Source organism: Glandiceps talaboti, chromosome 3, assembly GCF_964340395.1.
Source record: "Glandiceps talaboti chromosome 3, keGlaTala1.1, whole genome shotgun sequence".
Lineage (NCBI taxonomy): Eukaryota > Metazoa > Hemichordata > Enteropneusta > Spengelidae > Glandiceps > Glandiceps talaboti.
Window position 1 is genome coordinate 21,380,215 of NC_135551.1, and position 72,089 is coordinate 21,452,303.

General features: G+C 35.9%; 4 protein-coding genes and 1 pseudogene across 4 annotated transcripts in view; 3 read left to right on the forward strand and 2 right to left on the reverse strand.

The window, feature by feature from the left end:
- Positions 1-1,662, reverse strand: part of LOC144433201 (monocarboxylate transporter 12-like) — a 4,432-nt gene extending 2,770 nt beyond the window's left edge. The window contains exons 1-2 of the mRNA XM_078121510.1: positions 1,446-1,662; positions 651-794 (exon numbers count right to left, since the gene is read on the reverse strand). Coding sequence (XP_077977636.1) covers positions 651-794; positions 1,446-1,662 — 361 coding nt within the window. The remainder of the gene's footprint in view (positions 1-650; positions 795-1,445) is intronic.
- A 7,229-nt stretch (positions 1,663-8,891) lies between these two features.
- LOC144433202 (uncharacterized) lies at positions 8,892-12,019 on the forward strand (annotated as a pseudogene).
- Positions 12,020-14,723: 2,704 nt separating this feature from the next.
- On the reverse strand, positions 14,724-19,393 carry LOC144433204 (monocarboxylate transporter 12-like). The gene is made up of 4 exons (XM_078121512.1): positions 19,177-19,393; positions 18,351-18,494; positions 16,608-17,576; positions 14,724-14,959 (listed from the first exon to the last, which is right to left on the reverse strand). Exons 1-4 carry the CDS (start codon positions 19,391-19,393, stop codon positions 14,724-14,726), a joined length of 1,566 nt encoding a protein of 521 aa, XP_077977638.1.
- Positions 19,394-26,275: 6,882 nt separating this feature from the next.
- On the forward strand, positions 26,276-36,605 carry LOC144433205 (5-methyltetrahydropteroyltriglutamate--homocysteine methyltransferase-like). The gene is made up of 9 exons (XM_078121513.1): positions 26,276-26,408; positions 31,350-31,467; positions 32,493-32,590; positions 33,192-33,241; positions 33,799-33,865; positions 34,537-34,620; positions 35,046-35,200; positions 35,913-35,994; positions 36,095-36,605. The coding sequence occupies exons 1-9, from the start codon at positions 26,276-26,278 to the stop codon at positions 36,358-36,360; spliced, it is 1,053 nt and encodes a 350-aa protein (XP_077977639.1). The 3' UTR covers positions 36,361-36,605.
- Positions 36,606-58,792: 22,187 nt separating this feature from the next.
- LOC144433206 (RYamide receptor-like) overlaps positions 58,793-72,089 on the forward strand; it is a 25,416-nt gene continuing 12,119 nt past the window's right edge. The window contains exon 1 of the mRNA XM_078121514.1: positions 58,793-59,206. Coding sequence (XP_077977640.1) covers positions 58,793-59,206 — 414 coding nt within the window. The remainder of the gene's footprint in view (positions 59,207-72,089) is intronic.

A 72,089-nucleotide genomic window follows, 5' to 3' on the forward strand; every position in this document is an offset into this window, starting at 1 on the left:
TGTGGTCTAAATTCGATAATTGAGATAGTCTTTTGACCTTTCAGTCGAAGTGGGACATGCGATGTAGTTAAAATTTTGAATTTACTAAAATTATGTGTACGTCATCTGTGACAATTGCATATTAAGAAGTTCCTGTGCATTTTCTATCCGAATGATGAATTACGTCATCGTTCATAATCTTTGTATAATATCTTACTACTAGTTTTGAGTTCAGTCAATTGCAAGTAACTGTTAAGTGTACATCAGTATGTAGAACATTGTGCGCACCTTTTAATATGCAGAACAAATACACCCCAAAAACATATCAGCTCAGCTTGTGCCAGTTTAAATGTTGGCAATACAACGTTTGATACTTTAACTTGTAACTTTGCTAAAAACTGCGATTTCAGAATCAAATCTTTACAGAGTTTTGTATTTTAGACATGCAAATTATTTTGTTTAAAGACCAAAATGATAGCTATGCAATGTGAGACTGAATTTGAAGCAAATTATCTTCCTTTAAAAGAATTAGAACTTTCAAAAAAAGAAATCGTCCTGTAAAATGACTTTCTTGTCGGTTATTTGTAAGCTTATTCAAAGTGACCTTATTTTGTAAACGATCATGTGATGAATTGAAAGAAGGTCTCCATTGTTTGGAGTATAAAACTCACCAACTAATATTCCATATGTGAAGTACAAAACTGCTAGTGATGGTGCAAAGGAAGACAAAACAATTCCAGCTGTAGAAAGGACACCGCCAGCCATTATAGCAACACGTGATCCAAATTTGTTGGTTATTATCGCTGCGAGTGGACCTAGAAGGAAGTAATGTGTTTAAATATAAGAACAGCAAACTGTTGCGACAGAAATGACTCTAACTAGCAGGTCAATCCTGGATAATTGCACAGTCGTTGTAGAATTACTATCTCGGAGTAACCCCACATGCATACATCATACGTGCTCAAAATTCCAAGAGTGTCATGGTTTACTCTCCTTAGAACAAACAGAGTGTGCACTTGACTGGCTAGACTATTTTCAATGTATAGTTATTTCTGCACTTGTGATCTTTCATGTTGACAAATTACTATGTCGGTGCTTAGCTGTTCAAGATATAGAATCACCTTTAGTATATTCATCAATGTTCAACATTATTCTAATATAATATTAATTGCTTTTTTTAAAGTAAAACCGTGTTACCTCCCATAGAGGATTATATATTGAGTAAGGAATAAATACTTGGTTAACATCATTATCTCTGGCTCATCATATAAAATGTGCTCTCGGCTATATCCAACATGTCTCAACGTAACATACACATACATATTTTCTACATTTTAGGTACACATATGTACATATTAAGAAATTAGTATATATTGTGATTCAGAGAATGATTCACACGAGTTCATGGATGCATCATTCGTGCACTACAATATGTCCATTCCTTAAACTATTACAATTAGCCCTACCTGAACACTCCAATACAGCCATAGCTATTGATCCGATCAGTGAAGCTTGTGCAGTACCCTCTTCAAAATAGTCAACCAACTCCACCAAAAAAATCCCACTCGTCGTATTGATGCCACCAATAATGACATGTATTATCATTGCTGCTATAGCAACAACCCAACCATAACCACCATCAGGAGGATTGTCAGCATCAGCAGGTTTCTCGTCTTTTTCCATCCTATCAAAGTATTTAAAAATAGCCCCAATGGCGTTGTAGCACAACAGTACAGGTTTTAATAATGTTTACCCACATGCTGATCCATGCTAGATATAGGTGTTCATTTGCTGAATGATTACCTAGTTGCCTGTGCAGCCCTGTTGTTATCTTTGCAATGTACATGATCATTTGGCTGTTGCTATGGGTGTGTTCCTGTTGCTAGATATACTTGCATACATTTTTGAATGTTTCTTCACTTGTCTATGTATCCCTGATGTTATCTTTGCAATATACATGGTCATCTGGCTGTTGGTATGGATGTGGTTTTGTTGCTAGGCACATTTGCATACATTTTTTGAATTTTCTTCACGTATCTATTAATCCTGTTGTTATCTTTGCAACATATGTGATCATTTGGCTGTTGCCATGGGCCAGGTTTTGTTGCTAGGCATATTTGCACGAACTTGTTGAATCATTGTCCATTTGTCTAGAATCCCTGTTATCTTTGTGAAATACAGACTGTGCAGACTAAAACTAGTAGAAACATTTCACCAAGTACCTTTTGAGATTAATTGAGATAAATTTCTGACCGATCTGCTCAGTAGTTTTTGAGTATATTTTGACAAGAAATCACATTTATGGCCCAAATCACACACTGGTGGCAAGATGATTTTGATTTGAACAATTTCCCAACTAGACACCAAAGGTAATTCACCCATCAAATATCATGGCAATCGGTCCAGCGGTTTTTTGTTTACACACACACACACACACACACACACACACACACACACAGATAGATAGACAGCCAGACAGAGACACTTTGCCATGCCTATAGCACTACTGAACCTTAGCAGTTCAGTTTTGCTTTAAAAACCCCTCTTTTTTCGATATAAGGTTATGTAACTTGATATCTTACATTACTTTGAAAAAGACAAAAACACGGCTTTTGATGAAGACGTGGTGCCCCATCATATTTAATGGCTATCCCACCGTATTAACTTGTTGTCAATGTCGAAGTATAGTACCAGACACTATAAATTCCAGCTATATGTGTACTGTTTTCCTTTCCTGGTTTCAAAATAACATTTGACCTTCAAAGTCACAATTTATATTTATAAGGAGAACATTTCAGAAATGAATGTTACAGATATGTATCTATAATTTTGGTTAATGTTTCATTCTCGTTATCTTGTGTTTGTATTGTTTTCTGTTGCACCTCTACCATATAACGCATATTTCAGTGACTTCTTACTTAGAGGTTGTTAGGGGTGGACCATTTGATATCCTGGGGGGGGGGGCTTGGAAGATTTCGGGGGGAAAAAATGCCAAGTGGATTTGCTTGAAAAAAAATTCGGATACGAGTGGGTGATGGAAAAAAAAAGATGGACCACTGCTGCTAGAAAAAAAAATATCTTGATAGGGAAATGATGCACAGGTTCGAGTATACTGTTCAACCTGCTCGTACCTCTCCAACCAGGACACTTGTCAAATCATGACAAACCGTTTCAAACACATGTCAGGGACCAGTCAGTTTCGTTAGCCTGCGGTACATATATATATTTGTTCTTGTCTCTGTTTCTTTCATAAATGGTTTAAATATTACTTCATGTAAGGGTTCAAACATAACTATACATAAAATTATACATATAATACATGTATTACCTACCTACCACACTAGTTACAGAACATGCCATGTAATTTTTTGGCTGTTTCACAATCACTGCTTCACTTATCTTGCACTTTGGGGCAAAAGTGAACTTGACTGTTTTGTAACGGTAATCTTCATACTATTACTATTGGATAGTTTATAAAAGAACTTAATCTAAATTGTTCTAGTCTCTTAAGTATGAATTTGTCAGAAGGGATTATATACTTCTTATTTCAGACACTACATGTATCGACACCACAACTCAAATTCAAGTTTCTATTGTATGACCTCCTAAAGTGCTCTAACACATCAGTGACTTTACTATACATGCAATATCAATGCTCCTATACCAATGTTACAGGCCCACTTTTATAACATGGAACCCCCCTCCCCCATAAGAGGTAGACATGTTCCAGTTTCAAATCAAAGTTCTTTCCTCCACCTCTTACTGTCAAGATGCTATGAAACTTTATTTAAAAAATGTTTCAACCTTATGTAGTTGTTTTTTACATGTTAGAGCTGTCTTGTAAAGCTTGCAAATTACTGTCTGAAAGTGTCTGTGAATAGCCTAAACATTGCCTTTAGAAGTAAAAACCTTCAGGGCTTCTAGGGGGACACCCCCTAGACCCCCCCCCCAAGAGGTAGACATGTTCCAGTCTCAAATCAAAGTTCTTGCCTCCACCTCTTAGTGTCAAGATGCTATGAAACTTTATTTAAAAAATGTTTCAACCTCACGTAGTTGCTTTTTACATGTTAGAGCTGTCTTGTAAAGTTTGTAAATTATTGTCTGAAAGTGTCTGTGAATGGCCTAAACATTGCCTTTAGAAGTAAAAATCCTCCAGGGCTTCTAGGGCCAGACCCCCTAGAACCCCCCCCCCCCATTCACACACACTCACACAAGAGGTACACATATCCCAGTCTCAAAGCTCTTCCCTCTACAGCTTACTGTCAGATGCTATGAAACTTTATTCATGGGGTCAGTGACTTTTTTTTGGCCCAATGGAAAATAACACTGACACCCCAATCCCCCCAAGCTGGAAAAACTGATCGGTCTATCTAAATGTCTGAGCTCACCAATCAAGTTTCCGATTTGTATTTTCAGTGTGTCATCATACCATGGCATAAAAACTGTCAATGATGTTTATTTAATTGACCGATCGCCGAGATTGATTGACAGATTCCATTGACCAATCAAAGAGCGTAATTCCGCCATGTGCACTTGCACGTGTCACAGCCTACAACAACCAAAGCAATCTGTCGTAGTTTCTGAGCGTGTATTGAATACAAGGGCCTTGACCTTACGATCGGTTCTCGTATATAATATTTGTTTACAAACATTAAAACTATCGTGAAATACTGGTCATGGGATCGGTATAATATCAATGATCACTATCCCGAAGGATAGAGAGGTTGAATATTATTTTTACACTTTCTGAAGCCGAAAAAATATCGACAATGTTGACCTACACGATCAAGAAGATGGACCGCCATTACGGCAATTTACGTGCATTTTCTGAGGTATGTATGTTGATATTACTGTGAGTCAAACTATTTCACCGATCTATTCATAAAATTAGATTTTTTCAGCCCAAAATTGCCTATGATTAGTGCTTTATCTTGTCGGTCATGGTGGCGGCCAAATTAAATGTTGGCCATACCGCATACGATATTGCCGTAGCTGGCGTACAGACGTGCATTTACGTGCAATGTCATGGTGTCATACCCATACGCAGTTATTGGCGGTGTACCCCGTGCTTTCTGTGTGCCAAATTTTATACTCAACTAAAGACTTCATGTATATTTTCACATCTAATGCTAAATATTCCTCTCAAGTTTGGCCCGCATAAATCCATTGTCGACAGTCAAACTTGTATTTCTGAGTACGAGTGCATGCAGTGAATGGTTCGGCCTGTGTTTGAGCCGTACTACATCCATCCATGGTTTGACAGGCAAACACGATTAATCAAATGAAATTTTACTGTAAATAGTTTGGTAACATCAATGAACACCATTTCTTCATTTTTTTATACTGGCCTTCCCGTAATATCGGTATATAGCCCTTTGAAAGAAAGTCGTCATTTCAATTTGTGACCTTTTGACGGGATTGACACACAGGGTGACCTGCATGTTTTTATTTATTGTTTATATTTTATATTCATTACTCCCCATTATGTACTCTTTGGTTTCAGGGATCACATCAATAACTGAATTTTTATCATAATGTGATATATCTTAATGGTGAAAGTATATGTAATATTGTTGGGCCTACATAGGCTATATATGCATTTTAGTAACTACCATTTAAAAAAAATATTTTTGACTGTTTTTATACTATTACCACTTTGACAAAGAAGTTATCAAATTTCTTTTAGATGGAATAAGAGGTCTTTTATCTCTAGGTGTATTTCCTGTTTGCTTTAGTGAATCCAGATACAAAACAAAAATGTCAAGCAACAAGATTGCAATTAGATATCAGAATTTGTAAATACCACTGACATGGCTCAAAATCAAAGTTATATTGTTGAAATATTTTGCATCACTACTTGTGCATCTGATCCATTTCATTTTCAGTAAATTTTTTATTGAAATAATAAAAGCAAGAAATGTGATAAATATCTTCTGCAAGAGCAACCCCAAAAATATATGAATAAGCAAATGTAAGTAAATAAACAAAAAAAACAAAGATGATTTGTATATGGGGAAAGTATTTATACTTGTACAGTAGTGGCCTATTTTAATTTGTACAACTGGTACCTTATTTCCCATTTAGTGTAATAATTTAGTCATGTAAAAGTAAGGTGACCTTTACCAGAAATTGAAAAGAAAGTGAAAAGAATGTTTTTATATAGTGAAACAACATTACTACATTTGTTACTATATAACCCTTTGTAGTAACAGTTTAAAAGTAATATCATGTCAAAACAAATGAAAAATGGTACTTCATTCAGATTGTCAGGAAATTTTATTACAAGTAATTAATTTATACTCGTGTGTCATGCATCATAGACATAATAATGTATATCTCACTGTTGTGACACTATGAAATGTTGAAAATAAAAAAGAACGATTGTTTTCAATATTTTCAGAAGACTTAGTGTTCTAAGTTGATGCATGTACATTTCCTTTATTCATATTCCTTTGATGACTTGTGTTGATAATCCATCTAACACCTAATGGTGACCTCAGCATAGCTACCCATTGCTGTCATAGCAACTTGACAACAGTCAACTCATATTTTTTAGAAACAACATCTCCACAAACAATGTTGCAGTCGATTGATGCCTTGAATATCAGTACAGAAGTTCTTCCTGTAAAATAAAACAAAAATATACATGAAACATGAATAATAATGTCATCTCCTTTCTTGTAATTTCAGGAGTGGTTTCTAGTGGATGTTGGTTTGCAGAGTGATAAAGTAACCACATGAAAATGTCTTAACATTTGAAATCCTCTGACTATGAATTAAAAAGGAGATCTTGTAGTGTCTCTGATTTAAAGTTAGGAATTTTGCAGCTGATGGATAACATGGCTTATGTATCAAAAATATTCTACAAGCTACATGAAAACTCCTTTCATACTTTGCTACACCTTATTTCATGACAATCAATAGTAACAATTCCTTTGGATTTTCTTTTCTGTCTATAAATATTACAAGACATTATCAAAGACAAACAAACATTGGACTTATTGTCATTTTAAGGAGATTTTGTATTTGGTGTTGGATAATTAAATCACTTCATGAATTGTGAATTTCAAGTTCTTTTCCTTGTGTAATAAATTAGAAATTGTAAAAAAAATGTCAATTACTATTGTGTAGTTGTATTCAAAGGAATTTTACAAATTCTATGGTCTAGGAATTTATTTTTTGCGTCTCTATATTTGCCATTTAAAAAAAAATATCTGGGCTTCACTGGCTTCACAGTTTATATTGGTTCACTTTTGTCAGTGTGGGGGGCCAGTAATGGATGATTGCTTGTAAATGCCAGACAAAGAAATATCCATTTTTGGAGAGCTACAACTTGTTCAGTGCCACAAAGTTAACACTGACTAGGCAAGTTTGAAATAAATATACAACTCGAAAAAAAATTAACATAAAATTAGGAAGTATTTGTTGATCCACTGGACTTCAGAAAGAAAAGAACGTTTTTTTATTACCATAAGTTATTGTTATGATTATGATTATCAGAAATTGATACTCTGAGAGTATCAGACAGTAAATAATTTGCAAAATAACTACAGTTTGAGGTAAACTTAAACGAGTGTCTATTTTTTCAAGTCTAATATGTGTTTCTCTTTTTTTCACTGTGCAAAGCCAATGCTTGTGAAAGAAATATAATTTAGAGTAGAAATGATATGGTACGTTGCAGTTGACTTACGTTGTCGTGTGCAGTGAATAGTTAATTGATGGCGACTGTTATTTCAGAAAATCGTTGAGTTTTGCAGTTATAACGGTCGGCACGACTGACATTTAAAAAATTGTGAATTCAAGGGTGTTTTTCCCCTTCAGTTTGCCTACTATACGCCTCTACACTGCACGTACGTCAACAAATTACATACCGTGCAGGCCAGGACGCTTATTTCAACTTTTTGATACATCGTATCCTGAAAGTCAAACAAGTGACCTCTCATACCGTAAAATGCTATAAATTGCGCTGTTTCTACTTTTTGCCTTTATTTGTATTGAAAGAATAGACATTGCTATGTAATACCATTGAGGATACAAATCAAACCATTTTTTCGTCAATAACAAACTTGTTATTCATAATATTCTATATCGTAGCGATGCAACGGTGAATCATATTAGTTTACTTCTCATCTGATGATTTATCACGGTCACCTAGTGGAATTTATTGTAAAACAAAAAGTATTGCTATGAAATGTGAAAATCAATGAAAACATCAGTGAAATAAATAAATACGTACCCAGCTGTACAGGAACGGGGACGGCTATGATGTAAAATCTTATTCAACATGCATCTGCCATGTGGTTTCTCATACTTCGATAAAATTTGATGAACTGACACTACCCGAACTAAAATAAATTGTTTCCATCGATGTACCGACCGTAGGAAAGCATATGATACACCATCTTTGCCTTGGTGGCAGTGGAACAATAAAGAACTCTCAAATTATGAATAGCATTTTCAGCGATCGCCACGTTGGACGCCATGTTTTACCTACGACAAACCATGCAAAACGTGCGAAGTTGTCGTAGTAGCAACGGTAACTAAGGGGGGCGTGGCTACAGTGCTCAGGGCGATCGGTCAATTGAAAATCAAACGTATGAAATATGTAGTTTTCTAAATAAAATCTGTGTGTGATATAACAGCATCTTTTTACTCTCTGTATTACCCTGTGTGAAAACCAAACAGAAAATTGTGGCAAAAAATGTAGGTGTTCAACGTTGACGTAAAAAAAATCCGGATATCTCAAAGAAGCAAAGAAAAAAAGTTGCCAGCATAGGCGAAGGAGAAAAAAATAATTCTCAGGCAAGCAGGTGGGAAAAAAAATAATGACTCTCCACCAATCTTCCAAGCCCCCCCCCCCCCAGGATATCGAATGGTCTACCCCTTACAAGTAACTAATCCAAAAAGCAAATATGGCCACCATCGCAGAAAACTCTGCCAGTTGCAAAGTAGGTCAGGAACGAAGTCTAGACCTGACAGATAGGCCAGCTGTATGTATTCTATTCGTTTGTTTTCAATTGTAAGATTTTCGAAACAATGGGTTGCTGAGGGTGGGAGTGGGGTTCTATATATACATCGTTATAACACTTCAGTTCTTGGTCTCAGACCACATCTAGTACGGTGGTTTGAGGTACAATGTATGTCACGCATCGTTGGTAGTACTTAGCTTATTGTTACGAACGACTGATAACTGACATGCGCCTCGATTACATTTTATTCCTTCACCTACCTGTTGAAACGTTAACAGGCAAATCACTTGTCTGGGTGGTCGGGTGGTGAGAAATTCTCTCAAAATCAAACAGTACGCTGTCACAACATGCCACTTGGACTGAGGTCGATTGCAACCGGGGTCGTGACCCGAGTTGAGATAGATGACATCATTGTGACCTTCTAAGTATGCGCAGCACTTTTATCCGGGAGATTTCAAACGAATGCACTAATACAACCATGGTTTAATATTCTTTTTTGAATACCCATCCAACTACTTTCCTCTCACTCGTTTTAGCCCAGTTTTGGTCTCTTGCATTTCATCTTAAACTGAGATTTTTGGTGTCCGACGGTGCTTTTCATATGTTAACAATAGACGTTGGAGATTCTATGTTTTAACATAGACCCGACACGAAAATGTAGGGTTTAAGGGTTTACTTCAACTGCAAATGTCTAATCTATTCACACCTTTTTAAATTCTGCTCCTCATAAGACTTCAGCAGCTGTTGATTATCAACCGCTGCACAAACTTCAACACTTTTCAAGGTCAACACCGGTAGAGGATTGCTAATGTCAAACACTGTGACAACATATTGGCAGCTAAGGGTATGATTGTGGTAGGTTTAGTAGAGTTGGCCCTACACGTCACATGGACTTTAGAGTTCGGCGCTGACAATGATCTCAATAAGAACTATACGGCTTTCAGAATTCCCGAACGACTATCACCACCTACAGTTATAAACTGTTACATTGTAAAACATAGACGTTGGAGAGAGAGAGAGAGAGAGAGAGAGAGAGAGAGAGAGAGAGAGAGAGAGAGAGAGAGAGAGAGAGAGAGAGAGAGAGAGAGAGAGAGAGAGAGAGAGAGAGAGAGAGATGTCTTTATATGAAAATTGCTAGTTGTTTTCAGAGTGCGAATCGAAATTAAAACAAATGACAAAGCGGAAAGTAAAGTGCTCTACACCGATAAAGAAATAGTTAATGTGTTGATATCTCCACATCTCGGTGAGTAAAATAGTAGTATAAAATAATTTGACAAGATATACAACTACAGGAGGTTTACAAGGAATGTAACCAGATGTACTCAAAATTTTGAGTATGGTTTCTGAATTGAATTCAACCTTTGACTTTACTAATATAATTTGATCAAATTTACTTGTGTTTTTGGAATGGTGGTACCAAATAAGTAACGATTATTCAGAATAATCTAGTGCCAGTGGACTTCAAATGTCATTATATTTGATTTTTTTTGAAGTTCAGTGTATAGTCATCCTGTCAACTTTGAATATAACTAGTACTTGAATATATGAATAATTATCAGTTATCATCTTCTGTAACTAATAATGTAGTTATACATAGAAACAATATAGAATATCATTGGAGGTGACAATAATTTGAACTTTCGGAGAGGGAGTGTATATTTTCGGTGACCCCCCCCCCCCCAAGTATTGCACCACCATATTGTTGTGTTAGGAACATCCAAGTGAAATTAACCCCCTCGATTGTTTTATACTGCCTTCACTAATCCTAGCATGATATAATTAAACTCACAATTTTATGTGAACTTATCCAAGTAATTATTCAGCTGACTGTCAATAGTAAATCATAAAAGTTATGCTTTCCTTCACCAGATGCCAACACAAAACATGCGATTTTGATTCAAGCCATAGCTACAGATGCAAAACCAACAAATCTACAAAATGAAAACAACAACAAAAGAATAGAACAAGAAGAACATCTAAAACAGTGCGAAACACAACTGTCTGAAAGCAACCCATATGCTGATTGTCTTGCAGAGACATATGTGGATAAAATGCACAATTTGGCTGGAAATAGAGGAAGCCCTACTTGTTACATTAAGATCAAATGTGGAAAGTAAATTCATTTCCAGTGTATGCTACGCCATGAAAAATTATGGAAGATTATTACAGTAGAAATGGCAAAACATGGCATAATGGTATGAACAACCCATGTTATTAGAGCTAATTGGAAAACCCTTAAGAAATTATACATGCAGGTCATCGATAACAGAACGCAGACTGGGGCTGGAAAGAAGACATGTAGGCACTTTGACGATTTCAACAATTTGTATGGTATGCGAGAGGGCACCAATCCAACTTTTACCATATATTCACTCAACACACCTTCACCATCAATAGCAGCATCAACACCAGCTACAGTAGCAGCTGGAGAAACAATAACAACAGCAAAATTACAACTACCAACATCACCATCAACATCAACATCAACATCATTACCATCAACAACAGCAGCAACAGCAATGGGAACAACATCAGCAGCAGTAACTAACACTACAGTAAGACTTGAAAGATTAAAACAAACAACAACAAAGCCAAAATGTCGAACGAGAAGAAATAATGTATCGGATAGGATATCCCACAAGACAAAATCATATGAATTTTTTCAAACATTGGGTTGTCGGTGGCCGAGCGGTTAGCTCGTACGCCTCTTACCTCTGCAGTCTGGGTTCGAACCCGCCTGATGTTGGCTGGGTTTGATTTAAAATTTAACTAGGTCTGCATGTAAGAAGGGTGATGCTCAGTTTGACCCTGCCGAACAACGCAGGTTTTCCCCGGGCACTCCGGTTTCCTCCTGCTTCTTCAACACTAGGGCACTAGGGCGCTGCTCTTGCGGCGACCATTCAACAAATTTCCGAATTTATTTGGACAAATAAAGATTATTATTATTATTATTATTAAAGAGTGATGAATTGAAACAATTCCTAGAGAAACAAAATGAACAGAAAATGAAGAGAGTTGATAGAATGTTAGATTTATTTGAACAATCTCTGGCCACGAAAGCTAGCAACTGACAGTACCTGCCTGTAAAGTAGGATTAGGAGATACAACCAGTGACAAGCAAGCATTTACAAGCAGAACTTGTCATAAAAGGGAAAGTAAATTACTGAATTTGATTTAGTAACAATGGGCACTGCATGTTCGAACCACAGAGACTGATAATTCATTTCATGATTTGATATGAACGGCTTTATCTCAATTCCATGTCTACAACTTACAAGAAATGTCAGGGGAACTTTATTTCTGAATGTTAGATATTAGGTGAAGAGTCTGTGTAGTTACAACGTAATGTGTCAACTGTTTTTATAAACCTGTTCATTTATTTATTTACCCTGTTTGTAACAAGCCATGCTTGTCAACAAGTTTACAAGTTTAAAAGTTATAGAGATAAAACAAGTTTAAAAGTTTGAAAGTTATGGAGATAAGACAAGTTTAAAAGTTTAACAATTATAGAGATAAGACGAGTTTAAAAATTATAGAGAAATGACAAGTTTAAAAGTTTACAAGCTATAGAGATGACAAGTTTGAAAGTTATAGAGATAAGACAACTTTAAAAATCATAGAGATAAGACAAGTTTAAAAGTTATAGAGATAAGACAAGTTTAAAAGTTATAGAGATAAGACAAGTTCAAAAGTTATAGAGATAAGACAAGTTTAAAAGTTTACAAGTTAAAGAGAAATGACAAGTTTAAAAGTTATAGAGATAAGACGATGATTTCCGATGCGAGTCTCAAACGAAAAAGCGGGTCTCGTGTGAAATAATACGGTGTTTTTAGCCGATAGGACAACAATACTTCATTTCATTAAATCTTAAAGAACAGATATTGCAAAAGTGTACCAACGTTAAAGTTAGTGAAACGTTGACTTACATATTGAACACATATTGCCTGGCCATGAGGGCTATAGCACCCGTTTATTACACCCGAGGGACTGTGAGTTAACAGAATCACATGCTATTTCCCGAGGCCTCGGGAAATAGCATGTGATTCTGGTAACTCACAGTCACGAGGGGGTAATGAACGTGTGCTATAGCCCGAATATAGGCCAGGCAATATGTGTTTTATAATATACCTCAAGCTGTGAACTCGCGGTGGCAGACGACATCGTCGGAAGCTGCCATTTTGACCTGCTGTGAACTCGCGGTGGTCAAGTGACCATGTAAATGTTGATGGAACTATTTCCCTAGGGAACTAGTCATTCTATTTTCCTATCACGTGACTGATTCTAGCGAATCATGGCACAGCATTATCACTAGGTATATTATAATTTTTACTAATGCTATAGTCATCATCTGTTAGGTGGTCTACTGATACATCGTCTCATGTACTGTTTCCTATTACAAATGCCCCCCCCCCCAGCAAATGCCCTGCATAGAAGAGTAACAATTCCATGTAGTGATTAACGGTTTCTTCACGTGATTTATATTGCGTCAGGCTGAATATAAGTATTGTCTAACATATAGGTTCATTCTTTTCTTAATATATATCTCAACGACATAGCAAATTCTACCAACTCCTTCCAGTTTCGACTTTTCGCAGATGACACTAACTTATTCAAATCTATCGAAGGAAACGAGATTTATTTTACCCACATAAATGTAGATTTTCAGAAGGTGTGTGACTGGTGTCGAGCGAACAAACTAACTTCAGTGTTGAAAAAACTAATTACATGGTCATTAAAACACCCCGTAAACCTGTGAACATAGAGGGTAGTCTGGGAATAGATGGAAGTAAATTGAACAACGTCTCCTCGACAAAGTATCTTGGAGTTTCTCTTGACATCACTTTTAACTAGAAGTCCCACATCCAAAAAGTTGTCAAATATATTGCCCAAAAGGTCGGACTTATCTCACTACTCCGACACTTTATTCCGACATGTATCTTCTGTTATTGTACAACTCGCTAATTCTTCCACATATAAGCTACTGTGTCGAAATCTGGGGCAATACTTACACTTCTTTCTTGGAACTAATATATTTACTTCAAAAGAAATTTACACGTCTTATCACTTTCTCTGACTTTCGCGCCCACACTGACCCTTTATTCAAACAGCTACATATTTTACCAATTCATAAACTTTGTGTATTTCACACCTGCCTCTTTACTTTTGATTTGTTACACAATCGTATTGCCCATGATGTAAACCGCTATTTGGATACATTTTCACATTCCTATTCTACTCGTTCCGCTACACATTGCAATTTCTACGTACACAAAGTAAACCTACACAAAGTAAGCACAGTGTAAGATATGCAGCCACTCATCACTGGAATTTATTACCAAGGCACATTAAAGACATCACTGATAGGAATAGATTCAAATCAATTTTAAAGGCTCACCTGAGTAATTCATAGAAAACACATGACATGTATTTTTTTTCTCTTATTAGTATAAATTTTATTTAAATTATTGTGAGACATGTAAATATTTTGTACAATTATTGTATCGTATTTGTAGATATCCCTTTGTTTTCTTACTTTTTGTTGCCCAGTTACACACTTGTATTTTTTTTCTTCTATATTTATTTTGTCAGGGCCACAGACTAGACTAGTTGAGATCGAACTATTTCTGTGGGCCTCACCAGATATATTAACCAATCAACCTCCTTTTTGAAACGTACATAAAAATGTTATTCTGTTTTGTATCTGGTGAATACTCAATTCAATTCAATTCAAAGGATTCCATTTTCAAAATATCATGGCATACGTCAAAGAATAGTCTATTCGAAAGTGTGTTCTGTAATGATCTGATCAGACAGAGTGACAGTGAAATCATAACTAACAACAGATGTCTTATCATCATTAATCTTCGTAACATTATCTAAATCAGGTTGGAGATCTGTCCTGCGAGATTTGGCATATGGTGAGAAAAATATCAATAATCCACTAGTGATCATGGTTGCACCGGATAGAAAGAATACTGAACTGTAGTTTCCACTTCTATCATACAGTAAACCTGAGGTAGATATAAAATGGATAGAAGAAAGGGTGGCTTAAGACGAGAAATCAACTCACTATTATTCACTGCTAGGATTGGGACGAAATGACAACAATAATAATAATATGGGATGATGTATAAATTCACACCCCAGTAAGATATAAAGACACGTTTGTATTAAACTGAGTGTCCAGGGTGGTAAAATTGGTTTGTTTAAATCACGTTGCATGCGATTATTGAGAAATATGAAGTTGAGATTTCTTTTGTTCGATTCAAATATTCCACATGAACATGAATTCAATTCACATCAATATTCGTGAAATTGTAGTGGAACGTCTTATGCCTGCTGGCAAACCAAGATCCAGATACCTTGAGGTGGATGTTGTTGTTGTTGTTGTTGTTGTTGTTGTTGTTGTTGTTGTTGTTGTTGTTGAGAGAAATACGGAGATATATGCAATGCAACATTTCGTGGGGACATAGACAACTCTGTTTATTTTAATTTCTTTCAGTCGATGTTGGGTCATGATAATTACATGTCATGAATATTCAAATCAAAACAGTTTAGGGACATTGGATTACACCAAGGGAATAGTGTGGTTCCATGTAAAATTGAGAGTTGGTGTCAATAAAACAGAGAAAGTTTTAATTTCACCTTTCTCAATGTCTTTATTTATTTATTTACAGGTCATGTCACTCTTTGAGTACACTTTTAATAGCTCGCGCAGCGGCAGCGAAGCTGCCGCGTAGCGGCTCAATGACTAGTACGCATTCGCGTCGTATATACTATGCGAAAAAATTTGGTGGTTCTCCCAGGGATGCATTGCGGCGCGCAGTGACTATGCATGCGTCTTCCATATACTACGTGCAATACGTGCATCCCCCACGCGCTACCGTATCGTCATATAGCATAGGCGACATTACATCGCCATGCATTTCAATATTGTAACAGTAGGTCTGTTGGCACGGTTATCGTAACATTGTAACGAGTATCGTGGCATCGCTGTACCACAAGGAGAAATTGTTACACTATTTGGAAGTTTGACGCAGGGCGGTACTGATACGGACCACTGATGACATAGCGCAGTTGAATTTCCGGGTTGTGGAAGTGTGGTTTTGACGTTTATATTGTCGATAATTGATTTTTTTTAGATGTTCTAAAAAGAATATAACTGCTTTCCTATGTTTGTTGGTACAGTAACATTCCTAAATCATCGAGTTGAATTCAGAAATCGTGATGTTCGGCAACATGTCAACAAAATATTTGTCCAAAGACCAACGTTGGTTGAGGGTCTATGATAAGTTGGCTGATTGAAAATGAACAATATTAATCTAATGGCTATGATCGTTTTTGTAACCAACAACTGCATAGAGTGTTGACTTTCTTTACTTCTCGTCTATATCAGAGAATTAGATGTCATTCAATAAAATAAATTTTGATGGTCAATACCCCTGGAAAATGACCCAAATCAAGTGTATCAACCCTGGCCCAGGCAGCCGGTCACAAATGAATCTACCCTGCGCGAGCTTATGGGCTTTGCCTAGTTATGATATTATCAATATACTTTAGTTAGTCGAATACCAAGAATGCGAGTAATGATAAGTAACAGAAACTCCAATAACAGCTTTTTTTAGTTTGAAACAATATAATGTAATGTAAATTTCTTACCTGCAGCTGGCGGGCCAAGAAGAGCACCTACACCCATAGCAAAGAAATCCCAACCGACAGCAGTTCCCATATCCTTGTCGCCTACACACTCCCTTATAGCTACTGGTATTATTGATTGGTAAACTCCTCCACAAAGACCCATAACACTTGCCATCACAGCTAAAACCCCGTAAATATTTGTCAGTGGAATAGTCAGAGCAGCAACTCCAAATATTCCCACACATAAACCAAGGAGCCGCGTGGGAGATACTATTTTCCTATCAATGATCACTCCATGGCATAGTCGTGCTACTAACCCAACGCCTCCATAAACAGTGAGCAACAAGTCTGCATTTAATTTTGTAAAACCAGAACTGACAGCTCTCCTTACGAGAAATGACATTGTGATCATGAACCCAAACCCCTCGAAAAATTGTGCAGCACATATAATAGATAATGTAGGGTTTTCAACAAATAATTTCAACCTAAGTTGAGAGATTGCAGAGCCCACTTTTAGTTTCAATGACTTTCTCTGTTTCTGACTTTCTCTGTTTTCAGTATTTACACAAGCTTGTTTACTCATATTGAGATTATTGGTTTCATTGTCAATATTGCACATATGTTCAGATGAAGGAATGGCTTTATTGATTAGATGAGACGTACCATCTACATGGTTTGATGTAATTGGTTTGTTATTCCTTTGTCTTTTCATATAATTTTGTTTAGGCAGTGATTTCCTTGCTCGCTTCGTAGTGTTCAGTGGTCTCATTAATGCACCACAGACCAGAACATTAGCATTGATTCCACCGACAATCATCATGGCACCCCTCCAGCCGTATAATTCTATGAGATAATGAAGCAAAGGTGGAAATCCAATCACTCCTATACCAATACCACTGTAGCAAAGACCATTTGCAATGGCAAACTTCTTCTTGAAATACTTGCTTATGTGTATGATTGCAGACATAAACATTAGCCCAAAACCAAAACCTAAAGTGGTTAAAGAAAATAATCAAGCATATTTTTTAAAGACATTTTCAAAACACATTCATTCCATTACACTGGCACAACCTCACGTGTTAATAAGCCTTTTACTCAAGAACAAATGTTTGCATTAAAACATGATTAACTTAGTCCTATATAACATTAACGTCGATGCATGCCTTCTATAACATTACAATTGTCTTTTGGCATTATTAGAAAGGTTTATTGCATATTAAGGAGTTCTTGTGAATTTTTTTTATCCGTATGATAAATTACTTCATCGTTCATATGCTCTGTTTAATATCGTACTACAAGGTTTGAGTTCAGTCAAGTGCAAGTAATGGTTAAGTGTATGTAGAATATTGTGAGTACCTTTTAATATGCAGAAAAAATACATCCGAAAAAACATATAAGCTCAGCTTGTGCCCCTTTAAATGTTGGCAATTTTTTAAAAACACTTTACCTTGTAACTTTGCTAAACATAACGTTTTCAGTATCAAATCTTTATAGAGAGAGAGTGTTGTATTCGCCTTTGCAAATTATTCAAAAATAGACCAGATTAATAGCTTTGTGTTATGAGACTGAATTTGATGCAAATTATCTTCCGTTAAAAAAATTAGAACTTTTAACAACAGAAATCATCCTGTAAAATAACTTTTTTGTCGGTTATTTGTTAGCTTATTGAAAGTGACCTTATTTTGTAAATATTCTTACCATGGATGTAAACGATCATATGATGAATTGAAAGAAGGTCTTCATTCTTTAGAGGTTAAAACTCACCAACTAATATTCCATATGTGAAGTACAGAACTGCTAGTGATGGTGCAAAGGAAGACAAAACAATCCCAGCTGTAGAAAGGACACCTCCAGCCATTATGGCAACACGTGATCCAAATCTGTTCGCTAATATCGCTGCGAGTGGACCTAGAAGGAAGAAATTTATTTTAGTGTGAAAGGAAACTTGTAATTCACTTTTTTCATATATAAGAACAGCAAACTTTTGAAATGATTCTAACTTGCAGGTCAATCCTGGATATTGTGCTGTCGTTGTAGAATTACTATATCTCTGAGTAACTCCACATGCATACATCATACGTGATCAAAAGTTCCAAGAGTGTCATGGTTTACTCTCCTTAGAACAAACAGAGTGTGCACTTGACTGGCTAGACTATTTTCAATGTATAGTAAATTCTGCACTTGTGATCTTTCATGTTGACAAATTACTATGTCGGTGCTTAGCTGTTCAAGATATAGAATCACCTTCAGTATATTCATCAATGTTCAACATTATTCTAATATAATATTAATTGCTTTTTTAAAGTAAAACCGTGTTACCTCCCATAGAGGATTATATATTGAGTAAGGAATAAATACTTGGTTAACATCATTATCTCTGGCTCATCGTATAAAATGTGCTCTCGGCTATATCCAACATGTCTCAACGTAACATACACATACATATTTTCTACATTTTTGGCACACATATATACATATTAAGATATTAGTATATATTGTGAGTCAGAGAATGATGATTCACACGAGTTCATGGCTGCATCATTCGTGCACTACAATATGTCCATTCCATAACTATTACAATTAGCCCTACCTGAACAATCCAATACAGCCATAGCTATTGATCCGATCAGTGAAGCTTGTGCAGTACCCTCTTCAAAATATTCAACCAACTCCACCAAGAAAATCCCACTCGTCAAAGTGCTGCCACCAATTATGATATATATCATCATTGCTGCTATAGCAACAACCCAACCATAGCCACCATCAGGAGGATTGTCAGCATCAGCAGGTTTCTCGTCTTTTTCCATCCTATCAAAGTATTTAAAAATAGCCCCAATGGCGTTGTAGCACAACAGTACAGGTTTTAATAATGTTTACCCACATGCTGATCCATGCTAGATATAGATGTTCATTTGCTGAATGATTACCTAGTTGCCTATGCAGCCCTGTTGTTATCTTTGCAATGTACATGATCATTTGGCTGTTGCTATGGGCGTGTTCCTGTTGCTAGATATACTTGTATACATTTTTGAATGTTTCTTCACTTGTCTATGTATCCCTGATGTTATCTTTGCAATATATGTGGTCATTTGGCTGTTGGTATGGGTGTGGTTTTGTTGCTAGGCACATTTGCATACATTTTTTAATTTTCTTCACGTATCTATTAAACCTGTTGTTATCTTTGCAATATATGTGATCATTTGGCTGTTGCCATGGGCCAGGTCTTGTTGCTAGGCATATTTGCATGAACTTGTTGAATCATTGTCCATTTGTCTAGAATCCCTGTTGTTATCTTTGTGAAATACACCACCGTTTGGCTGTTGCTATGAGCGTGGTCATGGTTGCTAGGGGTATAAATATTTTGACGAAAATCTGCAGACTAAAACTAGTAGAAACATTTCACCAAGTACCTTTTGAGATTAATTGAGATAAATTTCAGACCGATCTGCCCAGTAGTTTTTGAGTATATTTTGACAAGAAATCACATTTATGGCCCAAATCACACACTGGTAACAAGATGATTTTGATTTGAACAAGTTCCCAACTAGACACCATAGGTAATTCACCCATCAAATATCATGGCAATCGGTCCAGCGGTTTTTTGTTTACACACACACACACACACACACACACAGAGATAGACAGACAGACAGACAGACAGACAGACAGACAGACAGACAGACAGACAGACAGACAGACAGATAGATAGACACTTTGCCATGCCTATTGCACTACCGAACCTTAGCAGTTCAGTTTTGCTTAAAAACCCCTCTTTTTCGAAATAAGGTTATGTAACTTGATATCTTACATTACTTTGAAAAAGACAAAAACACGGCTTTTGATGAAGACGTGGTGCCCCATCATATTTAATGGCTATCCCACCGTATTAACTTGTTGTCAATGTCGAAGTATAGTATCAGTCACTATAAATTCCAGCTATATGTGTACTGTTTTCCTTTCCTGGCTTCAAAATAACATTTGACCTTCAAAGTCACAATTTATATTTATAAGGAGAACATTTCAGAAATGAATGTTACAGATATGTATCTATAATTTTGGTTAATGTTTCATTCTCGTTATCTTGTGTTTGTATTGTTTTCTGTTGCACCTCTGCCATATAACGCATATTTCAGTGATTACTTACTTACATAGAGATTGTCGCAAGCAACTAATCAGAAAGGCAAATATGACCACTATCGAAGATTAAATGCAAAACTCTGTCAGTTGCGAAGTCTGACAGATAGGCCAGCTGTATGTATTCTATTTGTTTGATTTCAATTGTAAAATTTTCGAAACAATGGGTTGCTGAGGGTGGGAGTGGGGTTCTATATATACATCGTTATAACACTTCAGTTCTTGGTCTCAGACCACATCTAGTATGGTGGTTTGATGTATGTCACGCATCGTTAGTAGTATCACTACATTTATAGTCAATATTCGGCTTATTGTTACGAACGACTGATAACTGACATGCGCCTCGATTACATTTTATTCCTTCACCTACCTGTTGAAACGTTAACAGGCAAATCACTTGTCTGGGTGGTCGGGTGGTGAGAAATTCTCTCAAAATCAAACAGTACGCTGTCACAACATGCCACTTGGACTGAGGTCGATTGCAACCGGGGTCGTGACCCGAGTTGAGATAGATGACATCATTGTGACCTTCTAAGTATGCGCAGCACTTTTATCCGGGAGATTTCAAAGAATGCACTAATACAACCATGGTTTAATATTCTTTTTTGAATACCCATCCAACTACTTTCCTCTCACTCGTTTGAGCCCAGTTTGGTCTCTTGCATTTCATCTTAAACTGAGACGTTTGGTGTCCGACGGTGCTTTTCATATGTTAACAATAGACGTTGGAGATTCTATGTTTTAACATAGACCCGACACGAAAATGTAGGGTTTAAGGGTTTACTTCAACTGCAAATGTCTAATCTATTCACACCTTTTTAAATTCTGCTCCTCATAAGACTTCAGCAGCTGTTGATTATCAACCGCTGCACAAACTTCAACACTTTTCAAGGTCAACACCGGTAGAGGATTGCTAATGTCAAACACTGTGACAACATATTGACAGCTAAGGGTATGATTGTGGTAGGTTTAGTAGAGTTGGCCCTACAGGTCACATGAACTTTAGAGTTCGGCGCTGACAATGATCTCAATAAGAACTATACGGCTTTCAGAATTCCCGAACGACTATCACCACCTACAGTTATAAACTGTTACATTGTAAAACATAGACGTTGGAGAGAGAGAGAGAGAGAGAGAGAGAGAGAGAGAGAGAGAGAGAGAGAGAGAGAGAGAGAGAGAGAGAGAGAGAGAGAGAGAGAGAGAGAGAGAGATGTCTTTATATGAAAATTGCTAGTTGTTTTCAGAGTGCGAATCGAAATTAAAACAAATGACAAAGCGGAAAGTAAAGTGCTCTACATCGATAAAGAAATAGTTAATGTGTTGATATCTCCACATCTCGGTGAGTAAAATAGTAGTATAAAATAATTTGACAAGATATACAACTACAGGAGGTTTACAAGGAATGTAACCAGATGTACTCAAAATTTTGAGTATGGTTTCTGAATTGAATTCAACCTTTGACTTTACTAATATAATTTGATCAAATTTACTTGTGTTTTTGGAATGGTGGTACCAAATAAGTAACGATTATTCAGAATAATCTAGTGCCAGTGGACTTCAAATGTCATTATATTTGATTTTTTTTGAAGTTCAGTGTATAGTCATCCTGTCAACTTTGAATATAACTAGTACTTGAATATATGAATAATTATCAGTTATCATCTTCTGTAACTAATAATGTAGTTATACATAGAAACAATATAGAATATCATTGGAGGTGACAATAATTTGAACTTTCGGAGAGGGAGTGTATATAATTACAGTGGTATATACAAAGCATCCCAACTTTGACGTTGTTGATAGTTTTAGTTAAAGATTCAAGTTCTGAGTTTCAAGGACACCTAATGTCAGCTTTCCGTATCAAATTTACGGTATGTATATAAACTACTAATGGTGTCATTTGATATAGCAGGACCAAATCGTGATACGCAGCCAGTAACGATAAAAATAAATTATTTTTAAGTTTGTTTGACTGTATTAATTGTAAGTTTTTCGTTCATATTTGGTACTTTTTAAAGTCAGGGATTTTTTCTTCTTCAAAATGTCATGAATATGAAGAGGGAATGATAAACACGTCAGTGTACTAACAGTTTTAAAAATGAAACAAGTGGTTATAAGTTTAGGATTTCTCAAAGTTTTTATTCAATCATATGTTCACTGTGACTTATTTTGAAGTTGTTCTTTGTCCTTGTTTGAAAAAAGGGAATTATAAATTTGAGCACTGCTATTCATTGATATTCAGATTAAAAAGTGTGACTACCTGGCTGTCCAATCTCTTTCCAAACAATATATAAACTTACTCTGTAGAAATGACTTAAAATTACATAATCTTAATTGCCTTCTTTTTCTAAATTCTAAGGTGTAATGTGTAGTACACAATTTTCAAAAAATTGCTTACTGGGAACTGTTATTAGGAATGGAATTTTTTTATGTAGTTAGGTAATGGTCTATACGTAATGGAATATCTCAGACCACAATATCTCTATAGTGGTCTGGGATATATATGAATATTTCACAGACAATAATAATTGATCCCACTCCCTGTCAAATGACACCACTTTTTGCAACAAAGGGGCCTTTGTCCCCACTTGTTGGAAACCTTGGCAGAACACTGCCGTCTACCCTACCCCCCCCCCACCCCCACCCCTCTGTTACGTTGGAGCAGCATGTGTCTTTCATGACTGAAGTCTTTGAGATTTGATGAGGGACAGGGCTCGAAATTAATGCCGTCGCGCGTACATTTTGCTGCATGTAATAATAGCTCAGAATATTTCCATCATTTTCAAAATGTTGCTTAAAATTGGTAAAAGTCATACTGCATTCCTAAAAAAAAAAATTCTTGACCAGTTTTTAGTTTTAAATCAGTTGTATCATCGGGGAAATGACCGACTCCGTAATGGTAATGCGTTTCATGACCCATGACATGCATGACCTTGGAAGACGTTGGAAGTTTACATTATTACTTTTAATTACTTTTAAACAGTAAATCCCAAAGGAGTTCTGAGTTCTAGAAATGTTTACATGTTATCTGATTATTTTGACACGTTCACACCGAAGAAAAATGTTTCATAGAAGTAATGATTTATATAAATGAAAATTCATCTAGCACACTGATGACAATCATGCAAGTGTTTCAAAAAGTTACATACTGAAGTTCAAATTGGATAACTTGAAAAAATTGTTAGCGATGTCAATGCCACTTTGATTAATAGGACAAATGTATTAGTACTCCTGATAAAATCACACAATAGTTCATGGCTACAGCTCGCACTAAGCCTTCACGACCTGGTATGGGAGGTTTGCATCTAGCTAGATGATCGATCGACATACTGCCTACAATAGGTTCTTATGAATTGTGACAAATATTTATGATAGCTGTTTCATGATAGGATAAACATATCATATAAACATATAAATGGTAAAGTTACCGATAGTGTTGGGTTGGCTAGAGTCACAAATGTGACAAACGCCCTCAACGAGACCACTCACGTCCCTGATAACAGCGAACGTTGGAATACGTCATTCAATCAATAAAACTACATTATCCGGAACGACCTTGATCACGTGATCCTTACAAGTGACATGTTGTATACATTTTACTTACAGTGTTTGTCGCTACCCAACCACAAACCCATTCAACCATGATTTGCTTACTTAGACAGCTACGGGAAACAATAAGCTGTTTTACCATGTAGATGTACGAACGCCAGTCCATTGTCGGGATTTGAAGACAAATCGATGGCATGTTTTTGAAGAGGCCTTTTAGGCCTTATTCCCCCTCCCCCTTCCTCCCCGGCACCCAACTCGTTGTTTCTAAGATCATAGGATTCAAAAGAAACAAATGGATTACATAGACAGATGATCACAGATACATTCTGACGTTTATGCCAGGCACGTATATTCAGCCTGTCGCAGTATAAATTGAAATAGTGATGATGATTTATGGCTTTGATTTATGGGTGCGGACCAAGAAATCAATTTTACTGGATTCATTGTATCATACTATGTATACATCTATACGAATACGTTTATCCACAGTTGAGTAAAAAATGTTCAGGATGTACGATAGTATAAGTAAGCAGTGACTATACCTAGGAAAATAGTGTTTTTAAAAACATAACAAATAAACAATGCATGTCCATGGCAATGGTGTACATTGAATAATGAATAAGGAGCAGGTAGCGTTTATATTGGACCTCCCTCTTGTTTATATGCGTGCGGGTCAGACAGGAGCAAGTACTTTCTATGTTGTATTGAATAGCTAGCAGAGCAGTTCTCTCCACATTGTGTTAATGTATTGTATTCATTGAACAACGTTTCTTTTATATATATATATATATATATATATATATATATATATATATATATATATATATATATATATATATATATATATATATATATATATATATATATATATATATATATATATATATATTGGTACTCGCATACAGAAATGAAAGTAGGGTATCAAATTTTACTTCACCAAACCTTCCCTTGGAAGTATGTTGGTAACAAACTCCAGACATTTTAACAGGTAGTCGTTCCCCCAGCGCAGGTTTGAGAAATCTAGTGGCGGCTCTTTCCCGTCGGTAGTTTCGTAGCACACCATGACATATTTTACGACTGGGATGATAAATACGTTGTCTCGGATGAGGTCATTGCAAAATGGGAGCGCCCTAAAAATCACAGCTATAGAATGACTTTGTGTAATTCTTGGCTTCTTCGTGTAAGACTATACTACTAAAAACACAGTAGTTTAAAGTCTAGTCAGGCCAAATAAAAAAAACCCTGTGTTTCCGATTACCCGACCGACCCTAAATATTTTTTGAATAATTAAAACAAAAAGAACACTTTATCTTCTTGACCTACATGTTTCATCAAACTATCACAGGAGTATTCTGAGTGACATTTTGTTTGTTTAAAAAAAAAATAAGATAAAATAAAGTGCCTACCCACCTATCCTATTTTCTGAAGCCCATTTTCGGAAACACCGAATTATTTTTTTTTGCCTTATAATCAACTACGAAAACCTAATGTTAGCGATTTTGTACAGAAAAGAACTTGATTGCACAGGTGATCAGTTCGCACTCTTTAAAACCACCAAGACTATAACGCCATCGTTTTTTCGTTTGTAACACATTATGCCAAAGTCTGTGTTTTTCTCACTCAACCAAGAGTAACCACATTAAAACTACATGTTTCACCTGTCACGTGACCTTGGTTGCGGAAAAGTAAATTTGAGATTTTAAGCTAATCATCAACAATTTCTAAAATTATAACTGCAACAGCGGGTCGTGACTGAAGCTGCTCCTATGTAAGCTACTTGGATAATGTTTCACACGTTATAATACACTATTCTGGCAATATAATTATTTTTCAAAACACAGCTTAGGAAGCGACCGTGATGTGTGACCGCCATTTACCACCACACCACCAGAGAGGGCGCATGAATTTGAATGAGAGTGGGTCAGGAGGTTATTCATTCTGGGTCGATATCAGGTCACTTCATCGACTGTCCGACGCGCGCAGGCAATATCTTAATCAACTTAACCATGCCGCTGCCTACAACTGTTATTGGCTGTTTTCGCAAACCCAGCTATCTCGAAATACCAGACACATTTCGGTACACCGAGGGTAATGCAGCGGAACTGTATGGTGAATATATGCAGAAAACGTCACAACAAGGTGAGTTGTTGTGTTCTACAGCTACAGAGGACAATGGGGCAGAGGGACGGGTGACGATTATGGCTCACCAGACCAGACCCAGGGCACCACAGGCTCAGCAAACAACAGCTTTCATGTATTGTCCAGAAAAGGAGGCTTTAATTGATAATAATAATAATAATAATAACAACAACAACAATTTACATAATCTATATATGCCCTATCGGTCAGGGTTACACAGTGATTGATGTGACATGTGCTCTACATTGTCCAAGGACGTTACGCTCGCAGTGAGAATTTACAGTATCACATTTCACAGCAACAAATCATAAAGGCTGGAAAACTTGCCACAATCTGCGCGCAAATTCTTTCTAATATTGCTACATTCTTAGTTGTCTACGGAAGCGTATTAGTGCCAAGTTGTAAGGAAAAAAATAAAATTTAAAATCTCGTAATTACGAGATTTCAATTCTCGTAATTACGACTTTTTTCTCGTAATTACGACTTTTTTCTCGTAATTACGAGTTTTCAATTCTCGTAATTACGACTTTTTTTCTCGTAATTACGAGTTTTCAATTCTCGTAATTACGACTTTTCGATTCTCGTAATTACGACTTTTCAATTCTCGTAATTACGACTTTTTGATTCTCGTAATTACGACTTTTTGATTCTCGTAATTACGACTTTTTGATTCTCGTAATTACGACTTTTTGATGATACATGTGGTAAGCCAACAACAGTTAGTAGCAAGTCAGTTATCACACTGAGCGCGGAATTTAGGAGTGAACCATTTGAGTTTTGGGATTCCCAAGGTCCATATTTAGAAGGGGGCCCTCTCATTATCAAATATGTAGTATTGTTTTGTTTTTGGTTTGCTGCGGAGGAATGGAGTTAGAGGTAACATGGAAAATATAAGCAATCACATCAAAATAGTCACAGCCTTAAAATTCGGAAAGTAACTTGTTTTTATGCCATTTTCTTTGCCCCCCCTCCATCAAGTAACTTTACCCTTATATAGTACTACATTCTAAGCGCTTTCAACGAAGTGCATAACACGTATTTGGAGCTTGCGCCTTGCTGATCAAAAATAGGTCACATGCTGCCATTCATGGTGATAAAACATCGTTAGACGCCACATGTTTTATACGAACATGAACTTTACTAATATATACATGTTTTAGATTTTCATAATAATCACAGGTTTAATTCTCCGAGTCGTAATTACGAGAATCGTTCTAAACTTTTCGATTCTCGTAATTACGACTTTTTGATTCTCGTAATTACGACTTTTCGATTCTCGTAATTACGACTTTTCGATTCTCGTAATTACGACTTTTCGATTCTCGTAATTACGACTTTTTGATTCTCGTAATTACGACTTTTCGATTCTCGTAATTACGACTTTTCGATTCTCGTAATTACGACTTTTCGATTCTCGTAATTACGACTTTTCGATTCTCGTAATTACGACTTTTCGATTCTCGTAATTACGACTTTTCGATTCTCGTAATTACGACTATTTGATTGTCGTAATGACGACTTTTTGATTGTCGTAATTATGAAATTATGATTTTTTATTGTTTGTTATTTTTCAATTTTTGAATTGTTCAGACACGAATCTTATAATTTTGATAAGCAGATGTACTATAGAGTGTTTGACACGGTAACCGGTTTGTATGATTTGATTGCGTTTTTCGTTTCTTTAAAAAAAACTCGAGTGCATTAAAACAGCGAAGAATATTCTTTCATTATATATCGGCAAAATGAATCAATAATGGATTTGAAATTGAAGAAAATAGTATTTACCATCTGATATTTGGTAAAATTCACAACTTTAGTTTAGAATTTTCTTCATTAAGGGTAAATCAGATTTATACGGTTTTGAAATTTAAAATTCAATAACGTGGCACCGTAGGTCGTTCGATCAATTTTGAAAATGTGTGGAGACCTTTTCCACGGTTGATAAATACTTGAATATATGTATTTGGTATGGTATAATAATATTGGTTTGAGGGTCAGTTAGCCAAGTGACCGGTTTGTCGAGGTTATTGACCCTGGTATATCAGGGTGTTTATAGTAGGAAGGCATTGGCGAGACGTCCCCAGATAGAAACTTTATTGATCCTTCTTTTAAGACGTTTCGGACCGGCCGTTAGGTCCTTCATCAGTCGTAATCCTGTCTTGTATTGGACAGTTTCCCTCCATCTTCATCATTGGATATAAGTTGGAGTTGTGTCCGAAATTCAGCAGAATATCTATATGTTTAATATTGGACTCCAATTATTTGAACAAATTCTTTGCTGATGAAGAATTCTTGTTGTTCTGGAATTCTTGTTTTGTGTTTATTATTTGGCTAAGTTCATTGACAGATTGCCTGTTTAAACATTGCAGTGAACCTACTAACTTCTTGTTGCATCCAGTATATGTGTGTACATATGTGCACACGTTATTTCATTGCCATTTCTTTTTTTAACCTATAGGTGTTATGTAATTTCACTGGACTTATATTAGAGTGTTCAGTTCACCTTAAATGTACTTACTACCCGATGATCGGGTGTTGTTGAGAACTCAGCTGTTGCTTATAACATGAACTTAAAATGGCAGTGCGATTTTTCCAGTTAGATATCAACTTACCGGAGAATTGCGACGTAATTACGAGAATCGAAATGTCTTTACGATTCTCGTAATTACGAGATTCAAAAAGTCGTAATTACGAGAATCGAAAAGTCGTAATTACGAGAATTGAAAAGTCGTAATTACGAGAAAAAAGGCGTAATTACGAGAATCGAAAAGTCGTAATTACGAGAATTGAAAACTCGTAATTACGAGAAAAAAGTCGTAATTACGAGAAAAAAGTCGTAATTACGAGAATCGAAAAGTCGTAATTACGAGAATTGAAAACTCGTAATTACGAGAAAAAAGTCGTAATTACGAGAAAAAAGTCGTAATTACGAGAATTGAAATCTCGTAATTACGAGATTTTAAATTTTATTTTTTTCCTTACAACTTGGCACTAATACGCTTCCGTAGTTGTCTGTGCTACATGATAATCCCCATGTCCCATTGTCTGACCCGGTGAAAACAAAAGAACCTCCGGTATACGGTATCATTAGAAATGGCCTTGCGACAGTGTGTAGTTTTTTCGCTATGTAAAGATTCACAACGTTTATGAACAAAGGCTTTGCGATGTTTTCACTCGCTATATAAAAGTACTGTTATGGTTGCAATGCATGAACACATCGCTCTGTGTTATCGCAAATATAAACAAGATATTCACAACACTTATTACAAACCCAAAACGATCACATCACAACACAAGGCAATTTGGTCGCAACCTAGTGTGTGTATGTATGTATGTATGTATGTATGTATGTATGTATGTATGTATGTACATTTGTATGTATGTATGTATGTATGTATGTATGTATGTATGTATGTATGTATGTATGTATGTATGTATGTATGTATGTATGTATGTATGTATGTTTATCTATCTATCTGTCTGTATGTCTGTCTGTCTGTCTGTCTGTCTGTCTGTCTGGCTGGCCGTCTGTCTGTCTGTCTGTATGTCTGGCTGTCTGTCTCTGCCTTCCCTGACCATGTCTGTCTATTGTGTCTATTATGTGTCTATCTGTCTCTGTATGTCTGTCCATTTGTGTCTCAGTCTGTATGTATGTATGTATGTATGTATGTATGTATGTATGTATGTATGTATGTATGTATGTATGTATGTATGTATGTATGTATGTTTATCTATCTATCTGTCTGTATGTCTGTCTGTCTGTCTGTCTGGCTGGCCGTCTGTCTGTCTGTCTGTATGTCTGGCTGTCTGTCTCTGCCTTCCCTGACCATGTCTGTCTATTGTGTCTATTATGTGTCTATCTGTCTCTGTATGTCTGTCCATTTGTGTCTCAGTCTGTATGTATGTATGTATGTATGTATGTATGTATGTATGTATGTATGTATGTATGTATGTATGTCTAACGTCCATACATGATCTCCCTCTCCCTCACACATCGAAGTCTTTTGTCCATGTGGTGGTACTTGCGAACTTATCCCCATTTCTGTCTGTCTGTCTGTCTGTCTGTCTGTATGTCTGTTTGTTTGTCTGTCTGTCTGTCTGTCTGTCTGTTTGGCTGTCTGTCTGTCTTTCTCCCCTGCATGTCTGTTCACTGGCGTGTGTCTGGCTCTGCCTATATGCCTGTCCATACATGATGTCTGTCCCTCACATAATGCATGTATGTATGTATGTATGTATGTCTAACGTCCATACATGATCTCCCTCTCCCTCACACATCGAAGTCTTTTGTCCATGTGGTGGTACTTGCGAACTTATCCCCATTTCTGTCTGTCTGTCTGTCTGTCTGTCTGTCTGTCTGTCTGTTTGGCTGTCTGTCTGTCTCTCCCCTGCATGTCTGTTCACTGGCGTGTGTCTGGCTCTGCCTATATGCCTGTCCATACATGATGTCTGTCCCTCACATAACCACACACACACACACAGAGAGAGAGAGAGAGAGAGAGAGAGAGAGAGAGAGAGAGAGAGAGAGAGAGAGAGAGAGAGAGAGAGAGAGAGAGAGAGAGAGAGAGAGAGAGAGAGAGAGAGAGAGAGAGAGAGAGAGAGAGACGGAAACGGAAAATGCATACTACACTGTGGTGGTACTTGCGGGCATGATAGTTGCTGCAGCTATTCAATGTCCATGATTAATCACATCTCCTGTACCTAGCTACGAAGTTGCTACAGTGCAAATCATTTGCTCTAGACTTTTAACTGCGCATATCCTCCACTGATAAAACTTGAAATGATTCCCTTGTAAAATGCTGTAAGGTAATTAAGTTGTGAATAATACAATTTAAATATCATGCAATTTAAATTTGAAAGAATGAAATTTTTCATTTATGTTACACGTATTACTGATGTGTTGAGACTTATGAGGTGATCGTGCCCTGTTTCTGGAATCTACAGAATTGGATAAAATGTTGGAAAGGGCTCTTAAAGAAGTAATCGACGTACAGGTTGAACTTGGAATTGATGTGATCACAGATGGAGAGATAATACGAGATTTTTACATCAACCATTTCTGGTAAGTCAAAGTAATATTTCTCTAAGTAGTTAAAGGAAATTTGATCCTTTAATTTGTGAAATATAGTTTTCTGCTTACCCTAATCTGACTTTTCGGCTAGGAATTAATTCACTTGACACTCAGTGACACAAGTTGAAATGTAAGTGCCTGACATCCACAAGGGTATTTATTAAATGTCTTATTGACGATTCGTCGGTGGCATATATACGAGCAAATTGTCGGCATGATATATATGAGCCACGTTTATTTGTAGTGTTGTCATAACTGGATCGACAAAGTACAAATGTCATCGTACTGTTGTCTCTATTAATAGATTTGTTTTTATATACCGTAATAACAGTTGAAACGCAGGTCGCGGAGAACAATAGGCGCCTATTAAACTCTGCGGAGGGGGGTCTACACGCATTAAAATTAAAATTTGCTCTCGACCCCGTATTATGGAATTTCTCACAAAATATTACTTTTCACATGAATAAAGGGTATGATTCGATAAATTGTGAACTTATACATGTATTAATATATGATTTCACATGTTTCATACCGAGTGCAAATGAGAATCCGATGTCAAAATACCACGGTTGCCGACAGTGTTAACTTATTACGTATTCAACATGATATTGTCATTGTTAAACTTTCGCGTCCAAAAAACAAATTTCGTGTTGACTTCATATCGGAGAGGCCCACTTTCAATACGTGTACTTGTTTAGTAATGTCACTGTTTAGGACGAAAGTGTTAATCGATAGCAATTGGGGCTACGTAAATTCTGCTAAATATTCGACCTAAAAGCGCGATATTTGACCTGAAAGCGCCCCCCAACGAGCACCTGTAAGTGCACTTATTTACTCTGTTGCCTACATTAATAACAAAGAATCAGCAATTGTATTAAGGGTGACCCTATTTTTTTTTGAAAAAAAAATATATGAAGTCATGTTATCGAAATTTTTTTTTTTAAATTTTGCCCAAGCGCCAATTACCTAGAGTTGATTTATTACATTTACAAGTACCTCAATACTTTGCTTTATAGTCGTCATCTCAAGGGTTTTGACTTCAAAAACTTGACAACTGTAAGTATACGAAATGGGGCGTGTGAAATGAAGGTACCAACAATTGTAGCTGAAATCGGTAAGAATTGGAATTGCCATTTCTTATTTTAATTGTAATTTAGACATGGTCAGAAACAATGGAAATCCGTAGATGTGCTTAATGATATTAATATTGTTAGCGCGTGGGAGTCATGTGCATCTAAGAATAAATACGTATGTTTGATAAGTCCCGTGATAAGTCCCACGATTACCTCAGTATGAAAACAATACAGGTGATACGAGTTTCATTTTTTTTTTGTAGTCGCGCAAAATTTATGTGATGTGAAATCATGAAATGACTCTCCAGAACCCAAAAGTACATCAAAATAAGTATATTTCCTGGAATGGCGCTCCGTTTTAACTACAAAATTGTTCATATTCTCACAAATGACGAAAATGAAAACAAATATTGATGTTAGCTCGTCCTCATATAACAATGCCTCAGGTTGGTCATAGGAGAATACATGAGCTCATAGTGTCAAAAAATCGACACAATTATTATGAATGATTTTTGTTTAAAAAGATTTCGCCTTAACTTTTTATAGATAATATAAATCGGAAAGTCCGCATTAAGGCGAAAACTTAAACTTGATATTTTAGTTTTGCAAAATGTCAAAATTCGTATTTTTCTTCTCCTGCAGAACCAGAAAATGTTGAACATTGGGCGGCAAAAGAGTGGAAAATATCCCAGGTAAATTATTTGAATACCTCGTGATTATACCATCCGACGTATCTTACATTGTATACATTAAACTTAGGCGTAATAGAAATAATTGTGTGGTTCCGAATACGCTCAATTTTAGAATAGATGGGGTAGGTAGATTTTTTATTTTATTTTATAATTTCTTTTCATGTGTGAGTGTCTAGTTCAGGTTTTCCATTTTTTCCAAATGGTCTCTGTGCTATTTATTTCTTCCTATCAGATGTACAGCCATTACAGATTGGAAGAACAGTTTTATATTGTCTTTTTAAGTTGATGTCAGTTTCATCCACTATTTCTCGTTAGACTTCATAATTTTTGCGATTTTATTATATTTTTCTCGAATAAGTAAAAAAACCGTTTAGGGTCGGCAGTGAAAAACTAGGTGGGGTTGGGTAACCGGAACCAAACAATTATTTTGTTAGGTCTTAACCACAATAAGCGTACAATCAATACCCAATATAAATACGACAGATGCTTTCAGAAAATAAAACATTTTAAAATAGAGTTTTCCTGCCTTTATTCTTCCAATATGTTGCATGTTTTAGGACGTGACGACCACTCCAGTCAAATACACGTTACCCGGACCTATGACTATTATATCAACGAGTTGTAGTAAGTAGCTATATACCGGATTTGAGGGAACGAGGAAAATCTAGTTGAGCTGAGAAGAAAAATATTTCCGTATTTATATTTCGTTACGTAGCTCCCCAAAATGACCCCCCTGAGAGTGGTCGTTTATATGAATAATATACGACACCCCTCACCACCACCAAAACACACACACGTACAAACTAGTGGAGATGTACAATATGGTACACAAATCCTCTGCATAAAAGAATCAATCGACTTAAGCGTCCAAAAGATATTTCTTTGCACAAATATTTATTCAAAGAACAATTTCAACCCCCTCCCCTTTGTCTCCGTAATTGCATTCCCACCACTCCCATTTTCTCCTGAGCCATCCTGCAATAAATTCTGCTCGTTCCCTTATATGTAAATTCTTAATTAACATTAACGCGTCTTAACCGAAAGACTATATGTACCAGATGTCCACTCACTTGACAGAGGCAGACAGGAACAGAGACAGACAGACAGACAGACAGACAGACAGACAGACAGACAGACAGACATGACGCCTAGTATCACAACAGCTCCCATAAGTAAACTGCCTTAATAAAGAATATGAAAATGTGACTTCTGTCGGACAGTCCGTACAATATGAAAGTAAATAAATGGCTTACTGTTTCTCTTTTATTCTGTATGGTAATGTTGCAACTCTTAAGACAAGTTCTACAAAGACATACAAACTCTGAGCCAAGATCTTGTGAAATGTTTAAAGTCACAAATCAAAGGATTGGTAGAAGCAGGTATGAAGGTTTTTTTTTGTTATTTGTCCACATGTTGTTTGCCCATCGATTTCATTCGCCAACTTCCAATATATAAACTTAGCATGTTCAGATGCAAAGACTCTGAGATAGTAGTAGTGAAAGTATTAGTAAATTAAATAATTTATAATCTTGGGTGTTGAATAAGTTAAAAAGCCTCGAGGTATCATATCCATCAAAAGAAGATTCATTTTTTTAATGCCGTGGCCTGATATTACAATCAAGCTCATATACAGCTAAAGAGTGTCATATGCATCACATCATACTGTAATATATACGTCACTTATTCCCCCCGAATAAACTTGGACTTTAATATTAATATCACAGATGGAGGGTTAACCCTATACATTTTATTCCTTGCTTATTTTTAACATGTGACTAAAGTACCCGTGTCTACATTCATATAGGTTGTCGTCATATCCAAATAGACGAACCAATGTTTGCAAGAAATCCAGACGTCGCTGTAGAGTATGGAATAGACCATGTTAGGAAGTGCTTTGACGGAATAAATACAGATGTTCAGAAATATATTCACGTTTGTTGTGGATATCCAAGTTACCTGGTAACAGAAACATACTTATATATCTCGTATTGCTAAGAAGAAATCGTTTTACCCGTGAAATCATTCCCATGGCATGCCTTGGCACACATTGCCAAAAATGATCAGTTCTACGAATTGCTGGACTAATTTGTGACTGTTAGCACAGTGCTATCTGTGAACAAATCTGCACCAAATGAAACGATTAACAATTCGTGACCAATTCTCGTTGGTAGAATGCTCTTCGGAAATAAGCTCTTTATAAACCATTGCTGTTACTTTGTTCAAGGAAACTCAAACCAATTGCAATTCTCAGTTAAATTTTGAAAAAAAATTCACATTTCTAAAGGTAAGGTCGAAATGAAATCAAAATTCAGTCATTTTAAAATCCAATATGGCCACCGAATACTGCGATACATCTATGGGGAAATAGCATACGCAGATTGACAATTTCCTTTTATACAAGACAGTGAACCACAAATTATTTTCATTATTTCAAAAGGAGCAAACTTTCAGGTGACAAAGTTTGGAAAGAATTGAAGAACGATGATTTTCAGGAAAGTTGTTGCTGAGGTGCAATAATTGGCTCTTTTATATAATATACATTGTGTATGCAAATTATCTATGTAAGGTGCAAGTCACGTCATTCATCTTTAGGACTTATATTTTATTTCTGCCATGCTGACATTGCACAAGTTAGTTTTCATTTCTGGTTTGTTTCTACCTACCTCTGCAGGACCAAGAAGACTACAAAAAGGCAAATAATCAGAGTTACTTTCAGATTGCTGACAAATTAGATGAAGCAGGGTTTGATGCAGGTAAGAACGACATGACATTGTAAGCAAGTACTCTGTTTCATACAAAATGTGTCTCTCTTCTGCTTGTTATGACTACGTGTCACTTTGTATTCCTTCGCAGTTTCCATCGAGGATGCCCACAGCCCTCTTGATCTCCGTTTACTAGAACATTTTAAGAAAACTAATGTTATATTCGGTACTATTGCCATAGCAAAGAGTCGAGTGGAAAGCACGGAGGAAATACGGAATCGTCTGTTAGAAGTATTGAAGTTTGTACCAGCTGATCGACTGATAGTAGCGCCAGACTGTGGTTTAGGGTATTTACCACGTGATATTCTGGAGAAAAAATTGAGGAATATGGTAAGCGCTGCAAAGTCACTGCCATAAGTGAAGATCACCAAATACATATAGAAAGAGAGAATTTAATTAATTGTAAATTGTAAAAAAAATATATAATAATCCAGCATTCTTAAAGAATTTTAATTAAGAAATATTTTCAATATTTTGGTTACCTTGATTTGTATATTTTTATGACATCGAGAACACTGACTGAATATAGGATGTTTCACTTTCGTTGTCGACATCACATAATAGGAGATGTCCCTGACCTCACAATTCACATGGGACGATTAGGTGGCCAACGTGTACGTATACCAACTAGGCAAAATATAAATTTCGGTTGCTAACTCCAAGGCATGCAGATACCAAGATATGACGGTCTAAGTAAATGGCGACCATTGCTGGCGTTTTCGCCAATATTCTGACAGTGCTGAAGATGTTCTCACAAATATCGATATGTAATTAACATTGTCACGTTATCGGTAATTATAGGTTTGAAAATGTTATCTGTGTTATATAGTAATTGATTGAAACGTAATCAGTTGTTTTATTATGTTGTCGATACACTGTACATGTGACAATACATACACCAACGACTAACACTTAGCTGCCACACTAGAAGAAGCAGGGTTTGATGCTGTTTTTGACGGAAATAGGATAAAATACAAATTTTAAAGCTGTTTTTATTTTAGATTTTCAATGACATCTACTAACTAACCCTTGTGCTGCGTATTCTTTTACAATTGTTATGTTCAAGTTTATTCAATGTAACGAGGACCATGTTTAAATTGATTTTTCAAACATTATAAAGTGCTGGGCACTTGATTTTTACCTTCATTAAAGGGAAGTTAAGTTAATAGCCTTGTCACTGTCAGTTTGTATTGTATGTATGTATGTATGTATTGTATGTATGTATGTATGTATGTATGTATGTATGTATGTATGTATGTATGTATGTGTGTATGTATGTGTGTGTGTATGTATGTATGTATGTATATATGTATGTATGTATGTATGTATGTATGTATGTATGTATGTATGTATGTATGCTCAGACCACTCTTTTTAGTGGTCTGATGTATGTATGTATGTATGTATGTATGTATGTATGTATGTTATGTATGTATGTATGTATGTATGTATGTACATGTATACATTATTTGCAGAGAATGATACACTCCAATAAAAATATGGTACTGGTGAAGAAAGGAACACATAATCGATTCCATAAAGCTGCAAGACGCGATGTAACACTGACTAGGAAGTTGACATTGTCATCAATAGGAAACAACCCTGACCATTTTACCATATCGATGCCATCAATCATTTCAGTAAATGAGACAAAGTAACTTTGTGGGTTACTTTTGCTTCGTATTACAACGCGTGTTTCATTCACTAAAAGCTTCACATGTCGGTTGTTGTTAAATAGATATACATGTTTCAGATAGATATTTTGTTTTTAGATATACATGTAAGTCAATGTTTACCTAGCAACCTGTAGTTCTCTCACAAAGAATTCGTATATGGTATTATAATGACATTGTGTCATTATTGTTGATACTGAAGCTGTACTAGCTACAACTGAAACTTTCAAAAACGTTTGTTAATATAATAACTCGTTCGTAATGTTGTACGCCCTGAACAGTATAGAATCACACGTGGCTAAATGTACTCATGTAGCTGTACAATGTATGGCACAATAAATCCAAACCAAATTAATTTCTTAGGTCCACCTCCAACCTGGCGTCTCTGATAGCAAGTTTTCCTCATGTAGCAGCACATTTGCCCGCCTTCGGTGTTTTTCATATTCAATGTTATCCTGAAAATATTATCTTGAAGGAACCATCTTTTTCTTACAGCTCCTAGATATCTATTCTATAGTAACACCTAAGGAAACCCAATATTGTTTGCTAGATTCAACGGAGGGTCATTCTTCTAACATATAAACCTAGGTCGCCTGGCTAGTTTGTAGCAGACTACATTGGCAAGAGAAAAAAACAAGATATTCAAGTCGAGCCAAATAAAAAAGTGTGTTTCCGATTACCCGACCTACCCTAATTAAGTCGCCGATCCTAAACATGTTTTAAATACAAAAAGGTAACATTGTGTCAATTTACTTCTATTTCCCTATATATTGTCTTGCCAAATTATCTTTGGTTACTTAAAAAAAATCACATTCCAGAGAGAAACGATGTCATTTCAGCCTATAAGTGTGCATATTGTGTATGTCTACTTCTGAATCACATAATTATATTCATTTACAGCTTATAAACTGTTACGGAAGTATTGTGACCAAGGGGTATCTTGTCTTTGGGTCGAAATAATTAAAACAAATTAAAGATATAAAGGAAAATAGAATCCCGACCTACCTACCCTATTTTCTGACGCTGAGTCATGTTATCGGAAACAAACATTTTTTTTTTGAATTTTTGCCTCATCACACCAGACACCAACAACCATAGATTCTGATAATTAATTATATTATTTATTATGAAACTTAATGAATGTACTATAATTGCTCATAATTGTCTTCCTTTTATTCACAAACTGTACCTTCGTGTATTTATTTCTTTTGTGTTTTTAACAGCAGTCCTGTAGTTTCTCCCTCTGCGATTAGTAAAATATATGTGGGACCACAGTGGAAATACGTTTTTAACTTTTCTGTGTGATCCCAGCACAATACCGTTTATTTTGTCTGTTGTAACTGTTTTCTGTATAACTGTATACTGAATGTTTATTATATTGTGCTGAAATAAATCAAATCAAAATTCATATTTTGTATTGCGCAGCATATAATCACAATATTGTTATTATTCCAGATAAAAACAATTATATGCAAATCACGGTGATCAAAATATGTTTTTAAAAGTTCACGATTTCAGGGAATAAAATCTGAATATTATCAAATACAATATTGCACTTCCTAATCCGTTCCCAATGTTCTAATCGTCTATGGTAGCGACTTTGCAGCGCTCATCATATTTCTCAATTTTTTCTCCATAATATCACGTGGTAAATACCCTAAACCACAGTCTGGCGCTACTATCAGTCGATCAGCTGGTACAAACTTTAATACTTCTGACAGACGATTCCTTATTTCTTCCGTGCTTTCCACTCGACTCTTTGCTATGGCAACGGCACCAAATATAACATTAGTTTTCTTAAAATGTTCCAGTAGACGAAGATCAAGAGGGCTGTGGGCATCTTCGATGGAGACTGTGAAAGGAATACATAGACATAGTAATAGTTGGTCATAAGAAGCTGAAGAAGAGAGTTCAAAAGAAAGTGCTGTGAGACATGCCACATTTTGAGTAATATATAAATGTAAGCGTTTACAATGTCATGTCGTCCATACTTGCATCAAATCCTGCTTCATCTAGTTTGTCAGCAATCTGAAAGTAACTTTGATTATCTGCTTTCTTGTAATCTTCTTGGTCCTGCAGAGATACGATGAAAAAAGAAAAAAAAAATCAAATCAAACAGTGCAAGAGCCAACCTGCATTACGTACGTATATACATACGTACATACATACATACATACATACATACACATACATACATACATGTCACAATCGTATGAATATATGGTTGCTCGATATTTTAAAATAAACTCTATGAGAAAAAAAATTCTTACAAGGTAACTTGGATATCCACAGCATACATGAATATATTTCAGAACATCCGTATTGATTCCTTCAAAGCACTTCCTAACATGGTCTATTCCATACTCTACAGCGACGTCTGGATTTCTTGCAAACACTGGTTCGTCTATTTGGATATGACGACAACCTAAGAGACAGGTACGTTAGTTGGTTGGTTGGTTGGTTGGTTGGTTGGTTAGTTAGTTAGTTAGTTAGTTCACTTGTCAAGTGGGTGATATCGGTTTTCTCATTTGTGTAAATCATCTAATCTTCGTGAAGGTAGATCAATATAGTACTAGTGTAATAAGTTCAACAAAATGTACAATGACGTCATCAAAAACGCTACTCGATTGCGAGTATGATATAAATCCATTATCCATTCAATAGCTTATACCAACATGTCGCAAAGAATAGTTTCAGTTTGTGTCTATCATGTGATCAGGATAGTGTAAACAGAACACTGAACTGGCTTACAAAGAGCCGCCCCACAGAGACTATAACCAAACCAACGTCCATTCAATAGCTTATTACTGTTGTATCAACATGATTGTTGCTTCAATAGTGTTAGGGCGTTAGGGGTGAACCATTTGATTTCGGGGCGGGGGGGGGGGCAAGAGGATTTTGAGGAAAAAAAATGTCGGCAGGTGAAGGAGGAAAATAAATAATTTGATCCCAAATGTTGTTGTTAGATCAAGTTTGTGGAAGCATTTTCCAAGGTTGGTTCAAACTTGATTATTTTGTAGATTGGTAGAAGCAGGTATGAAGGTTTTTTTTGTTATTTGTCCACATGTTGTTTGCCCATCGATTTCATTCGCCAACTTCCAATATATAAACTTAGCATGTTCAGATGCTAACCCTATACATTTTATTCCTTGCTTATTTTTTTAAGCATTCCTATCTATATCGTCTAGTCCTATTTACTAACCAGCACTATCGTCGACACTTCATTATCGTTAGATTGCGGTATGTATTTGTAAACGTTTGCGTAGAAATATGCAAATAAGGAGACGTTTTTCAAACTTTTATATCTCATCACAATAAGACTTCGATAGCGGTAAGAAGAAATCTTGCACACAACTTATTATCTTTGTCGACGTTCCACATCTGAATGACAAATTCCATAGTTACAACTGACCACTAGGTGGCGGTATTATCAGCCTACCATCAGGTTGATGTAATTTTGGGTAACGTTAAATGTGCTTACAATCCGAAGATTATACATTTTTGACGTAAATACATCTCAATCTGACTTTTTAAAAGCATTTGTACATCATCATAGTTGATTTGTGAATTTAACGGGAGTTTCAGTAATTCGGTAAGAGTGTCTGTAAATAGGGTAAATCCTGTAGACATCTCAAATAATTAAATAAATAAATAAATAAATAAATAAATAAATAAATAAATAAATAAATAAGTTAATAAATAAATAAGTGAAATCATGCAGCCAGTGCTAACCATCTATCTATATATTGTATATATGACGATGAAATACTTTCTGAGCAGAGGGGCAATTAGGAACCAATAGCATGAAATTAAGGGATCACAGTCACAAAGGTTAGTTACCAGAAATGGTTGAGGTAGAAGTCTCTCATTATCTCTCCATCTGTGATCACATCAATTCCAAGTTCAACCTGTACGTCTATTACTTCTTTAAGAGCCCTTTTCAAGCGTCTATCCAATTCTATCATTATCAGAAAAAAGTACAGTTACTTTCTAAAACTATCATTAATAACAAAATTGTCAACTTGAAGTTGTGTGTTTACGTGCGTGTGTGTGTGTGTGTGTGTGTGCGCGCGCGCGCGTTTGTGTGTATATGTGTGTGTGTGTGTGTGTGTGTGTGTGTGTGTGTGTGTGTGTGTGTGTGTGTGTGTGTGTGTGTGTGTGTGTAACGATGAGCAGTTACTGCATGAAGCTGCTAGAAACAATTCGGCCGTGCAAATTCTGTACTGGGCCCATGCAACTGCATGGACTATGGCCCTTTGGTTCGACAGATAACAGCTTCAACTACATTGTAATGCCTGGTGTCCTTGATCCCAATGCTTGCCAATCACGTGCATTTGCAAAGTTTCAAACAATGGGTCAGGACATGCGATATGTAGTAGCATGACCGAGTTGAATCGTTTTTTTTTTCTTAAACTGGTCTTTGATAGGAAGATGGACTATTCACAAATATTGGCAAAATTGAGAAAAACATCTCAGTATGTGCACTACTGATGTACGAATTGAACCAGTAGAACCAAATATAAAACGTTATCAGAACAAATTTCCTATGCATTTCAACTGTACATAATTATTTGCTTCATTCCAAAGAGTTTTCATGTATGTATAATATTCATATATGTATGACGTATATATTGTTTTTCAATTGTATAACTGTAACTGTGATGACACTTGATAAATTGTTCACTCGGCGTTGTAATTGAATGAAAGAAAAAAAACCTGATCTTTGCACTGGTAGACAATAGCCATCCCAGGCCAACTCAAATACTCACCATGATGTGGCGTTCTCTGTATATATTCACCATATAGTTCCGCTGCATTACCCTCGGTGTAGCGGCATGTGTCTGGTATGGCTAAATAGTCAGGTTTGGGGAAACCACCAATAACAGTTGTAGGTAGTGGCATTGTTGATAATCTATTTCCTTGACAAAGATTGTTGAATGCTCTTAGCCTGATCTCGAGAAATGGTTAATATATGACGTTAGCGCTGTAGTTACATATTACCAATGTGATCCGATTTCAATAACATTTTATATCCCAAGGGCACTCCCCCTAATTGGATATTGACATGTGTGCTGCCCTTTGGAATGTGTGTTCTTGCCATTTTGGCGTTTGTGTGCTTGTCGAGTTGACGAGATTAAAATGATATCCACTTTACGTTTTTTTCGATTTTGTTTGGTCTGAAATGAGATCCCGAAATGTGAATGAGGCATGACATCCACAATTCAGAAATGATCAGCTTCTTTCCAATGGTTATAATGTAATATCAGCAAGCGGTTAAATATGTAGCTTTTGTATGGGCTAGCGAGAGGTCTTAATTTTTCTGAGGTTGACAGCATTGGCAGCACACCACTAGCACTACCTGAGATGATCACTTGAAACCCCTCTACCCCGCACGTAAATGGGTTTGTATCATTTGCAGTCATGAGCCCTCTACGAATGTGTTAATATATCATCTCTCTCTCTCTCTCTCTCTCTCTCTCTCTCTCTCTCTCTCTCTCTCTCTCTCTCTCTCTCTCTCTCTCTCTCTCTCTCTCTCTCCCTCCCTCAAGACTGGTGTCTTTTAAAGCATCAATAGTTCCGGTTACTCTGTAGGGACAACTTCATTCCCTCAATCTTTATAACCTAGGTAAATCCGTTTCTTTATCAGAATATCTTACATTTACTCCAGACTTTGACATTTTATGTCACTGGAACTAATTACAGGGCAGCCATTCCTAATTTGGTATGCTTGCGAAAACATATACAAAAATGAATCAACACCAACCCAACAAAATATATCAAAATTGACAAATGTGACAGATATGAATGATAATTCATTAACGTATCCGTGCATCGAATATTACAAATTACATATTCACTATTATATAAATAATTACAATATGACGAATTCCTGTTAAGAAAATATGCAAAGACGATCACTGCTCATAGCAGAGTATAGGGTAGGCTTGTTAGGAAGTCTACACAATCGTATCTCATGTTATTCGAGGTAGTTTTTGTGTTTGACGGCGACAATAATGTGATTTTATCGAGGTACACGACATTGATGCTGACTAATTGGTATCAAGGGACAATCCCTATAGCAGATGAATGTCAAAACACTCGATATCAACAACATTTATTCCTTACAGTTGTTTGAGAAATTACTTATTTATTGCAAATTGAGCTTGACAAAAAATGATTATCCCAAAACACTATTAGTAATGAGATAAAAGTACATTAAAAAATTCACTTGAGGCAGATTGACGTCAGAGCAGAGGTGCCCAGAGTATTCATGTTGAGGTGTTAATAGCATGTGTGAGATTTGTTTCACAAGAAATTATGGCATTATGAAAAGCCGTGTATACAAATATGTTTATATCTTGATCTAAAAGTGGACATGTGGACGGGAAATTAGTTTTTATTGGCTCCCGAAGGGGCTGAACAGATACCAGGCGTCTGTCTGTCTGACTGTCGCTCTGTATGCCCATATGTCGTCTGTCTGTATCATCAGTATCTCGAGATACATATAGATTCTATACATAGAGATTCTATACAAAAATGTAGACAACTGACCAGATTTAGCCAAAGTGTTTTAAGGATATCGATGATGCATTTGCATAAATAATTTTCAGTAATTAAGAATGCAAACGTCAAATTTCATGTAATTTGGTGGACACGTTAATGATGTTAAAAAAAGTGTGTTTATGTATATTCTAACCTTTTTAAATGTAAATTGTCCTTTATAAATACAGACAACATACTTCACAATATTACATGGTTAATTTTTTTTCGATAATTAGCCAATATCTAGTAAATTCAAATTTCAAATGTTTTAACAATTTGATACATAAATTAATGATAACAAAGGGCACATGCCCAGTATTACGCTTAGTCGTTTGACTAAGATCTGAATCAAGAAATATGTGGTATGTTGTTTGAATACTTACATCTAAAAATGAAATAATGACCTATAAGGAAATGAACAAAATATGAGTTTCTTTGTTTAAGATCACCAAGAATACAATTGATCACATTAATAGGTAAATTAATATGGATATTTAAACTATACCAACCCTTAACTGAATTCCAATTGCAATATAATGCAACGAATCTACAATCCCAGAATACATGAAATAACTAACGTTATTGTACATTTCTGTTAGATCTTACACTTCAGATTAATATTGAGGAACTAAACCCAAGTACAAATGCATTTACAAACACTTTGGTTACGAACAAGACAAATAAAATATGTCAGTCGGTTACAACACTACTATATAGACATTCATCATAGCTAAAGTAGCTAAGTCATTCATCGTAGCTAAGTCAAAAGTGGAATGTACACTAGATATGTGTATATTATATATACCATATATATATATATATATATATATATATATATATATATATATATATATATATATATATATATATATATATTTAATGTGTGTGTGTGTGTGTGTGTGTGTGTGTGTGTGTGTGTATTACTACGTGAATAAGTTATTATCCCAACAGTACCTATCATTGATATACATCGAATTCAGCAAATGTGTAGGTCACCGTTAGCAAATCCCCCTTCAGTGATATTTTTAATAACCATAGCAATGTAATAGTATGTCGTGAGATTTAAACTAATATTCCTATTACACCTAGACGTACTTCTTCATTGAAATACGAGTATGATGTGTCATATGAGCAATATCGCAGTAGCGTTGTCAAGGGAACTAGTCAGGAGGTTTATTCATAGGGAACAGGCCATTTCATGTGTTTGAATAAGGTTTTTAAGAAATAGATTTATTGAATGTACCTACTACAGGACCCTGTAAACATTTTGATTATTTGACCACCTATTGTCCGAATCACGTTCAAACGGTATAGCTGAATACGATTGGTATGTTGGTTAATATGACTTTTTTGCGTAGTATATAGCTTCTACATATCTTTATCAACCTCAACACAAAACACACACCCACACATACATACATACATACATACATACATACATACATACATACATACATACATACATGTACAAGTATATACATGTATAGTGAGAAGCCATGGATGGCATATCATTAGTATGTATGTATGTATGTATGTATGTATGTATGTATGTATGTATGTATGTATGTCTGTGTGTGTGTGTGTGTGAGTATGCGTGCGTGCGTGCGTGCGTGCGTGCGTGCATGCGTGCATGCATGCATGCATGTATGTATGTATGTATGTATGTATGTATGTATGTATGTATGTATGTAATTCAGCATCTATGCATGTATATATGTATGTAAAGATGTCATGATGTACATGTATGTTGTAGTGTAATCCATCAAAGTTCTATGAATATATCAATGTGTCGAAACGTGAATCTTTCATCCCATGAGTCGCTATAGATAGCATATCAATACTGTGCTGTCCATCATTCATCAAAGTATTAATTGAAATTTGATATAGATCACTGTTAGTAAGGCTCCCTATCAAAGATATATTGATAGCAATGAAAGAACGCATTCAGTTGCCGGCAAATATTCTAAATAAACTAAGATTCAATCTCGGGAATAAAAAAGAAAACTCTGATCTGTCATGTGTGGAATATCCCAAGAGCATGATAGAAAATTACCTTTCTTTGAATGTTTGCTTTTTTATTTTATTGTACCTGTTGGATATTGCTTACAAGGGACAACTAGTAACAATACATGTAATAAGATAGTAACAAACAAGGTTGATGTTGGCATGAAATTACACGCTCAGGTTGTAACAGTATTCTTCCGCCAGGTATTGACCTAGTCACGTTCGCACTGTGTAATTGAATTCGACGTTCTTCTTTTTATAGTTAGTAATTGTATCATTAATATCGTGAATGCCTTTAGGAGCGTATAAAGTCTATCTCTCACGTTCCCAAACCAATGTAAAGAGTTCTTGACGCATATGTTAGGTATCCGTCGGCTATGTTAAGTTGTCGCGTGTGTATTAATCTTTACCAAGGTCAAATCCCACAAGGTTATTTTCAAAGAAATGATGTACGTTTTGTACTAATTAATGCATAGGGATTTGTAGTGTTGACCCATTATTTGATAAATACACATGCATTCATTATTCCATGCTAACGAGAGCATACAAAACCGTACATGGCAGTCTTATGTGAATCTCACAATGAAAATGTGTTTGAAAACTTCTTTACAAGAGTCTTTCATCAGTCGTTCTATATTTGCCAGAAATGCAATCAAATGAAATTCATTAGAAAAAAAATGTATCTTAGTTTGAGATGCTTCGCATGGTGCGAGTTCTTGTAACTGTTTGTTTGGATTTTGGTTAGGGAGCCTTCAGTATTTACAAGTGGGGAGGGTAGGAGGAAATCACACATGGTCTGTTAAGTAGAACATGACCCTCCCCATGGCAATTGCATATACTGAACGTTATTCAATATTGAATTCCCATTCTATGTATACATACAAATTAAATTATTTTGGCTCTGTATTAGAAAGCAATATTTCTACCTATAAAGTGACAAACAGTAAAAGACTGTATAGTTACCTTTCTCTTATAATCATACACAATCTAGTTATTATCTAAAACGTGCTTTCCATGTTGTGCATTCTCTGCCTGATCTGGTCACTTGGAAAAGATCATCATCATCATCATCATCATCATCATCATCATCATCATCATCATCATCATCATCATCATCTCTATCATTACTGCTACCATCACCATCATATTTTAACAGCAACATTTACGGACAGTGTAAGAGATAAGGTGAGATGGTACACCCAACAAAGTGCATCGTTTTATTAAAACAGTTTTCTTACAATATGTGTATTTTTATTTTTATATTTTGGCATGTACTCGTACTCGTAAAAATAAATGTTGAATGCTCATCTCACTTTTGCTTCTCAAAACGCACAAACAAATTGACAATCTTCAATTTGGTCACAAAACTACGGATTGTAAAATGTGACCCTCCCCCAAACATTGTAATACAAAATATGACCCTCCCCAAGAACAGGTGTGTAAATGTGGCCCCTCTGTAAATGTTGAAAGCTCCCTTAGCAGTTTGGTGATCAGTGTCAATATTAGTTCTTGTGATATACATGGAAATATTAATCGTTATATTTCACACTTGAGTTTCTTCAATCTGTATTATTAATAAGAATATTAGATTTATGGCAATAGCTATCCATAATGGTTATTTGAGATAACACATTCCTGATTGTAATGATACAAATGACCTACATACCTTTGACAATGTTTAAGTAGGTAGGTCAATATAACACATTTTCTCTGGAAGGTACCATATCAAAATCCCCTGATGTATTTGAAATTGGCTTTCGCAGACTAAATTACTAGGAAACATCCACCTTGTCGCCGATATAAGATAGGCGAATTTAGATATAGTCTTACTGCTGACATGTAGTTCAAACATATACCAAGAAGATTAATTGTTTTGGGGCGATAAAATAGATGTGACCGCTTTTACGGATATATTTCCCACCGGGCTGTATATGTTCAACGGTGTATGTTAAGGTTATAGTGGTTAGTTCATTAGAGTGTATGCCAGGATTGATACATGTACGTGTAGCATCTACGGTTAAACATCTAGGGAAAGACATCAAACCAAGTACTACTCAGTTTGTACTTGAAAGAAAACGAAAATGCCGTTATCCGCTGTTTTCAGTAAAAAAAAAATGTCATGTTTTCTCTAAGGCTATATAATATTTGACAATCGGTTTTTCTTGATGAAAAGATTAGATCTGGCGAGGTAAGTGCAGTAAGCACCTAACTCCATTGTTTGTGATTTCCGCTTTTTTGACAATTCTAATTTTGTTCATGTTTATTCTGAAAGATTACTAGGTAAACAGGTGAATTAATTTTGACTTAGAAAAAAAGGGACAAGTGAATAATTGTGGGGGTTTTTTGTTAATAGAATTAATGATATTGATAAATAATAAATATTTTCTGAACATAACCTATCTCAAAACCGTGCCCGGATGTTAGTATAATGTTGTTTCTTGATATATCCAATCTTACCAACGCTGTTGAGGGTGAAGACAGATGAGGAGAAAAAAATTAATGTAGTTTCAATTTGATATATATAGGATTATAAGGGCCTAGTACTAGAAATATATTTTTGGTCTTTTTTCTCAAATAGCATTTTTTTGGTATATATTTTTTGGTATATATATTAGGCCCTTATAGCGCAAACACCGCCATGGACTTGGCTTTCACAGACACAGATGAAAAGTCACGTACGTAAGCCTGTATGAGTGTAGCGTGCATTACATATACAGTTCTCAAAGGACGCAACTGTGTCATTTTAGACTGACCTCAAAATTTCAATTGAGTTTTTTTTTCAATATTAGGATTGACAGATGCACATAAAGATAGTACATTGATGGTACATTATACCAAGCTCAAGGTAATGCATTTGAACAAAATCTATAGAATATATGCATAATCTGTATGTGTCAAATATTGTTGTTTCACAATGTAACTGTCGATCGACAGTATTCGTAGTGTACATGGCATTATACCATCGCTTGTGAAATACAGGCTACCTGACTTTTGATAACGTGCATTGGTAGAATAGGACAAACTTACATTGCGATATATTTGCTGTATGTAAATTCAATATTCCGACGCGTCTATAGCAAAAGGACGTTTACGACAGAATGTTCATCAACAAGCAGACCTTTTGTAAGTAATAAAGTTTGATTTTGATGTAAATAAAACTGCTTGTTTTTGTATTATCTATCATTTGATCGAAAATAGTTCCAGGTTGATTTCGGTCCATATAGAAAACAGTTCTGGGTTGAACCTCTACGTCACCATCACTTTCTCCACAGAAAACAGTGTAACGGGCGGGGGTCGAACATCTGAGGCATATAATAATAATTATACACACCGTTCTACATCAGAACAACCCATGCTCGAAATATATGACGCAATAAATTTCAAAATGCAATTTTTTTCGCTATTTTTCATACAGTATGCTTGAGTACGTATATATCATACCACACGCAAGCCATGTTGTACACATTCAAACAAGAAATACTGTTCCGTTTCCGTCATTGTTCTGTTGTGTTCGAAATATGATTCAAGATTTTCAAACGGTCATAATTTACCTACACATGACGTTTTCGCATGGACTTTACCCTCCAATATATATTTCATTCAACACGAAAACACTCGCTATTGAAATGTTCTCTCACTACAGGTTAAGACACGTATTTCTTGGCTAAATGAAGAAAAATATTTGGGAATAATACATACGGTTCGGTTCGTTACCGTTCGCCACCGGTTCTGTTTGATACAAGCATGCAGAATCCAATAACATATAAAGAATTGTATATTCTACACTAAGATAGAAAGATCTCAATTTCTTGCCACACTTTGTTGTCCATTATGAAATAAACCACTTTGAAGGTATTACAACTATGCGTCTATATTTTGACGTCGGCATTTATTGTCTCATTATGGAATTTACCTTATTTCATGTTTTGACAAAAATGTCGCAAGTAACCGTATTCATTAAATCTTGCTATCTTAAAGTGTAGCATGTGCAGTTTCGTATTTGTTTTTGCGTGGTTATATCAAACAGCCGGTTAACGGTAAATTCAAATACTGTTTTTGCATCATGTCACAAATTTGCAATGTATCGGCTTTTAAAAATATAGGTAAAACATCGAGGGCTCGCCGAACGACTGTGCGTATCATACATATTTTATGTTTCCTAAGAACAATTTTTAGATAGATAAGACACAGGCTTCCCACAAACCACTCATTACAAATATAAACAATATCACACTCCTGCCGACAAGCAGGCACTGCATGTGTGTGCACGCGCGCGCGCACACACACACACACACACACACACACACACACACACACGCACACGCACACACACATATATATACACCACTTGTAACTTAGGATCAATACACTTGTATGTTTCGAAATCTGAGTTTGCAATGTGATGACTTTCAATAGCTTGTTTGTCCCAAGGACGATGTGTGCGTGTAATCTATCTAAGTAAACTATCACGTTTTTATTTTCAGACGTTGGAACTGCTCTGGAATTTTGCAGTTACCATGATTCAGGGTAACCCTATTTTTTAAAAATGTTTTTCATTGCTTTTTCATAGCAACTATGGGTCGATCAGTCGATTTAAGAAAAAAAGTAAACCAATTAAAAAAATCATCTTCTTCATGTTTGTCTGTGCATCTCCTTTTCCTCCTAGCTATCTTCTTTTTATTGGATTTCTGTAACAAGCCCTTTCCCAGCTTCTCTACACAATAGTCATGTTTTCTGGCCTCCTACTTGAATAACTTCTGTCATGAAAGAAATTATCATTTCGTGAACAAGTGTTATCGCCGCCGCCATGATTGTAGATGGCGTCGATAGTCCAGACACTTGCGCATTCTTGCTAGAGAAAGTGCTGTTGTGAAAAAAATTAAGGGCGGGCAAAAATTATTTCTATATTATGATGTCGACGTCGGAGCTGAAAATTTGGGTCGCTTGGGTAATGAAAAAAATGAAAAAATTAGTCGACGGTGGATACGTACTAATGACGCGAAGTAAGGAGTAATCGCAAATCCTATCTTTGTCTGCGTCATCTTACGTCAACTGGGACCAACATTAGATAACGTTTCGCGTTTGGAAGATTACTTTCAATGCACAAGTTACATTTAGAATTCATACACTTGTGGCGGGAAAGATTTTAGAAGATTTTTAGAAGATTTTAGAAGATTTTTTCAAATAATCTTTAGCTCTCATTACAACTGAATCAGTATATATTGCAGTACGAGAGATGCTGTATACCGGGATCCGAAATGATGAAATACCTGTCAATGGTTTCAAGGCGATTCCACTTGTGTATTGACTTGCCAATGTACAGTGATCGTTTCATGCGCCGATGTTGGCGTTTATATAATATCGTAACAGCATTTAGGATAATTTTGACTGGTTTTATTTAATAGACGAGATTCCTAAAGTTTCATTCAATGAATAAGATTATTATCGTCTTAAATTTAATTCGCAAATGTAATATATATTTTTTATATTGTACTTCTGGTAAACAGTGCTCCCCTATTACGCCAACATACTGGATATCCCTGGGATAGAAAGCCGGGGGAATTTACAAACCATTACGAACCTCAAATATCAAATCAACAAATGTAACGAGCCATGAGATTTCTCAACAGTCTAGCTTGAGATTGCAGGAGTGATGTGAATAGGCAAGGGTGGGCAGAAATGTTTTATGTACATGTAACTATACACCTTACAAACATGGCATATTTAACCTTCGTCTATAAATTCTCTACAAAAAAGTGTATTTAAAGGCCAAATGTTCTTCCATTACGAGTTATGTACATTTATGATAGCCCATTTACACTGCATGTTATTAAAACTTAGCACTTCGGTGTTCGATGCAACATTTTACTGCAACACAGCCCATACATTCATTAATTTTGGTGTACCCAAGAGATACCTTTGGTGACAAAATAAGGTATATACGTTTACAATTCTTTTGTCATTCGCCAGAAAAATATATGATTTACTCTAGGTTCAGTTCATGGCCCTAATTTATCTTTTAAATGAATGGTAAAATTCATCAGCTTACCTTGATTTTAGTTCTATTTGCGGGGGATTGTAATTCCCCAGCTCTTATCCTAGCTCTAACTGCATTCATAGTTTCATGTTCCAGTTACAAATAAATGAAGGTCAACTCTGCTGTCACAACACACCTGATCGAAACTGAAGATACTCCCATAGGTATCACATACTACCTTTAAAAGTGAACATTTCGTACAGCAAATTGACAAGCTGACAAAAATACACTTATCAATTCTTTATCTTATGATAAATGTCTTATCCTATGGCAATACGATTTTCAACTGATTACCACAGACAGGTTTCGGGGTCGTCATTTGTGGTTGAGTTGGAGACCTTCTGTCATGGGCGTTCAATGTGTTTTCGTAAAAGTTCATCTTCTGGGGAAACACGTATACAAATGATCTACAGTGTGTTTATTAGCCCAATTAATATGTATACATTGTACTCGATTATAAAATATGCTAATTATTCTAATTACCACGCATGGATATTCATGAATAATTATACTTATTTATTCAGATAGCAATCATGTAGTAAATTTGAGAAATATTACAAAAAAGTCAATAAGCATCTTACCAGGAAACAGAAACGGAGAACATTGTCACATCGGTGTGAAAGGATAAAGTGATTTATTGTGTTACATTCCAGAAAAATAGTCCGTAGTTATATATAGTTGATGGGGATATCCACAGGGGAGAGGCAGGATCCTGTGTTTGAATAAACTGTACAGTAAAGGGATGTTGCAACATTTTAGAGTATCGTCGGTTGGGGTGGACAACCGTTCAAAAACTGTATACATAGTTTCGATATCAGCTAACTAAAGGACAGTGGTAGTCTGTGGGGTGACTTTGCCTGAACTCTCAGTACCATATACACAGTGATGTTGCTTTACATATTTATTTATTTATTAAAATTCAAAATGAAAATAAATCAAATTTCTCGTTCGTATGGTCACTTTGATAAACAATATATGGTTGCCATACGTCAATTATAATTTGGATTTCTCATTAGTGCACACATAAGGTGGTTTTTGACACGCAATTAAGTCATGTCTAGAGGAAAGAATTCGAAACGATAGGGGCGAGACACACGCATAGTTGAAAGAGACAGAGACAGACAGACAGACAGACAGACAGACAGACCGACCGACAGACAGACAGACAGACAGACAGACAGACAGACAGACAGACAGACAGACAGAGAGTGAGAGAGAGAGAGAGAGAGAGAGAGAGAGAGAGAGAGAGAGAGAGAGAGAGAGAGAGAGAGAGAGAGAGAGAGAGAGAGAGAGAGAGAGAGAGAGAAATCGTATATATCCCCAACACATTAGTAGATAAAGGAGAGAGGGTACATGAATGTAAGTGATATAAACCTACGTACGGGCGGGGGAGGGGTTTCAAGTGACCATCTCAGGTAGTGCTTTTTAGAGATTAGTTTCTATACAGAGCGTGGAATGGGTCATCCATTTCTCCGTTTTCAAGCGCATCATCACAATATAACCGCTTGCCGCATGCATATGAGCTGGACGTTCCATGTTTAGTTACATGATTTCTGTTAACGTGCCCTCAAATTCGGGTATATAAGACCCACTGTAAACCATAAGTGAGACTGAGTGTGAGACTCTCATTTTGAGACTGGATTTGAGACTCATATGATGGAAACAATAAACAGCGAACAGCAACTGAAGTCATCGCATGACCAACAGATGCATCTAGCTAAACAAGGCACATGATCAGACACAAATCATGGTCTCTCGGTCCTATGCGCAAATTGAAACTAGCAAACAAACCACATGTATTGCATACAACGACGATTCAACAGTGACGTTTTTAGAATACGAAATGTGATAAGTATGTGTAGTTGAACAGATCGAGGTTTGAATTACACGTAAGTTTTCTGGGCTACACTAGCTGAAATACTAGGCTGTGGGGCTACCATTTACCCGTCTCAAAAACGATCTCAGGTTTGCTTGCAATTACAGTCTATTTGAGATATGAGAGTCTCAAAGGCAGTATCAAACACAGTCTCACTTAGCATGTTCTTCGTTTTGAGAGTCTCAGTTCTGATCTCACCTCTCCTTTATTTGGAGTCTTACATACCTCTGAAAGTGGAATATCGGGAAAATGCATTAATCAACTTACAATGAAAATCTACATACCTGCAACATGTAATGGCCACAGCTGTTCTATAATTACTCATGGTCATTGTAGTAATTGTAGGTAGCCGCTACTCTGTCTCTCTCAAATGAAAGTCAGATACATTATATAAATAATACTCTGATACAATTATAACCCCACAGTGATCAGACAGTAAAAAATGTTGCTAACTGTCTGCTAAAACAACGAGAATAATATGTTGTAGGTAGGTTGATATTAATTGTAGATTAAAGTTTTTATGCTGAGCATGGAATTGCCATCCATTTGATATTCGTTTTCAGCGTACCATCAAAATATAAATTATCATGCATATGATATGAGTTCAATGTTTTGTGATTACCTACACGATTTACTACTGACATGAATGTGCCAAAAATTCAAAATGTAGCATGTGGTCAGCAGAGCAATACAAGTTAATTGCTCCAGTGTTGGCTGAAATCCAGAACAAATGTACATTATACATGTAGTAAAATAATTAGTTAACAATCATGACAGTATATCTCATCAACTTATTTATTCCAAAGATCTGTACATTTCATTATATGTGCATGCATACAGGTCAACGTTAATTTTATTCTGTCTCATTTATATAGGTCAACCGTTATTCTCTCTCTCTCTCTCTCTCTCTCTCTCTCTCTCTCTCTCTCTCTCTCTCTCTCTCTCTCTCTCTCTCTCTCTCTCTCCTCTCTCTCTCTCTCTCTCTCTCTCTCTCTCTCCCCTAAGGGAATTATATGTTCGGGTTTACAACATCGACATCTACCTAAAAGACAAGAGAAACTTAATAATATAAGCAAGATCACATGCAACATAATTATACAAATAAGTAGAGATGATTAGTGATTGCGTCATGCTATAATTAGACGAATAACAAATATCAATGGACGTATGTGATACTAACACTTAATATGGCATGAGTAACATATACTGTGTTTTGAAGTTATTAATAAATTGATAACCTTGCCGAACCGTTCTCATCTTATATGCGGAGCACTTCAAATAAGCAATCAATCTAGTCATTACTCTACATCACTGTCGAAGTGTACGATTCTGTATCCATACACCACACGTTATACCTGTAACTGATTGTATTGGGTATACATTTTCAGTTTTGATCTCTCTCTCTCTCTCTCTCTCTCTCTCTCTCTCTCTCTCTCTCTCTCTCTCTCTCTCTCTCTCTCTCTCTCTCTCTCTCTCTCTCTCTCTCTCTCTCTCGCTCTCGCTCTCTCTCTCTATCTCTCTCTCTCACACACACACACACTATATACTAGAAACTTCGGTTAACATAGTATGGAGCTAGGAAATAAACTCTTTACACTTTTGCTGTTACCGTATTCATTGACAAGGAAACGCTAACCTATTCTAAATCAATACCAATACAAGAATCTAGGTTCATCGACGAAAATGTTGAAATAGAAGTCAAAATGTTATCAAAATTTATGGCCGACGAACAATGTGTTAATTCTGTGGGGAAATTAAAAGATTGACGAAAACAAGACGGTGAAGCCAAACATTGCTTTTTATTATTTAAAAAGACCAGGGACAAGCTTTCATATGGCAAAGTTTGAGGAGAATTGTAGATTTTTCATTTTCAAGGACATTCGTTCCTGAGGTGTATCCTACTTTCAGTAAAGTTGAGCCAACAGCATTATTACACAACTTTCTGACCACCCTTGGAATTTAATATTCATATACAAAGACTCAATAATTCACTTATGAAAAGTATTAGCAATATACATAGAACGGCCGACTACTACGTTTTGTTATGCTGTACACGTCACTTGTCACATTTAATTATCTAAAAATGTTAAAATTTAGAACCCGGATATTAATTTTCTTATCAAAGATATGTATTTCCATATCTCCTGATCTCTGTCATATATTCTGAATAGAATCGACGTAGTTTCAAACAATTTTCAGTCAGGGTTACCCTACAAATTTATCATTTTATGCGCATTAGCAATCGGGCTCCATAAACTTCAGGCAAATTACCTGTTAAGTTATCTACTTAGTTTTAATTCCGTAGGGCCCATACATTACATAAACTTATAAAAAAATCTGTTTACACCACGACATGTCCAGTTCCCTAGGTACAATAAAAATCAACAGTTTGCAAACAATCATACATTATTCACAGTAAATTGGACAGAGTTCAAAACCCGTCACGTGGAAAGCATAATCGATAGAAAACCCTTTTAAGAAATTAGTTCGTCTGTGGTAAAATGCATATTTCATTTTCCTTCGTTAGTTCATAGCGATAGAGTCGGTGAGGCGGATATCAAGATGCATGCTATTGGTAAAACGACAAAGTTCATTCGTTATCGTATATATCAAAGTTCTGGAGAGGATGATTACAATTTCCTGATTTCCTTTTCATGTGAGACGATATGCCCTCAGTTCAACCCTAGTCATATTACAGCGGATTGTAAAATACCGTACAGTGACTCTATTTAATCACGAAGAAAACAATAAGAAACTACACACGCTACACTTTAAGACAGCAAGATTGAATGAATACAGTTTCTTGCAACATTTTGTCCAAATGAAATGAACTAATGTGTCACCATGGAGACGTCAAACCATTGACGGTGGTGTGTCCTGTCTGCGTCTTGTTGCATATAGTACGTTGGTTTAAATGGTTTATTTATTCACATTAAATGCAGCCATATTATGGAGATTTTGTTATTAAAATGTAGCATACATGCAGTTTCTTCTTGATTTCTGCGTGGTTGTATCAAACAGAGTCGCTGAACGGTATTTAGAAATCCGCTGTAAGCACAACTCAGAATTTACTATCTTCTTTTCTTTATGTCAAGAGTTTTTAATTATTTAAGATTTGGTATTGCTTTCAATGAACTTTTCAGTACACGAAGCTTGAAGGCATTAAAACTCAACTCCCATGATCCCACTAAATACCAAATTCTATTACGATAAAGACATGTACTAAGAGGAAATGGTACAAGTAATTGAAACCCAATTTTTGATATCCTTTACACTTCTTGTCATAAGTGTTCGGTATAACGTACTTGAGACATATAAACTTCTCGTCAAAATCGCTTGGGAGACAGCTTCCATTGACCCCGATGTCCCGACTATTTGAATTCTTTATAGCTCATTTGACGCAGTTTTCTACTTCCTGAAGAAAACGTCTCACTGAGAGCAGTTGAAAAATATGGCTTAGGCTCCGACCCCTCCCAAATATTATTACGCGTTAACAGCATGTTTGCAGCTTTGCATATAATTATTGTATGCATAATATAATCATTATGCTGCCAATAATCAAACTAACCTTTAGAGAACCTCCGTTGTCCTCGAAGTATTGATCACAAGAATTTTCAAAGTTCACTTGTTACAATTCGTGAAGAACAGTATTATTGAGAGTAGATAAACAAATTACGGCTTAGGCGTCAAATACTATACATTTTGACACTGGAAACCAGTCGAGTAGAAACATATCGTGTCGTCTATCTCCACAAAAATTTAACCTGCACAACATTGCTAAAACGTATGCGTTGGCTCGACAAAAAGCTAATTAAGATTGCTACATGTCTGGCAAGACAAAAGATTAAAAGCGTAACCGTTACATTTTAATCCATTTGATAATGCTTGTTATTACAATGTATACGATTTGGCGACAATCTACGAAGATAATGGTAGCCTCGCATTGATAATTTAGCAATATTGGTAAGATTCCTGCCATGCAATTACTGGAATCAAGCAGACTGACATTTTTTGTCGCGCCAATAAAATGAAGTAATGTTTGTAAGATTTTTGCTGAGCAAAATGACGAGATAATGGTAGCCTCGCATTGATAATTTAGCAATATTGGTAAGATTCCTGCCATGCAATTACTGGAATCAAGCAGACTGACATTTTTTGTCGCGCCAATAAAATGAAGTAATGTTTGTAAGATTTTTGCTGAGCAAAATGACGATTTGTTTCGAACCAATTCATTGTTAAATCCAATATAGAAGTGTATGTCTCAGCATGGATAATTTTCGGAATTTTGGGGTTCTACCTCGCATTGTGAGCAGTGACACATCATTATCTATACATGGTAATTTTTGTGTACACGGAAGAATGAAAATATTGTATTTTATTCCGACTTCATTTATTGGCCTGATCAAGTCTCCTAGGATAGAATCACCTGAGCTCTTGACACTTCCTTGACACGTGGATATTATAATGCTATTAGCGGGATTTGACTGAGATCGCATTAACACATACACAACTGTTGTGATACGGTCATGATGACAAGCCTATCCAATAACGGGTTTCAGTGGGCAAATAATAATATGCTGAGCACGCAAGATTGTCAGTCTGCTGCCGTCAACGCGACATGTACAGTCACAAACATACCTTCTAACATCTAACAACCATGGCTTACTCTGATAGCGAATACTGGTTGAACTTTTTCAAACACTTCAATTTTGACAATGATATCAATGATTACAATTTTACAGATGTCAACTTTACTCTTGGCAATCTCCCAACTTACGTTGATTACGACTACGACTACCCATCTATGGCGTTACCTCGGACAGATCAAGCCGTTTTAATATTCGCCTTCAGCGTGAATATGGTGTTGTCTCTTCTCGGCAACACGTTAGTTCTCTTGGTCCTGCTCTGTGGAAGAACAAACCGAACAGACCTGTCCGCTTTTCTCATCAATTTGGCGGTGGCTGATCTACTGATGGCAATATTTTGTATGCCGTTTACCTTTCCTACGATAATGTTAGGCCATTGGATTTTCGGGAAAACGATGTGTTATGCTGCCATGTTCCTACAAAACGTAAGTGCTATTAACTTGTTAATGTGTAAGCTTATTATGCACAACACACACCTACAGACTCATGATAGCAAAACTGTAATCAATAGTCTGATATTTGAAATCCAATTTTGCCTATCATATTCTAATACCTGATTTTTTATGATATTGAATGAAAGACATGCAATATTTCATTAAAATAAAATTGTATCAAACACAACTCGTGACAATTGCAACGCAATGGTTGACCGAAGGTTTCTTGAGGTAAAAACAGAATATGGTCTAATAGTTTACACCAGCGTCCGGATAGCCTGTGTATATAATCTATATTATATTATATCATGCTACTATGCGCCATTCTGATTGGATAATAACTGTGGTAAAATCCCATTTTACCACGGCTGGCAGTGGTAAAATGGGCCCCTAAACTAGCATATAGTACTCACAAAAATGAAGCTCGTGTTCGTTCTTATACCAATAAGTTAACACTTCTTCAGAGTAAAGGTGTGTCAGGTATCCTGTCCAATAGTTTGGGTTACAGTAGTCCAAATAATTCCACTGATGACCTTGCGATCAAAAGCAACGATCGATCAGTGGCCTCAACATCACTAGCCATGACTGATAAGGTACAAGTTCTCCCATGCGACGAGCCGTCAGCGTCCTGCTCTCGTTGAATCGAGCAACACCAATTTAACTTTTAACCATCAGTCAAGTGCGTCAGGATTATTTCAAAACTACATTTTCAGGTTCGGTCAATGTTCAATTTGTTAACCATTAAATTAAAGTAGACTGTGTAACGTCGCGTCTCTGATTTACTGTCTCGAGCTTTCTCCGATTCAACTGATTCAACGCCGAGACGTCTATTTTTAGCAGTGTACAAGATTGTATTGTTCTTATGTAAATATCCAAACAAAATTGTTACTTTCTTTGACCTCTTGCCCCGTTTTCTTCGTTGCTAGTTTTCAACGCGTTTTCGTTATGCATTATATGATGTAAATAAAGTAATTTATCAATGCAATGCAATGCAGTGTATGGTTTGTGTTCATGCAGTGTGTGTGTGTTTGGGCGACATAAACGTATCCACTCATCAAAATATGCTCGTTCCCGACGATTTATTACCGACGATCTTTTTCTGTACGTGCGATTTCGCCTTTTCAGGCATATGATATAATTAACCACATAATCATATTTAGAGGAAATAGACACATATGTTGATATAATATAATAGCAATAACCCCCGCGGAAGGCGGGTATACACTCGAATTTGGTACAATTCGCTCCATATAGCACTCGCCATTCGGCTCGTGCTATATGTCGCGAATTGTACCAAAATCTCGTGTATACCCGCCTTCGGCGGGGGTTATTGCTTAAGTTTATGCTATAAAACTATTTTCCTGACTAATGCACCATCTTAGTTAGGTAGATACAATTTCCCTGTTGTCTTACTAGGAAAACGGTGCTTTCGTATCGCTACTGTCATTGACCTACACAATATATAAACTTAAAAGTACAATCATTGATAGCGCCATATAGGTAAATTGGCGATTATTGGAGCTTGCCTTTAGTTTCTTTGACAGTAATTTAGACATCTTTAATTGTTACAGCACACTGCAGGTTACTGTTCACTTTCTCCCTCTCTCTGTGATACAACCACACCAAAACAAATTAAAAAAGTGAACCTTATACACTAATTAAGATAGCAAGATGCAATTTCCTCCTACATCTCATCTAAATCAATAAACCATTTAAACATACGCAGCAAGACGCAGACACGCAGGCACCTATGTTTGGATGTCGACATGGTGTGATTTTGTTTCAGACAAGATGTATCAAGAAACTTGTATCAATTCAATCTTGCTACATCTTAAACTGTAAACTGTGTCGTTTTTATTGGAGACAGACAGACAGACACAGACAGACAGACAGACAGACAGACAGACAGGAAGGTACACAGAGAGACAGAGAGGCAAAAACAACAGTATAATCTTTAATGCGCTGTATGTAATTAAGCAGTTAATTTTCACTTCTTTGTTTATGTGTAAGCGATTACAAAACTCTTGATATTTGTTACTTGTTTTTTTAAGGCAGAGGCGGATGTTGCACATCCTTTCTTCACTGTTGGTTGAAATATCTCTTTAACACATTGGCCACATGTCTGTTCATGCAATCAAGCATAAATCAAAGAAAGAACTGGAAACCTCGTTTTTTATTGAACCCAGTGGCATTATCTTCCGTAACCGAAGACATTGACTCTATATCAAGTATCTTATAACGTAAAATAATGAGACCGTACCTTTAAAAGCTGTCTATTCTGTGTATGCGTAGGTGTTGAAATCTTAAGAAATGGGAGAGACATGTACAAGATTTATAGTACTACATGCCGACAACAACTTATTCCGTCTATAATTTAAAGGACACATCCATAAATATCACATGTCTGTTATCACTGTTAACTCTACAGTTGCCATTTGCTAGTTACTTGATACTCGTTTTATCAGATCAACATTTCCAAAGTACCCTTTGAAGCAAGACTCCATATAATCTAATTACAGCGTATTGTAGGTTAAAGTGTTTGGCTCCGGTTACCCGACCCGACTAGTTTTTCAATAAAATCAAAGATTGTGAAGTCTCACAAGAAATAGTGGATGCGGAAACTGACATCAACTTAAACAGACAATATAAAAGTGTTCTTCCAATCTGTAATGGCTGTACATCTGATGAGAAGAAACCAATAACACAGTGACCGTATGGAAAACAACGGAAAACATAACTACCTGAACTAGACACTCACATATGAAACAAAAAATATATTGTATAAAAAATAAAATAAAAGACCTACCTATCCCTACTATAAAATTGAGCGTATTTTGTTGATAGACCTTAGCGGGCACTGTGTTGCAATATTTGCTTTTAGTGACAATTTCTCTTGTTCGTGGAACATTCCGCTTATCTAGATTTTTAATATTCGTGGTTCTGCATAATTGTGTATTACATTAAACGGAAAGGAAAGACTGTAGAGTATAATTTCAGTTGCAATATGTTCTACTACAATATGAGTAATTTAAATTTCAGCTCTTAAAATACCCTTGTGCTAAACACACAACTGCTTGCCATGCAGTAGCCTTTGTAATTTCCCTCTCTAAATGGCATGTCAATTGTCAGTTGTTGCAGCGGTCATCGAATTGTGCTTATGTAAGTTGACAGTAATGACACCCTCGAGGCAAATCATACACATGGATAACAAAATATTACATTGAATTGAATTTATTTTCACCGGAAACATAAGGTAATAACATTACAGAGAGGAAAATACAAATACAGTAAAAGAAAATGCTCTGGTGAGGACCATGGAAATAGTTTACTAGAAACTAATCTAGTCCATGGTCCTTTTGATACATTAGTCTATAATAGCAGCTAACTAAGTATAACAAATAAAATTGATATGTTGTCCATGTGGGTACACATTACAATTGGATTTTTGGTCACAACCAGCAGAAATAAGTTTTTGATTTAATACAGAACTGATTGAACATCATTCTTAAAAACAGGAAATTGATTAATGATCATGAAACATCATACGATAAAAAAGTATACTTTATGCCATTTGAAATTCAGTGTGGTTGGTCATCTTATAATTGCATGTCTTTCAGTTCTCCTAAATCAGAATTCTCCGGATGTCGTTGTAAATCGTCATAGAGCCATCAGGCCTCTTTATAATACCAGAACTAAATTAGATTTTCAAGAGCGGAAAATACTTGGGCAGGCGAGAAGGATCCACAATGTTGTGCATTTTGGCGCTGAAGAATTATATAGGAACATTAAGCCGTTTGTACGTTAATTTAGATTATATCAACTCAATTATCAAATGAAATGAAATGAAATGACAAACTCACCGATGCGAGGGTATTACGTATAACGCTGCACTCATAAACACTGACAAGGGGTTCAGTAACCTAATACTCAAAATATTTCAAAATACCCCTATAAACATATTTAAATTACCCCTTCGCAGTTTGTGTTCTAGCACATACCGGACGCAAACTAAAAAAAATGAAATTATGACAATGTGTATTATGAAATCCTATTATAAACCTCCATAATTACATAAGATGAATATTTTCCTTTGATTTATTATTGATTTTCGTCACATTATGATATATCTTTTTACCAATACCGTCAAAATATAGAAAAGGAGCACAGAATTTTGTCGAAATCTTGTTTGAAATTTGAAAAATATAAAAATATTTAAAAAAACCAAGCATTAAAGCCCTACATTTTGTTGTTGAGTTACATTATTTTCTAGAGAACTTGCAAGCTGCGGCCATCATCACAGTTAACGACGTATGTCTACTTAAATGAGGTCATTATATTACTGAAGAATGTCCATTAGTGAGTAAAGCTAATTCTGCACTAATAATCTCAAAGAGGACAACTTGTAATCACGTACGTCTTTAACAAGTTTCCTCCGGTCTTGTTTCGATGTATAGACCCCGGAGTTCAACCTAGGTTCATTCCAGGTTCTTTTTTTTTGAACTCGTGCTAAGAAAACTGTCAATTCGTTCTGAGTCTCGAGATGATGTTGTACTACTACGGAAACCGAGTAGCCTACTAAAATAGGCACTAACTAATTATAAAACTATTGTTGTTCATGTGGTAGAGATTACACAAGTACATGTTGGTGACAGCGGTGCCTTTTTTTGTTGTGCAGACACAGTTATTCTGTAATAAGTTCAATAGCTTATATCATAGACCCTCCACGAGCTTGGATCCACAGTAGCAGAAAGACAAACTTTAAATGTATTTTATTAGAAGAGACTGGAACGAAGCCTTTAGCGTTGGAACGAATGGAGCTCTGACCAAAGAACGTAGAAAGTAATATAAATAATGAAGAGGTGGTCCTCATGATTCTGAACAGAACAAAACTTATATTGATAATCATTTTCTTCTAAGTTTGTACGTTGATGTTAGCAGCAGGGATTAAACTCTATTCCCATTGAACACTCTTCATATACCTTGCAACACCTGCTATCATACATACATGTAGACCAGTGAAGCATAAGTACAGATGACAACAACACCTGACTATGTATATATCGAACAGATAGCAATTATCTGCTAAGCTTAATCTTCAAATGCAGAAAATTCATTTAAAATAACCAGACATTACATAATATCTGTTAGACATTAGGGACCCACAACATTAGCGTTTATCTTGGTTAGAAACTACTTGATAGATAGTAGACAATCTCTGTCTAACAAAGTTTAATAAGTAATACAGTCAAATTGTCGATATCAGTACGAACCCAGCATTTCTTTTTTTTCTTTTCTTTTTTAAATGTTTGTGCTGGGAATTCCTCCCAGCAATTTTCTGTTATGTAGACAAATACACACAAACACACACAAATGCTACAGAGATCCATTCGGGTTTGGGACTACGTGACAGGGCTATGTAGCACGCTCTATATCACGTTGCTGTGGAACTGTCAATGCTTTCCCAGTCAGTCAACAGGCTATCCCAGAGTCACCCAGGCCCGGCAAACATAGCACCTGCGGGCTCAGTGTGAGTAATCGTTACCGACTTTTCGAGTCATTACTCCAGGAGTCCCCCCAAACTCGCACTCGTCTTGTGAGTGAGACACGGCTGAGTGATACAGCCTACCAATCGAGTCTGTAGAACACTCACCCTGGGTTTGGGTCTGTCACAGAAAATCCCCTATTTCCAGTGGGATTCGAACCCGTGACCGCGACTGCTAATCCTGTGCGCTAACCACTACGCTACAGGGAGCCGGTGTATCCAGCGTATCTTATAATATAAATATAACCTACAAACCCAATAATCCCGTTAGTTTGCGTGATTTGGGAATTATTTGCATTTAGAGTTGTGAAACGGTCAACAAGATTCAAAGAGGAACGATGTCAGAATGACATCCTTACATATAAATGTACATAATTATGCATACATAATTTCTTACATATGATATTGCGAACTTTCATTTTGAAAATTGACTGTTTATGGCGGATAAGAACGTGTGAGATGAAAGAAAACAAGCTAACAATCGGTAGTTTTCACTTGTGATGCAACTACTTGAAACAAAGACTGCTATTCAGGAGGCAATTGAAAGGATCGGGATAAGAATCTTAATCACCTCGGGCAAAAGGCTGTATTCATTCCCTTGAGAGTTTGCTTTGCACACATAATACAACATCCATGTTAGCTACAATGTGTTAAGTACACGTTTGACGTCATTGAAATATATACATTTACAACCAAGTCTATTCTACAGTACAAATAACTATAAAAACACATTTCCCAGAAAAAAGGAAGTTCACAATTAATGGAAACATCATTTAATGTATTTGCCCTTTTACAACATGTTCATCAGGACGGTAAATCATAGTACATAGTATTTATTCTCACACACAGGCAATAAAGCCAGATAACTACGGACACTTTGACAAAACCTGCCGACTGAATAGGCGAAACATTGCTCACAGGTAACTAGAACTCGTGGTTGTGTGCAAAGAACTATTTACCATTATATATACGATTACTTTGAAAAGGGATTCGTTCTCAGCAAATAAAACAGTTTCCTATCTATGGAACTTCATATCAGAATTATAAATGAATGATATAAATAAAAAGACATGTTTGAAGGATTATGACTATAGAGTTCGTGATATTTCGCCTCAGAAGATAACGGTTCACGAAGAGTTACCGACCTATTCAAATATGTCATTGAGACAATTCCTTTAAACTTTCAATACCCGATATACAGTATTGTTACATCCATAGGGATATCTTTATATATATATATATATATATATATATATATATATATATATATATATATATATATATATATATGTTGTCCTATAGGCGAATATGTGATAAGGTGAGAACTTCAAGAGAAAGACGAAGATAATATCATGATATGCAATATTGAATGCTCTACTCTTGGGATAATTTTTACACTTATCTGAACACGTGGGGCAAGATATTAATTTCCCTAAAGTACAAACGAAAAAGCCAATTACAGAATCATCTAATGTTAATCTTATTTGAAAATTGCCAATCTGAGTATACAAAGTTGAGTTACCTTCACGATCTATATGGTATGCATCCCTGACATATAGCATGGCGACACGCTATCTTAAAAGTCTAGATATATGGGGATGTCAGTTTCCAAAGGCACTATCCCTTCAAGGTTTTACATAACATGAGGTGACTTATCCAAACAAAGCTAATGATGTTGACTTTGTGCTAGGGTCTCCGATATGTACACGTGTGTTGTATAAATTCACTCACTTAAATCCTAACCCGTAAGCTTTGAAGTTATAGAAATGACAAGTCAGAAGGCATCTAGGGAGCTATAATGGGGTTGGTTTGCTTACTGTATGGTATTCCTGCATGGTGAATAAACAATGAAACTCTTCCATGAACATTGGCTTGGTTGTACTTAAAGTAGAGTGATTCTTCAGATGACTTGTATGATCATATGTACAGTTAATTTCAAAATACTGTTCAGCTTCTCTGTTTGATACAGCCACGTAGAAATCAAGAAGAAATTGCATGTACTACACTTTAATAGCAAGATGGCAATTCATTGCTACATTTTGTCTAATTAGAATGTACAATTTAAACCAACATACTGGAGGACATACTGCGGACGTCAAAGTTTTGACGTCTGCATTTGATGTCTGCATGGTGGCGTCAGTTCATTTCATTTAGACAAAATGCAGCATGTGTACTCAAGTTCTTATTAGCTTCGGCATGATTGTATGAAACAGAGCTGTTGAACGATATTTTGAAATTTGCTGTAGTTGGCGACTTCCAGAGTTTAATACTATCTTGATTATATGGTGATATATCCACACACCAGAGGCACCCCTATCGATCGATCGATCAATTTTGGTAATCTACCACATGGAACAACAATGGTTTTAGTTTGTTTCTATCTTTATACGCCGAAAGCTCGGTTTTCACAGTAGTATTTCATCTCCAAATGTGGATATTTTAAACTAGATCTCACGCCATTGTTTACCTAAGTTCTATACTTCTCGCTTTACAATTAAATGTTTCGTTGATTTTTTTGAAAGGAAAGTGGGCTTGTTTCCGACAAAATGCCTCAGACTGTAGAGTAAGTAGGTCGTGAGATTTTCTTTAAAGACAAGATATTCATCGACTACAATACGTCTGTGATAGTTTGATAAGATGCAATTTAAAAGAAAGTAAGTGAAGATGATTATGTGTGGAGTAGACAACCTCAATATGCAGACTGAATTGCATACATTCAACTTTTGGTTTCTCTTTAATATGTTGTATTTGAATTTTAAGCCGAGGATAATTTAGTAAGAAAATTGACACGGAAATAGAAAATGAGAGATAATATCTATCTGAGATTAAATCTGACAGTATTCCGTGTCAACATACACAATTATAATATGAAGTAGAATATGACGACCGTATTGTATAATATAAAATCACATTTTGGTTTCTATTAAATGTAAAATGTTTAATAACGTTTTTGACCAAAGATATTTTGGCAAGAAATTGACACGGAAATAGAAAATGGCAGATAATACCTATCTGTCATTAAAGATTATATTTGAAGTTTTAGCCGATAATATAATTTAGTAAGAAAATTGACACGGAAATAGAACATGACAGATAACATCTACCAGAACTTAAATCTGACAGTATTCCATGTTAACATACACAATTACATATGAAGTAGAATATGACGATCGTATTGTATAATATAAAATCACATTTTGGTTTCTATTAAATGTTTAACTATGTTAGACATTAACACGGAAATAGAAAATGACAGATGATACCCAACTGTCATTAAATCTGAGGAGACTAGTCCAATTTAAAATTAAAAAAAAAGTATCAACTGTTGGATAGTTTGAGAAAATTGGTAATTGTAATTGTGGCTTCGATTGAAGCTCGGAGTGAATTTTCTGATTTTAATACCGTGACTATATCCTATATGACTATAAAGAATGCCAAATTAATGACACACTGTTGCACAATAAACGTAGAAGACTCGGTTAAAAACACGTAACTGTCATTCTTATCTAAAACTAGTGAAGCGTGTACAGATGTCACTTGCGAAAAACACAAAGACATGTACATTCGAACCATTTCATCTTTAAAATCTCATAGCGCGGCTTAAATAGGGTCAGTCGGGTTACCAGAAACACACTGGAAATAGAAAATGACAGATAATATCTATCCGTGATTAAATCTGTGGAGACTAATCCATTTTAACATAAACCAAACGATTTCCAGCAAACTGTTGACTTTGGTTTGAGAAAGATAGTAATTGTCGAAGTGAATTTGCTGATTCACTCTGTCGTAGTTGACAACAAAGAATACCAATCACTGACACATAGTTGTACAAAAAACGTAGAAGACTCGGTGAAAACATGCAATTCTTAGCTAAAGCTAGTGAATCGTGTATGCAGACGTCACTTGAGAACGTACACAGACGTATATGAATGCGTAAAAAGACAAAAAAGTAATTTGTCGACTTGAAATACGGAGGTCGTTTGAATATAACTCGTCATTTTAAATGGACAAACTCCTCAGAGAAGCTGTTAGTGAGCTTTTACTGATAATAAAATGTATTACGAGATATCTTTCTCAGAAGGGAGAATTCGAAAGCATACCGTTTGATACTTACTAGTAACCATGGCTACCCCCATGTGGTGACTTCATTTATGTTGAAACACGTACGTGAAAAGTTATGTTGTCAAAGCTATACCTTTAGGTTTTGATATATGTTATTATTACATAAAGAATCGATATTAATAACGCAGGTTTCTAATATTATGTATATACTTGTTTTTTCTCGGATATAGAAATCATATGTTCCAGTGGATAATAGTATTTATCACCAAGATTGCTGCAAACGCAGTTACTTATCATTTCTTGTACTTGTGTAGTATAATGAGGCCTTTTAAATTGTCTGAAAGTGCAAGACCGATTAACCTTTTTTACCCTATACCATGTTTTGAGGGAGTGTAATTCGTTTCACAGTGTTGCAGTGCCTTCCCCTGTCAGGAAAAAAGCGTTTTCTGTTTTGCAACTCATACATCTTAAGTTATTAGGATAGGTTGGCGCATTGCATTCAATCACTGCCCAGGTAGCTATAGTTGTTGATAAAATTTTCCTATGGAGAAAACAGTAGCGCTGCAGTACCTTCCCCTGCTACCCGAAAAAGCTATAGCTCTGTTGCAATTAGTCACTGCCCAGGGAGCTATAATTGTTTGATGCATTTCTCGTGTTGGAGAAAATAGGTTCTGCAGCAACTTCTCTTGCCACAGAAAGAACGATTTCTGTTTTGTAACTCATACATCCTCAGTTTGGTTGACGGAGTGTAATCCATCACAGCCCGGGTAGCTACAGTTCTTGATCAAGTTCTTGATCAATGAGAACTTCAAGACAGAACTGATGACGCCATCGCAGTATCTATTTTCATTAAATTAATTTCAATTGGCCCAAGCTATGTTATCAGGGGAGTTCAAATGCATTTATGTCGATACGCATTCGCTGTGATTGCTTTAAGATATAGAACTACTCTTTAAGTAGTCCTCCTGCTTGGGATTTGACGATAATTTAAGCCTCGTTGTATTTAGAAGGAATGATTCAAATTAGAAATGATTGTATGTCCAGTCCTACCTACTCTTGTCAAATCAAAAAATTCGCCTGAAGGCTCTTGAGATATTATTTTCGAGTAAGGTCGTGATGCGATTCGCAACACTCACATTTTCGACCTAATTTCTACCCAAGATCCGAAGCCAAACAAAATCTTCCTGCAATCTCAAAGGCAACCCCATGTAAAGGATTCGGGGTAATCTCTAGTGCACAAATAGTATGCTATTAGCGGATACGAAGCTATGGCAGTGACATTTCGATCGACTAATTCAATTTCAGGAAAATGATCCTTGTACTTTACATTAGCATTGTCAAAGTCAGCGGTTTAAAATTAATGCACTTAAATCAATTTCCGCCTTCTTAGGATGTCTCTAGCTCTAGCTTCTATCCTTCAAGCACCAAAGGGTCCAATTTAATCACGACACAAAACTCTGAGATGATGACATTTTAAGTATATAATTCAACTGAATCATATTTACATTTAAGAATACAATTCAGATTCGATATTTATGAATCATATTGGATTTAAAGTTTTGATGTCTATGAATCATATTCACATTTAAGAATACAATTCAGATTCGATGTCTATCAATAATATTCACATTTAAGAATAGAATTTCGATTCGATGTGTTTGTATCATAAATTTTTTAAGGGCATATAACTCCGATTATCGTTTCAGTATTAACACTAGGTGTTAGAGTGATTTAAATAATGTTGTCCATAACGACATTCATTCCTAGCAGTATTTGCTCTCTACAGTGTCTCTATCATAGTATTAATACGAAGAAGAATAATGTTGGTTTTATATAGCGCTTTCCGACTCTGCTCAAAGTGCTTTACAATTTTTACCCCTGGCACAGATCTTTAGAGGCACAATGGCCGTTTACTTCCTCATCTTCCTGGGGAGCATACAATCCATTTGTGTGTGCAAGATTTGTATAATGATGTTCAAAGACAACGTGTAAACAACATGGGGTGGAGACGCAGACGACGAACAGAAAAAATAACAAAGCTGTTCAACTTCAGCTACTACCCCATATTGTTTGTGATGGTGGCTGGAAACGTCAGCAATGTGGTTACAGGACTACGGTATGCAGTATGATTTTTGTTTCTTATTTTAGTATTGTTTGATAGTTTTCTAAATAATACATGTTACAAGCTTATGCATCTAAAACATAAAGGTTTTTCAAAAAAAAGTAAATTTCGTAAAACAGAATGTCAAAAAGGAGATAAATCATAAATCAATCATTGAACAAATGTTAATCAAAAGGGAAAAGGGTAATGTTTATACTTAAAGTAGAGATGTGTTGCATATTATAATTAATGTATGTATATGTACAGACAGATGATGTGTTATTATTACAGAGAAACAGAACAATAACAAAATGTGAGAAATTATATATATAATATATATACATAAATATATATATAGAGTTTTTAACCTTTCGTTATCATTCTGTGTTCTGGTTATATCTGTACCGTGCCTAATTTTGTTTTTTATACTAATGATGCATACACGTGTCTGTGATTTACAGACAGCTAAGCTGTTTTGGCGTCCATTGTGCATTACCTGTAAAACTGATGACAAGGAAACATTCGCCCCACAACCAAATAACGAAAGCAAAGAGATGAATTCATAATGACTCAGTAAAGTACTGTGGCATGTAGATTTATATGTATTATCATCAGTATATATTGCCCGTGGCATAAAATTACACCCTTGTCCAATCATTGTAATAAAAAAGTCGACCACCTACGCAAATAGTTAGACATGGTTTTCCGTTGAGCGGCTTCTAATTTCTTATCTTTTTTGCTGAAAGCAAAGCAACTATTTTGCCATTCTTCGTGAAAATGTTACTGTGAATGCTTGGAGGTATTGTATTTGAGGCTCTTAAAAGATTGATGCGTGAGACGACATCTCTCATGCTGTTACTTTCTGTCTTATTTTGTCTTAATTACATTCTACATAGCATTTTCCGCATTAAACGTTGGAAAGATACATTGATCGCTTTAGTTGTGAGTTATTGTCATAAGCTTAGACTAACGGCCATCAATGAAAGACACAATTTCTTTTACTCGTAAATTAACAGCATCGTCATGTAACGTGTTGAATTGATCAGGGCGCCACCCTGCTCAGCTTGTATGATATATACGGCGCTGCATATTCACACGCAGAACTTAAAACAATCTCTCTCTCTCTCTCTCTCCTCTCTCTCTCTCTCTCTCTCTCTCTCTCTCTCTCT

What these genes read in the sequence shown, in the direction of transcription:
- LOC144433204 (XM_078121512.1), bottom strand. Translation starts at nt 19,393, where the DNA reads ATGGAAAAAGACGAGAAACCTGCTGATGCTGACAATCCTCCTGATGGT. An exon ending in CACATATGGAATATTAGTTG is followed by an intron (nt 17,577 to 18,350) that starts GTGAGTTTTAAC and finishes TAACCACTTTAG; the next exon opens with GTTTTGGTTTTGGGCTAATG. An exon ending in TCTTGGCCCGCCAGCTGCAG is followed by an intron (nt 14,960 to 16,607) that starts GTAAGAAATTTA and finishes TATCTACCTCAG; the next exon opens with GTTTACTGTATGATAGAAGT.
- LOC144433205 (XM_078121513.1), top strand. Translation starts at nt 26,276, where the DNA reads ATGCCGCTGCCTACAACTGTTATTGGCTGTTTTCGCAAACCCAGCTAT. An exon ending in GTGGATATCCAAGTTACCTG is followed by an intron (nt 35,201 to 35,912) that starts GTAACAGAAACA and finishes CTACCTCTGCAG; the next exon opens with GACCAAGAAGACTACAAAAA. An exon ending in TGAAGCAGGGTTTGATGCAG is followed by an intron (nt 35,995 to 36,094) that starts GTAAGAACGACA and finishes ATTCCTTCGCAG; the next exon opens with TTTCCATCGAGGATGCCCAC.